The 72,089-nt window shown below is 40.0% G+C and overlaps 1 protein-coding gene across 2 annotated transcripts; it reads right to left on the bottom strand.

Moving 5' to 3' along the window:
• Window positions 1–66,577: 66,577 nt before the first annotated feature.
• Window positions 66,578–70,404, bottom strand: LOC104107561 (UV-B-induced protein At3g17800, chloroplastic-like). Of its 2 annotated transcripts, none has more exons than XM_009616397.4 (4): window positions 70,247–70,404; window positions 70,014–70,141; window positions 67,719–68,017; window positions 66,578–67,601 (listed from the first exon to the last, which is right to left on the bottom strand). In XM_009616397.4, the coding sequence occupies exons 2-4, from the start codon at window positions 70,137–70,139 to the stop codon at window positions 66,761–66,763; spliced, it is 1,266 nt and encodes a 421-aa protein (XP_009614692.1). In that variant the 5' UTR covers window positions 70,140–70,141; window positions 70,247–70,404; the 3' UTR covers window positions 66,578–66,760. The 2 variants fall into 2 exon arrangements, with proteins under 2 accessions (XP_009614692.1, XP_018630131.1); XM_018774615.3 differs by having other exon boundaries at window positions 70,311–70,398.
• Window positions 70,405–72,089: the final 1,685 nt, after the last annotated feature.

The following is a 72,089-nucleotide window of genomic DNA, read 5'->3' as shown; positions in this document are numbered from 1 at the left end:
AAAATTAAATTTGACTAAAGCGGGTAACATAATTATTGCGGTTATTTTCCAAATAAATAATGTGGCCAATGTGAGAAATTGGGTGATAGACTCTGGTGCTACTAGGCACATTTGTGCAAACAAAAATAAATTTTTGTCTTACACCCAAATTGAGAAAGGAGAAGAAACTATTTATCTTGGTGACTCAAGGACAACTCGCGTTCTTGGGAAAGGAAAAATTCTTCTCAAACTCACATCTGATAAAACTCTAGCATTGAGTGATGTATTGCATGTTCCTAATATACAAACCAATTTGATTTCTATGGGATTATTAGAAAAAGTTGGAGTGAAGGTTTCTTTCGAGAATGATGAGGTCGTATTGACCAAAAATAATATTTTTGTGGGCAATGAATATTGTAACCATGGTTTATTTATGCTTAATATTTCTGATAATAGCAATGAAAATGCATCTTCTCCTGCTTATATGGTTGAGTCAATTTTGTTGTGGCATGCTAGACTAGGACATGTTAATGTCGTGTATATAAGAAAAATGCAGTCACTAGGATTAATATCTGATTTATACTCAAATAATATTGACAAATGTGAAATATGTATTGAAGCTAAAAGTACTAGAAAGACTTATTTTCTGTAAATAGAGAAACTAATTTATTATCCTTGATTCACACTGACTTAGGCGATTTAAAGCAGACGATGACTAGAGAGGGTAAAAGATATTATGTGACTTTTATTGATGACTTTTCTAGATATACTAAGTTGTATTTGCTTAGAAATAAAGATAATGCTTTTAATGCTTTTATTTCTTATAAAAGTGAGGTTGAAAATCAACTTAGTAGAAAAATCAAGAGAATTAGATCTGATAGAGGTGGACAATATTTATCTTTAAATGAATTTTGTGAAAAGAATGGAATAATTCATGAAGTAACTCCGTCTTATTTACCTTAGTCAAATGGAGTAGTTGAAAAGAAAAATCGAACATTGAAAGAGATGATGAACTCTATGTTAGTTAGTTCTAATGCTCCTGATAATTTGTGGGGTGAAGCTATTTTATCTGCATGTCACTTACAAAATAGAATACTACATAGAAGAATTGGCAAAACTCCTTATGAATTGTGGAAGGGTTATAAGCCTAACTTGAAATATTTAAAAGTGTAGGGTTGCCTAGCTAAAGTTCTTTTGCCTGAACCTAAAAAGAGGAAAATAGGTTCTAAAACTGTTGATTGTATGCTTATTGGATATGCTGAACATAATGTTGCATATAGATTTCTTGTATTAAAAAGTGATGTGCTAGATTGCAATACTATAATTGAAACAAAGAATGCAGAGTTCTTTGAACATATTTTTTCAATGTCTGATAAATTTTCTCATACACATGCTGAAACAAATAATGAAATTAGCTCTATGAGGAACTGAGAAGGAGCAAAAGGCCTAGGAAAGAATATTTTTCTTATGAAAATAATTTTCAAACTTTTCTTGTCGATAATGAACCATCAAATTATTTTGAAGCTATATCTTCTTCAGATGCTAAATATTGTAAAGAGGCAATAAAAGTTGAATTCGATTCTATTTTAAAAAATAACACATGGATTTTAATTGATTTACCTCCTGGTGTAAAGCCTATTGGTTGAGATAAATATAAAGCTCGGTTAGTAGCAAAAGAATTTTCTCAAAAACAAAATATAAATTATTTTGATACATTTGCACCACTGACTAAAATTTCTTCTATTCGAGTTTTAATTGCCTTAGCTTCAATCCGTAAGCTTTTTATCCACCAAATGAATGTCAAAACTGCTTTTCTAATGGTGATTTAGAAGAAGAAATTTATATGGTTCAATGTCACGACCCAAACTAACCCTGTCGTGATGGCGCCTATCGTGAAACTAGGCAAGCCGACTCATTTCCAAAACAAACAGATATTTTCATTCCAAAGATAATTTCAAGGCTATTTAACATAAAAACCTTCGTAAAGGAGTTTAAATCAAAACAAAAGTGCGGAAAAGAAAAGCCCGATATTAGGGTGTCACTAGTCATGAGCATCTACTACAATTTGTCTGACAATATCGAGACTAACACAGTCTGGAAAATAGCTAAATACAACTAAAGGAAGATAAGAGGGAGAAGATCAGGGCTGCGATCGCTAGGCAGCTACCTTGCTATCCTCGAGAAAATCTGCAACCGGAATAGTCAACAACTGCTACCGTGTCCAGATACACATGGATTAGCACACAAGGTGCAGGGAGTAACGTGAGTATGCCAACTCAGTAAGTAACAATAGTAAATAAAGACTGAGAAGTAGTGACGAGCAAAAATGCAAGTAAAGTTCATATCATAAAAAAATTCAGTAAAATACAGCATGCTTTTAAAACCAGGGTTTGAATCAAATCAGCTCTTTTAAATCCAGTTCCAGTAAAATCATTTAAAGACATCTTTCAACAGTTTTCAAACAAAGGCTCAATGCAAAGGTGAGCAAAAATAATAAAATCATAATCAGCCTCTCGGGCAACATCACTCATATACAGCCCCTCGGGAAAACCTAACAATCACTCGTACACAGGTCTGAAATGACATCACGAACCTACTCCAACTTTCATAAATCCAATCCGACCCCGATATAAAAATTTTCACTACCGGCCAAAATCGTCAAAATTCTAGCTTATCGCCAATTCAAGCCTAATTCTACCACGGACCTCCAAATCACATTACGGATGCGCTCCTAAGTCCAAAATCACCTAACGGAGCTAACGTAAACATCAAAATTCAAATATGAGGTCGTTTACACATAAGTCAATGTCCGGTTGACTTTTCCAACTTAAGCTTCTACTTTAGAGACTAAGTGTCTCAATCCACTCTGAAACCACCCCGGGCCCGAACCAACTAACCCAATATATCATAATATAGTTGAAAAACACAAAAGGAAGCAGAAATGAAAAAAATGGGGCTATAACTCTCGAAACGACCGGCCGAGTCGTTATATCCTCCCCCTCTTAAACAACCGTTCGTCCTCAAATGGGTCTAGAAACATACTTAGAGTCTCAAATAGGTGTGGATATCTGCTCCGCATCTCCCGCTCAGTCTCCCAGGTGGCCTCCTCCACAGGCTGACCTCTCCACTGCACTTTCATTGAAGCTATATCCTTTGATCTCAACTTCCGAATCTGCCGATCCAAAATGGCCATCGGCTCCACATCATAAGTCATATCACCCTCCAACTGAACCGTGCTGAAGTCAAAAACATGGGATGGATCGCCAACATACTTCCGGAGTATGGAAACATAAAACACTGGATGCACACTCGACAAGCTGGGTGGCAAGGCAAGCTTATAAGCCACCTCCCCTATCCTCTAAAGCACCTCAAAAGGCCCAATGAACTGGGGGCTCAACTTACCCCTCTTCCTAAATCTCATAACACCCTTCATGGGTGATACCTTCAGCAAAACCTTCTCCCCAACCATAAAAGACACATCACGGACCTTCCTGTCCGCGTAGCTCTTCTTCCTAGACTGCGCCGTGCGAAGCCGCTCCTGAATTGATTTCACCTTATCTAATGCATCCTGGACCAAGTCTATACATAAGAGCCTAGCCTCACCCGGCTCAAACTAGGGGTGGGCGTCGGTTGGTTCGGTCGGTTATTATGAAAGTACGGTTCGGTTTATCGGTTTTCGATTTTGTAATATTAATAATTAAATCAAACCAAGTATTTACGGTTCGGTGCGGTTTTTTCAAGGTTTGATTTGGTTATTTTCGGTTTAGTTTTTCGGTTATTAACGATTCAAGATTTTTATATCCGATGCAGACTACGGATCTTTAGGTCGGCCTCTGGCTAGCAGTCCAGTTAATATAGATAGACATGTGCCATTGAAAGATTTCAGAATAAAATTTCCATTTGACAAGGCATACATTTAACAATTTGACAAACAAGGCAGCGTTTGATAGACATTTCCAGTCAATACTCAATACTATGCTTATTGGTCTTCTACTGCTTTGATTTTTTTTGTTCTTACTTTTGGAATAAAACGGCGCATAAAGCCAATTCACTTAGTCACTTAGACCAATAAATAGGCGAAATAACAACTGCAAAAGCAAAACCAATTTTTAACAAACATGGCAGCGTAAGGATTTAACAATTTGAGACAAAATTTTGGTTTTTCGGTTTAACCGAAAATCGAATACCAAAACCGTAAACCGCACTAAAAAACCAAAATTTAATAATTTAAAAATCGTGCACCGACCGAATAACTGATTAAACCGAAACCGAAAAATTAAAATTCACGGTTCGGCCGATTTTTTCGGTTCGGCCGGTATTATGCCCAACCCTAGCTCAAACCATCCTATTGGAGATCTATACCTCCACCTATATAAAGCCTCGTACGGAGCCATCTGAATACTCGACTGGTAACTGTTGTTATATGCAAACTTAGCGAGCGGCAAGAACTGGTCCCATGAACCCCCAAAGTCAATGACACAAGCGCGCAACATGTCCTCCAATATCTAAATAGTGCGCTTGGACTGCCCGTCCATCTGAGGGTGAAAAGCTTTGCTCAACTCAACCTGAGTACCCAACTCTCGCTGCACGGCCCTCCAAAACTACGACGCAAACTGAGTGCCCCTATCTGAAATGGTGGAAACTGGGATACCATGCAGGCGAACAATCTCTCGGATGTAAATCTCAGCCAACCGCTCTAAAGAGTAAGTAGTGCCAACGGGAATGAAGTGTGCGGACTTGATCAGCCGATCCATAATAATCCAAATAGCATCGAACTTCCTCGAAGTCCGTGGGAGCCCAACTACGAAGTCCATGGTGATTCGCTCCCACTTCCACTCTGGGATCTCTAACCTCTGAAGCAAGCCACCCGGTCTCTGATGCTCAAACTTACCCTGCTGAAAGTTGAGACACCGAGCCACAAACCCAACTATATCCTTCTTCATCCGCCTCCACCAATAATGCTGCCTCAAATCCTGGTACATCTTCGCAGTACCCGGATGGACGGAATACCGCGAGCCGTGGGCCTCCTCAAGAATCAACTCCCGAAGCCCATCTACATTAGGCACACATATCAGGCCCTGCTTCCTCAACACGCCATCATCACCAATAGTCACATCCCTAGCATCACCTCTCCGAACCCTATCCTGAAGAACGAGCAAGTGGGGGTCATCATACTGACGCTCCCTAATACGGTCATAAAGAGAAGACCTGGAGACCACGCAAGCCAACACCCGACTCGGCTCCGTAATATCCAATCTCACAAGCTGGCCCGCTAAGGCCTGAACATCCAATGCCAAATGTCTCTCTGCTACCGAAAGATATGCTAAACTCCCCAAACTCTCCGCCCGGCGACTCAAAGCATCGGCTACCATATTAGCCTTCCCCGGATGGTACAAAATAGTGATATCATAGTCCTTAAGAAGCTCCAACTATCTCCGTTGATGCAAATTAAGATCCTTCTACTTAAATAGATGCTGCAAACTCCGGTGATCAGTATAGATCTCATAATGAACCCTATACAAATAATGACGCCAAATCTTCAAGGCGTGAACAATGGCTGCTAACTCAAGATCATGGACAGGATAGTTCTTCTCATGGGTCTTCAACTAGCGCGAGGCATAGGCAATCACCCTACCTTCCTGCATCAAAACACAACCAATACCTACCCTCGAGGCATCACAATACACGGTGTAAGAACATGAAGCTGATGGCAGACCTAATACTGGAGTTGTGGTCAAAGCAGTCTTGAGCTTCTGAAAGCTCCCCTCACACTCATCCGACCACCTGAATAGGGCACCCTTTTGGATCAATCTGGTCAAGGGCGATGCAATAGATGAAAATCCCTTTACAAAGCGACGGTAATAGCTCGCCAAACCAAAGAAGCTCCTAATCTCCGTGGCTGAGGACGGTCTAGGCCAACTCTCCACCGCCTCTACCTTCTTCGGATCCACCTGAATACCCTCACTGGACACCACTCTCCCCAAGAATGCTACTGAACCAAGCCAAAACTCACACTTGGAGAACTTTGCGTAAAGCTTCTCCTCCCTCAATCTCTGTAATACAATCCTCAAGTGTTGGGCATGCTCCTCCTAGCTACGAGAGCACACCAGGATGTCATCAATGAATATAATAATGAATGAGTCTAAATAGGGCTGGAATACACTGTTCATCAGATGCATGAACGTTGATGGGGCATTGGTCAACCCAAAAGACATCACCAAGAACTCAAAATGGCCATAACAGGTCCTAAAAGCTGTCTTAAGAATATCTGAATCCTGAATCTTCAGCTAGTGACACGCGGACCTCAAATCAATCTTGGAGAACACCCTCGCTCCCTCAAGCTGGTCAAATAAATCATCAATACGAGGCAAAGGATACTTGTTCTTGATTGTGACCTTGTTCAACTGCCTGTAATCAATGCACATCCTCATGGAACCTTCCTTCTTCTTTACAAATAGAACCGGTGCACCCCAAGGTGACACACTAGGCAGAATAAACCCCTTATCAAGGAGTTCTTGAAGTTGTTCCCTCAACTCCTTCAACTCCGCCGGTGCCATACGATACGGTGGAATAGAAATGAGCTGAGTGCCCGGCACCAAATCAATACCAAAGTCAATATCCCTGTCAGGCGGCATGCCCGGCAGGTCTACAGGAAACACATCTGGAAAATCACGTACCACCGGAACAGAATCAATGGCAGGAGTCTCTGCACTAACATCCCTCACAAAAGCCAAATAGGATAGACAGCCCTTCTCAACCATCCGCTGAGCCTTCAAATATGAGATCACCCTACTAGGTATATAGTCAATAGAACTGCTCCACTCAACCCTCAGAAATCCCGGCATCGCCAACTTCATGGTCTTAGCGTGAAAATCTAGAACAGCATGACATGGAGATAACCAATACATACCCAATATCACATAAAAGTCAACTACGCTGAGCAGCAAAAAGTCTACTCGGGTCTCCAGACCCCCAATAGTTACCACACATGACTGATATACGCGGTCCACAATAATAGTATCACCCACATAAGTAGATAAATGAACAGATAAAACTAAAGACTCACGGGGGTTATCCAGAAAATGAGCGAAATACGAGAAAACATATGAATAAGTAAAACCAGGGTCAAATAATACGGAGGCATCTCTGTGACAAACTGAGACAATACCTGTAATCATAGCATCTGAAGAAATAGCATCTGGTCTGGAAGGGAGGGCATAGAAACGGGCCTGGCTACCCCCTGATCTGCCTTCCCCTCTAGGGCGACCCCTAGTTGACTGACCTCTACCCCGAGCTGACTGGGCGGGTGGTGAAGTAACTGGTGCTGAAGTCGAAGGCTAACTCCTCTACTGAGATAGACCTCCATGACGACGAGGGCACTGCCTTCACATATTCCCAAACTCCTCACACTCAAAATAACTCCCTGGTGCTTGTGGCGGGGACTGAAGAAAACCCTTAGCACCGGGATAACTGGTAGAAGAACCTGGCATGGAGGAGCCTGAACTGATAGAGCACGGGATGAACTCTGAGCTGGGAGGGCACTAAGTGATGAGTGGCCCTAATGAGAACTGTGAGAACCATGGCCCGATGATTCACCACGGTGAACTGGGCGAGTTGACTAAGCATTCCTGAATGGACGGCCTCTGCCATACTGGAACTGGCCCCCATGAGGAGCACCACTGAATCCACCCTGACCACGAGGCCTCTTGGCCTCCCTCTTAACCCTTTCCTGACCGCGAACAATCTCAATATGTTGAGCAATGTCGACAACCTCATCATAAGTAGCACCAGACACCCTCTCTCTGGTCATAAGCAACCGAAGCTGAAAATCGAGGCCATCTATAAACCTCTTGATCCTCTCTCGGTCTATGGGAACCAACCAGATCGCATTATGGGCCAACTCAGAGAACTGTATCTCATACTGTGTCACAGATATATCACCCTAGTGAAGCTGCTCAAACTGTCTGCGCAGCTCCTCTTTGCAGGACTCGGGCACGAACTTCTCCAAAAAGACCACGGAGAACTGCTGCCAAGTAAGGGGTGCTGCTCCAACAGGCCTACGCCTCTTGTAAGTCTCCCACCATCTGAGTGCAGCCCTTGAAAACTTAAAAGTAGTGAATGAGACCCCATAAGTCTCTAGAATACCAGCTGTACAGAGTATCCTCTAACACCTGTCCAAGAAGTCCTGGGCATCCTCTCTCTCCGTGCCACTGAAAGGTAGAGGCTGGAGTATCCCAAACCTCTCCAACCTACGCTGATCATCCTCAGGCATAGCAGGAACCATATAGTCCTGGGCAGCTGCAACCGGCCGGGCTGGTGGTGCCCCCGGTGTCTGGAGTCCCTGAACAACCTACTCGGGTGTGCGAGCGGCGGGAGTCTGAGTGCATCCCCCGGCCTGAGAAGTGGTTGCGGCAGTCGAGATAGAGACCGCCTAAGCAAGGCCGGTCCACGCTGTCAGAATCTGAGCTAGGGCCTCTTGAAGGCCTGGAATTACAATAGGCATAGGTGGTGCCTGAGTTGGGGCATCAACAACTGGGATATGATCCTGATCTGGGGTAACTGGTGGGTTAGCAGGTACTGCCCCAGCTATTGTGCTGGCTGTACCTCTTCCCCTACCGCAGCCTCTACCGCGACCTCGGCCTCTCGCGGCCCTAGTTGGTGGTACTGGTGGCTGTCCATCCTGACCGGTACTACGAGTTCACACCATCTGTGAGAGAATGAAACAACAGAAGTTTAGTTACCAGAATCAACAGATTCACACGATAAGAATTCAAGAATGTGAGACTTCCTAAAGGTTCTGCAGCCTCTCAAAGATAAGTACAGACGTCTCCGTACCGATCCGCAAGACTTTACTAAACCCGCTCATGACTCGTGAGACCTATGTAACCTAGGCTCTAATACCAACTTGTCACGATCCAAACTAACCATGTCGTGATGGCGCCTATCGTGGAACTAGGCAAGCCGAATCATTTCCAAAACAAACCGATATTCTTATTTCAAAGATAATTTCAAGGCTATTTAACATAAAAACCTTCGTAAAGGAGTTCAAATCAAAACAAAAATGCAGAAAAGAAAAGCCCGACATTAGGGTGTCACTAGTCATGAGCATTTACTACAATTTGTCTGACAATATCGAGACTAACATAGTCTGGAAAATAGCTAAATACAAATAAAGGAAGATAAGAGAGAGAAGAGCAGGGCTGCGATCGCCAGGCAGCTACCTTGCTATCCCCGAGAAAAACTGCAACCTGAATAGTCAACAGCCGCTACCGTGTCCAGATACACCTGGATCTTCACACAAGGTGCAGAGAGTAATGTGAGTATGCCAACTCAGTAAGTAACAATAGTAAATAAAGACTGAGAAGTAGTGACGAGCAATAATGCAAGTAAAGTTCATATCACAAAACAATTCAGTAAAATACAGCATGCTTTTAAAACCAGGGTTTGAATCAAATCAGCTCTTTTAAATCCAGTTCCAGTAAAATCATTTAAAGACATCTTTCAACAGTTTTCAAACAAAGTCTCAATGCAAAGGTGAGCAAAAATAATGAAATCATAATCAGCCCCTCGGGCAACATCACTCATATACAGCCCCTCGGGCAAACCTCACAATCACTCGTATACAGCCCCTCAGTCAGACCTCACCATCACTCATGCCTCCTAGTCACTCAGCACTCGGCACTCGGCACTCGCACTCAGTAGGTACCTGCGCTCACTAGGGGTGTGTACAGACTCCGGAGGGGCTCCTTCAGCCAAAGCGCTATATCAAGCCAATCATGGCATAAATCAATAAGGCCCTCGGCATATATCAAACATACTGCAACGTGCAGCCCGATCCCATAAATATCCTCACAAAGCAGGCCCTCCACCTCACTCAATCATAAACCTCTCCAGCTTCTCGGGCTCTCAGAAAACAAAGTATTCAGCCCAAACAACATTTATATGATGCATCAAAATAGAGTAATAGAGACTAAGTTATGCTGTAAATATGTATAAACATGACTGAGTATAGATTATTAATCAAAAAAACAATGAGAGGATAGCATGAAAAGACCTATAAGGGTCCAAACAACATTGCATAAGGCCTAAACATGGCATCCAGCCTGACTTACAGAAATTCTTTCTAAAACACATAAGAATCATATAGTTTCAACAAAATATTCAACTTTACAGTTGATACGGGACGGACCAAGTCACAACCCCAATGGTGCACGCCCACACGCCTGTCACCTAGCATGTGCGCCACCTCCAAATAGTAAAATGATACAAAATTCCGGGGTTTCATACCCTCAGGACCAGATTTACAATCGTTACTTACTTCAATCCGAGCAAATCTCTACTCCGCAATGACCTTGCCTCTCAAATCGGCCTCCGAGCGTCCCAAATCTAGCCACAAGCAATACAATACGATCAAAATAGGCTAAAGGGATCAACTCCACAAGAAAAATACCAAATTATATCCAAAATCCGAAATTGGCCCAAACCCGGCCCACGTCTCGAAATCCGACAAAAGTCACAAAACCCGAAAGCCCACTCACTCACGAGTCTAGTCATACCAAATTTACCAAAATCCGACAACAAAATTTCCTTCAAAACCTCAAAATTCCATCTCAAGAACTCTTCCACTTTTTCCCCAATTTTTCACCCCAAATCACAATTTAGATGATAAAAATCAAGATATAATCATGGAATTTAACCGAAATCAAGTGAGAAACACTTACCCCAATCAACTCCCTGAAAATTCCTTCAAAAATCACCTAAATTCGTGGTCTCTAGCTCAAAATATGAAAAATGGGTTCAAACCCTCGAGTTTGAAATTTAACACTGCTGCCCAGATGTCCTTAATCGCGATCGCGGAAAAAGCCTCGCGATCGCGAAGAACAACTTTGCTCCCTCGGAAATTTACTCTACACGAACGTGTAACACCTCATGCGAACGCGATGCACTAGCTGCTCACACCTACCCGGTCGCAATTGTCCTCACGCGACCATGAAGAGTAACACTCAAACTCCACTGCTGCCTCACTTCTTCTTCGCGAACGTGGCCTAGCCCACGCGTTCGCGGTGCACTGCCTGATAACCTTATGCGATCGCATATTCATCTTCGCGAACGCGAAGAGCAATTTTAGCTGACCTCTCAGATGACCTACGCGATCGCGAGATCTCCCTCGCGAACGCGATGAAGAAAAATGTCTACAATAACACCAGAAAATCTGCCAAACTCCCTAAGTCCAAAAATGACTCGTTGAGCATCTGAAACACGCCTGAGGCTCCCGGGACCTCAACCAAACATGCCAACCAATCCTAAAACACCATATGAATTTAGTCGAATCTTCTAATCACTCAAAATAATATCAAAACACCAAATTATCCCCGGATTCAAGCCTAAAAACGTCTAAACTTTCGAATTCCACCAACGATGCCGAAACCTACCAAATCACGTCCGAATGACCTCAAATTTTGCACAAAGATCTGAAATGATACCACGAACCTACTCCAACTTCCAAAAATCCAATCCGACCCTGATATCAAAATTTTCACTGCTGGCCAAAATCGCCAAAATTCTAGCTTTCGCCAATTCAAGCCTAATTTTACCACGGACCTCCAAATCACATTTCGGATGTGCTCCTAAGTCCAAAATCACCTAACGGAGCTAACGGAACCATCAAAATTCAAATTCGAGGTCGTTTATACATAAGTCAATGTCCCGTTGACTTTTCCAACTTAAGCTTCTACTTTAGAGACTAAGTGTCTCAATCCACTCTGAAACCACCCCGGACCCGAACCAACTAACCCGATATATCATAATATAGTTGAAAAACACAAAAGAAAGCAGAAATAGGAAAAACAAGGCTATAACTCTCGAAATGATCGGTTGGGTCGTTACATCCAACCCGAAGGCTGTGTCATTTCTGGACAAAAAAATAAAGTTTGTAAATTAATTAAATCTCTTTTTGGCCTTAAATAAGGTCCTAACCAGTGGCATGAGAAATTTGAACAAGTCTTACTGAGAGAATTTTTCTTCAGTGGAGGTGGATAAATGTGTTTATACTAAAGTGGTAGACAATGATTATGTGATAATATGTCTATATGTTGATGACATGCTTATATTTGGTACAAGTTTAAATATTTTGCAAAGTACTAAATTATTTTTGTCTGCTAATTTTGATACGAAAGATCTGGGTGAAGTAAATACAATATTGGAAATTAAAGTTATAAGAAGTGAAGAAGGAATAGTGTTGTCACAAGAACATTATGTTGAGAGACTTCTTAAGAAGTTTGAATATTTTAAAGTCACATCTGTGAGCACTCCTTTTGATGCTACTCTTAGTTGAAAAAGAATAATGGTGACCCAGTTGCTCAGTCTATATATACGCAGATTATTGGTAGTCTGATGCATTTAATAAATTTTACAAGGCCTGATATAGCCTATGTTGTGTGTAGACTGAGAAGATATACTCATAATCCCAACAGAGAGAATTGATCTGCATTAGCTAGATTAATGAAATATTTGAGAGGAACCATAAATTATGGTATCCTATATAGTGGATTTCCTTCTACCTTAGAAGGGTACAGTGATGCAAACTGGATCTCTGGTTCAGATGAGACAAAATCCACTAGTGGTTATGTATTCACCCTTGGTGGTGGTGCAATATCATGGAAATCAGCTAAACAGACGATCATTGCTAGATCGACTATGGAATCAGAGTTTAGTTTGTAGCTCTGGAGTTAGCTAGTTCTGAGGATGAGTGGCTAAGAAACTTCTTAGCTAATATCCCTTTAATAAAGGACGTATTGCCTTCTGTGTCTATACATTGTGATTGCAAAGCGGCAATAGTTATAGCAAAGAATAAATCTTATAATTGTAAAAGTAGACACATGAAATTGAGACATGATGTCATAAAACAGCTGTTGAGAGACGGGATAATTTCCATTGACTATGTAAAGTCAGAGATAAATTTGGCCGATCCTCTGACTAAACCTGTGGGAAAAAAATTAATTCTTCAAAGCTCAAAAGAGATGGGGTTAAGGCCGACATGTTGTCAATAGAGATGATAACCCAATCTATGTGATTGGAGATCCCATGAAGTAGGTTCATATGGGTAATAACAAGTCGATATTGGCACTGAAGCACTAAAGATAGTGCTTGACTGCTACTAATTGAGAGGTTGAGTTATAACTCTTAATGAAATTTATAGTCCTTATGGATGGTGTATTTAAAAGGAGTATACACTTGATGAATTCACCTATATGAGAGTGGAGTGGGCCGCTCCTATGAGATTTTGGCCTAGTCTCTAGAGCTCTCATGAATAACCAGGAACGCGCATGGCCTATTGGGCGCAAAACCGCGTTGAACAGCAAAATTACCGAGGGTCAAAATGTGATTGATAAAATCTCTGACTTACAATAAGAATTATTGGTTCATAGAAATATTATATTTTACCAGTAATTCTGTGAGTTAAATTTTATTGGTCTAAGTTTGGTTCATAGTCCAGAAGACACCAAACCTATTACATTTGGACCATGCAAATCCAGAAAATTGTTAATTCTTCATCCTTTACCGATAAAATTTTGAAAATATGTGGGGATTGTGGAGTATTTTCAAAAAACGGACAAATGTCCTTCTATGTGGCATTCTTGCATGAGAAATTGAAGATAAGTGGTGTACACTTTTCATGCTCTAAGCTTCACTTAAAGGCTATAAATAGATCTTCAAAATGGCCATCAATCATCACCAATTTCATTTGCCTCTTTCGTTCCTCTTCAGTTTCCTTTCTTTCCCCCTTAAAACATTTGTAGTCTACTTTGTTTGTTCTCTCTTTTAAATAGCTGGGTTTGTAATATTTAATTTTGCTGATCCCTGTATCCTCTAAATAAATAGAGATGGGCTTGCTTAATCCTGGAGAAACATTTCACATTGCTGAAATAGTTTCTTAGGACAGTGCCCAGCACGACTCAAGCCAATTTATGTATCTGCTTACAAATATTATTGCAGTATTATTATCATTATTTTTTGGTGTCATTTTCCTACAGGTCGAAGTGATGGCGTCAGAGGCAGAGCGATGGAAATGCAGTAGCATGCGTTTTTCCCGCACAAATTTTTGGGTATGTTCGTGTAACGACCCGGCCGGTTATTTTGAGTATTACAATACCCGTTTCCTATTTACTGCTCAAATTGTACTTTATAGTTGTTGTGTGAATTTCCTGAGTAATTGGTTCGGGGCCGGTGAGGTTTTGGAATGAATTGGAACACTTAGTTTCAAGGTTTAAAGGTTAAGTTAAAATAGTGACCGGATATCGACTTATGTATAAACGATCCCGAAATAGAGTTTTGATAATTCCAATAGCTCCGTATGGTGATTTTGGACTTAGGAGCATGTCCAAAAAATTATTTGGAGGTACGTAGTGAAATTAGGCTTGAAATGCTGAAAGTTGAATTTTTGGGAAGTTTGACCCGGGGTTGACTTTTTGATATCGGGGTCGAAATCCTATTCTGATAATTGGAATAGGTCTGTAATGTGAAATGTGACTTGTGTGAAAAATTTAAAGTCAATCGGACGTGATTTGATGTGTTTCGACACAAAATATAGAATTTAAAGTTTCAAAGATCAATGATTTTGAATTGAAGTGTAATTCATCATTTTGAAGTTATTAGGTGTGATTTCAGGCCTCGAGTAGGTCTGTATTATGTTATGTGACTTGTTGGTATATTTAGATGGGGTCCCGAGTGGCTCGAGTGAGTTTCAGATGAAGTTCGGATCATTTTCATTTCATGTTGCACGTCTGAAGATTTCTGGTTCTGGTGTGATCGCACCTGCGGAAATGGGCTCGTAGGTCTGATGGTCGCAGGTGTGACAATTTTGACGCAGAAGCGAGATGGCTGGAAGCTGAGGATTTTCGCATCTGTGATGTCTTTCCCGCAGATGCGGCCTCGCATATGCGATGATGTCCTCGCAGATTCGCAAACTGGGCAAGCGAGTGAATTCCGCAAATGCGACGTTTTGCTCGCACAAGCGGAGGCGCAGGTGCACAAATAATGTCCGCAGATGCGGATTAACTGGGCAGAACCCCTTAAGTTCGAGGGTTCGCGATTTTTCACCCATTTTTCGGATTTTGGAGCTCGGTTTGGGCGATTTTGGAGAGGAATTTTTCCACACAACTTGGGGTAAGTGTCCTTGACTCACTTGTGATTATATTTCATGAATTAATCTTCATTTTTGGTGTAAGATTATCGAATCTTCAAGAGAAATAGAAGAAAATTTTTATAATGTCACAAAAAGAATTTTTCGAGTTTGAACACCGATTCGGAGTCGGATTTGAGTGAAATTAGTATGGTTGAACTTGTAATTGGATGGGTTGTCGTATTTTGTGAGTTTCGTTGGATTCCGAGATATGGGCCCTACGGGTGATTTTTGGGGCGTAATTTCGGATTGTGGAAAATATTAGTATTTTGATATAGAAATAATTTCTATAATTTCATGGACTGAATCAAATTAATTGTGACTATATTCGAGCCGTTCAGAAGTTGTTACGCACAGAATGGAATTTTTGGAGCATTGTTTAGCTTGTTCGACATTGGATTCGGCTTGTTCGAGGTAAGTAACTCTTCTAATCTTGGAGCTGAGGGTATGAACCCTGAATATATGTATTATGTGAATTGTTGGGCGGTGACGCACATGCTAGGTGACGGGCATGTGGGCGTGCACTATAAAAATTGTGACATAATTGATTCTGTGAAATTTTTGTAGTTAAATAATTTTGGCATTTTTCATGCGGTTTTATGTGTTGAAGAAATTGAGCTAAATCATATTAAAAATCATGTTGAGGCTATGTGCCAGTATTGTTGGGACCCACAGAGGTCATATTTGGTGTGAATTATTTGTTTTAAAAAAGAAAATTTATACTCAGTCATATTCATGTCATTACATATCATATCTCAGTCTCTGTTATTATTTATTGATATATCATGTCATCGTTTTTGGGCTATTTTCATGACATTGTGAGCCCATGAGAGATAGACTGGAGAGATTGATGACTGAGTGAGGCCGAGGGCCTGATTGTGAGGATTATTATGTGGATCGGGGATGCCCGCCTGCAGCAGGCCTTATAGGCTTTATTATAGCACGTGAGTTGTCCGTGCGGATCCAGATATTATTATAGCACGTGAGTTGTCCATACAACACGTGAGTTGTCCGTGCAGATTATAGCACTTGGGCTGAAGGAGCCCTTCCGGAGTCTGTACACACCCCTGGTGAGCACATGTACCTACAGAGTGCGAGTGCGAATGCCGAGCGATTGGGAGGGCTGAGTGACTGGGAGGACTGAGTGACTGGGAGGACTGAGAGAAATGATACTCTGAGAGTATGTATATGATTTTATCACTGAGTTGCATCGCATTGACATGCACACATGACATACAGGCATAGAGATGTATTTTCCTCATGCTTTACAGTATCACATCATTCATGATTTCTCACACATGTTGACAGATGGGAATAGTGATGCATTTTTTTACACGGATTATCTGGAAAGAAAATGAAACATCTCGTTTATTTTTGAAAGGATTTTGGGGAAATTACTGTTTTCAAACTTATTCATATTTTTGGCAACTTTGGTAAACGATTTGGGTCTTTCACTGATGTAGTTGAAAGAAAGAACTATTTTTAGAAATCATGATTTAGCTGAGCATTTTTATTTCTGAGTTACTTCCTGTATTATTTGCTTCACGTTGTTATGGATTGTGGTGGACTATTGGTTTTGGACCCGACCTTGGTAAACGCTTGTCACTACTTTCAACCTAAGGTTAGGTTTTTTACTTACTCAGTACATGGGGTCGGTTGTATTGATACTACACTTCTGCACATTGCGTGCAGATGTTGGCTGTTGTTGTTGTTGTTGTGATCGATGGTTACCGGATTTGAAGATGTGCCTGCGTTCTTATGGTAGCTGCCTATTGTTCATGGTAGCCTTAGATTATAAAAACTTTGTTTATGTACATTTTCAAACAGAAGATGTATTTACTTCATATCAACTTTGTAAATTCTAATCTTAGAAGCTCATGATTTGTACTACCAGTTCTTGGGGAATGTATAAGATTAAGATTTTTTTTTTACTTAAACTGCTTTAATAATTGTTAATGGAATTGGATAGTTGATAATTGTCTTACCTAGCGGGTTGGGTTAGGTGCCATCATGACTAGTTGGATTTTGGGTCGTGACAAGGTGGTATCAGAGCTCTAGGTTCATAGGTTCTACAAGTCATGAGCAAGTGTCTAGTAGAGTCTTGCGGATCGGTATGATGACGTCCATACCTATCTTCGAGAGGCTACAGGACATTATGATATACTTCCCATCTTTATTTCCTTATTGTGCGGCATTGATTCAGCTTGAAGAGTAACTCTTTGAATTCCTTTCACACATTTGTATGGGCACATGAGCGCTCGGTGTTGGCTGTGTGCCGGCGGCTTGTGATTCCATGGTTGAGGTGCGAGATGTGATTTTGGCGTGCTGACGATGGGCCAGTCTGGAGGACTTGAGGCCGGGTTTTGATGGTAGCTTGAGGATAGAGATTTTGATTGTGTAAGCACATATTTTGGGGACGTATAGGTCTGTTGCTGTCCCTATTGGTGGAATTTGTGATTGGATGATTATGTGGTGAGTATGATGTAACTGGGAGATGTGTTTAGATTGTTCGAATATGACGAGAAGAGTTTTACTTGAGATGTAGCAAGGACTAAGGGGTGTCTAATTTCTGTCTTGATTTGGCGTATGGTCTTGAGTTATAGGTGTATTGAGGGATCTCTCATGTTGTTTAGTTATGGAGTGAAGTATATTCTCATGTCTTGTTGATGAGTTCAGAATCGAGAAGATTAAGTGATTGCGTAGTAGTCGTGACTGTGGGAGAGTATAGAGAAATATCATCTTGAGGCAAGCCGATGGGTTATCTCCTACGAGGTGTCCTGAGGTTGTGTGATCCCTATGACATTTTGTAGAGAGTTCTCCTTTACCAGTGAATGATAATTGTGCGATTTGAGTTTCAATCGCCTGTGGAAGTTGGCTTAACCATCACGAGGATGAACGCGAGATTTGCAGATGATTTGAGGTACTAGATGTTTTGTGTTGCATGAGCGGATGAAGGATTTAGTAGAATCTCACTGTGGTATTATGGTAGTAATGGGGTATGGTTATTGTAAGTAGTCAGATGTTTTATTTCATGGCTTTGAGCCAAGTGGGGGAGTCTGCTATTGACGAGTTGATTGCGCAGTTGTGTGTGGTATTGGTTTTGGTTTGGGGTATACTGGTGAATCAGCTATGACTGCAGGGGTTGAGATCGAGGATGACTCGGGTAAAGGAATTCCTGGATACAGGTTGTATTGCACTCTATGGGTATATGGGAATCATAAAACTAATTGAGTGGTTATTCGCAAAGGATGTAGTGTACATGGAGTAGGAATTTGCTCGGTTGCTTAGGAGTGTGGGTTACTCTTTATTCCCTTGGGTGTTGGTATGCTAATGGGGCACAAGTCGTTCGGTCTGTTTGGTTAGTTTAATTGAGAATTGAGTAGAGTGAATGACTCTCGAGAATGATTCTAATGGATTTAAGATTTATATGTAGCGATTTGGAATTTTCAAGATTTGTATATGGCTAGAAACTGAGAGTTACATTGGATGGTGTCGAGACTTGTGGCATTTTATACCATTGTGAATTATGCATTTCAGCATCAAGAAGGTGAAGGAAACAGTTTTAGGTTCACATAAGGTCTCTTTAGAGTGGGTGCCACGGTTGTGGTGCTTTAGGGTGCTTAAGAGAGGAGTCAATGGCTTATGGTCCTTAGAGCGTTGTGGTTTTATACTAGGGTCTCTGGTGTGGTGAATTTTGGCTAAGGATCGTGGTGTTCCAGCAAGGAGGAGTATCAATTTGAAGGCAATTTGGAAGGGACTTGGAGAAATAGGACAGCGTGGTAGTAGGTTGGATCAACACAGTAATTATTTAAAAAAATCAGTTCTTTGGGTACTTATGATGTGGCTAGTCCCCACAAGTGTTTCGTGGCAATGCTCTTGGGTTTTGGCAACCTGCGTGGCTGGGTTGAGTTAGAGAGATTCGGTTCAGGTAGCTTGGTTATGTCCAAATGGGTTTCCAAGAGTTCTCGATGGTTTCTACCACAGTTCGAGGAGTATATTTCCTACCGGCATAAGGAATATGTTGCGTATTGGGATTTTCTCCGGGATGAGATCAAATGGAAGGTTTCTGACTAATCTGGTATGTATTCTGCTTGTGACTCAGAGTTGATTATAAGATTCTTGTACTCTTCGCAGGATGGCATGGTAGACGTGATGTATTGCGTGGGATTGAGATTTTCTTGTGTAAAGTCACTGTTCAGTTTTGAAGGGAAGGACATAAATTCGTAGGCAGCATGGACGATTTCAGATGACTAGGTAAATGATATTACTATTTGGTATGGCTTGATGAAAGTGTACATTTCAGAAGGGGAAATGTGTTGTGATATATGGGTACTTCACTGGTATTGCGGCACTCTCCTGGTTGATCGACTGCTGATATTCAAATTTTTCCGGGTGGCACGGAAGAATTTTAGATCGTGGGATGATCGTGTATGAGAGATGTGTTGGACATTCTGGCGGCGGAGTTAGGATAAGCTATGGTGATTCGTGTGTTCTATGGATTTGGAGACTGGGAGTTCTCAGGAGCAGATTATTTCATGGTTGTGAATTGTGAAGTCATGGCCGAAGCTAGCCAGATGATAGTATGTATGATGATTCAGTCATTGTGGACTTTCGGAGGTTTATTTATCTAATTGTGAGTGCCCGGAGTTGGTTTGGGGGTACATTGGTAGGCCCAATTAGGATGTATATTCTACACCGAGCCGGATAGGTTGGCTCCATACTGGTATTGTTGAGGGATGTACCATTCGGTTGGTGTTGAGCTTATTCGTGTTCTGATAGGTTCTGTGAGTCACTCTGCTATACTACGAGGGGTTGTGATTCGTTGGCTGTATGCACTCATGGTGCGGTTCTATTGTGGCCTTATAGCGGAATTTGAGCGAGAAGGGTATTGGGTATTGCTTGGTTGATGGTGCATTGGTTATGTTCTTTCGGTTTTAGTGGGGTCATGGTGTCATATGCTTCTCCGTGGTTATGGTAATGCACTTTGAGTACTTGATGTCGAATTGCGCATGGTTATTGATTTTTAGCAGGGTGGCTTAAGGTATTTCATATGGACCAATATTTGGATAGGGCCGCGCATTGTAGTAGAGTTAGGTGGAAAAATGATCCTTTATGTTAGATTGCGTGTTATGGTTCTATGGTGTGTGATGGGTTTAAGCATTTCGTGGTGGTGGTGCTTGATGAGCTTGCAGGGCAGTTCTCCTGTTTGAGTTATTTTTTCCATGATTGAGTACATTTGGAATGTTGCTTATTGGTGCACGGATTGTACGGGTTGTGGCGTTAGATTGTATGGGTGCATCATGTCACTAGAGTAGTCGTGTTGGATGAGATGAGGTCACTGGACCTAGAATGGATACTATCGGATTTGATTGTGATATATTTGGAAGGATAATATCGGAAGTTGACTTAAAAATTGGCTATAATTCTTGTAGAAGAAGAGGGAGCTCCATGACTTGTTGGTCTGATGAATGGTTATGACTTTCCGCGTGTTTCTTTCATCATCGGCAATGTACGAAGGTTTTGGGATGAGGTTTTGTTTGATATGGGTTTAATACTAGTATTAGTTGGTTTTGGAGTAGTCACTGTGATCAGGAATGGTGCTGCGAGCATGCGAGTTGTGTAATATTTTAGGTGATTATGTCTGTGGTTATGGTTATGGTTATGGCTTGATATAGCTTGTTCAAACTCATACAGTGTGTAAATGTAAGATTCGTGTCTTGAAAGAAATTCTAAAGGTTAGAAATTAAATTCCAAGGTTTATGCACTAAAGTTAAATCAATGACTCCAGTTGTATTGTGTTGTCAAGCTTATATGGAATAGGGTGACGTGGGTTCACCCCCGGGTACGTGTTTGGTAAGATGGAACAGTGATTTGATGGCTTGGAAACAACTCTTGGCACGTTCGAGGACGAACGTATGTTTAAGTGGGGGAGAATGTAACGACCCGGTCGGTCATTTTGAGTATTACGACCCCCGTTTCCCCATTTACTGCTCAAATTGAACCTTACATTCGTTGTGTGAATTGCCGGAGTAATTGGTTCGGGGCCGGTGAGGTTTTGAAATGAATTGGAATACTTAGTTCCAAGGTTTAAAGCTTAAGTTAAAATAGTGACCGGATGTCGACTTATGTGTAAACGACCCCGGAATGGAGTTTTGATGATTCCAATAGCTCCGTATGGTGATTTTGGACTTAGGAGTGTGTCCGAAAAATTATTTGGAGGTACGTAGTGAAATTAGGCTCGAAATGCCGAAAGTTGAATTTTTGGGAAGTTTGACCGGGGGTTGACTTTTTTATATCGGGGTCGAAATCCGATTCTGGAAATTGGAATATGTCCGTAATGTGAAATGTGACTGGTGTACAAAATTTGAGATCAATCGGACGTGATTTGATGTGTTTCGGCACAAGATATATAATTTGAAGTTACAAAGTTCAATGATTTTGAATTGAAGTGTAATTCGTCGTTTCGATGTTATTAGGTGTGATTTGAGGCCTCGAGTAAGTCCGTATTATGTTATGTGACTTGTTGGTATATTTGGGCTGGGTCCCGAGTGGCTCGGATGAGTTTCGAACGAAGTTCAGATCATTTTTATTTCATGTTGCACTGCTGAAGATTTCTGGTTCTGGTGTGATCGTACCTGCGGAAATGGGCTCGCAAGTGCGATGGTCGCAGGTGCGACGATTTTGACGCAGAAGCGAGATGGCTGGAAGCTGAGGATTTTCGCATCTGCGATGTCTTTCCCACAGATGCAGCCTCGCAAATGCGATGATGTCCTCGCAGATGCGCAAACTGGGCAGGCGAGTGAAGTCCGCAAATGCGACATTTTTCTCGCACAAGCGGAGGCACAGGTGCGCAAATATTGTCCGCAGATGCGGATTAACTGGGCAGAACCCCTTAAGTTCGAGGGTTCGTGATGTTTCACCCATTTTTCGGATTTTGGAGCTCGGTTTGGGCGATTTTGGAGAGGAATATTTTCACACAACTTGGGGTAAGTGTCCTTGACTCACTTGTGGTTATATTTCATGAATTAATCTTCATTTTTGGTGTAAGATTATCGAATCTTCAAGAGAAATAAAAGGAAATTTCTATAATGTCACAAAATGAATGTTTCAAGTTTGAACACCGATTCGGAGTCGGATTTGATTGAAATTAGTATGGTTGAACTTGTAATTGGATGGGTTGTTGTATTTTGTGAGTTTCGTCATACTCTGAGACGTGGGCCCCACGGGTGATTTTTGGGGCGTAATTTTAGATTTTGTGGAAAATATTAGTATTTTGATATGGAATTAATTCCTATAATTTCATGGACTGAATAAAATTAATTGTGACTAGATTCGAGCCGTTCGGAAGTTGTTACGCGCAGAATGGAATTTCTGGAGCATTGTTTAGCTTGCTCGACATTGGATTCGGCTTGTTCGAGGTAAGTATCTCTTCTAATCTTGGAGCTGAGGGTATGAACCCTGAATATATGTATTATGTGAATTGTTGGGAGGTGATGCACATATTAGGTAACGGGCGTGTGGGCGTGCACTATAGAAATTGTGACATAATTGTTTCTGTGAAATTTTTGTAGTAAAATAATCTTGGCATTTTCCATGCGGTTTTATGTGTTAAAGAAATTGAGTTGAATCATATTAAAAATCATGTTGAGGTTATGTGCCAGTATTGTTGAGACCCACATAGGTCATATTGCTGTGAATTATTTGTTTTAAATTGAATATTTATACTCAGTTATATTTATGTCATTATATATCATATCTCAGTCTCTGTTATTATTTATTGATACATCATGTCATCATTTTTGGGCTATTTTCATGACATTGTGAGCCCATGAGAGAGAGACTGGAGAGATTGATGACTGAGTGAGGCCGAGGGCCTGATTGTGAGGATTATTATGTGGATCGGGGCTGCCCGCCTGCAACAGGCCTTATAAGCTTTATTATAGCACGTGAGTTGTACGTGCGGATCTATATATTATTATAGCACGTGACTTGTCCGTGCAACACGTGAGTTGTCTGTGCGGATCCAGATATTATTACAGCACGTGAGTTGTTCTTGCAGCACGTGAGTTGTCCGTGCAGATTATAGGCTTGGACTAAAGGAGCCCCTCCGGAGTCTGTACACACCCCCAGTGAGCGCAGGTACCTACTGAGTGCGAGTGCGAGTGCCGAGCGATTGGGAGGACTGAGTGATTGGGAGGGCTGAGTGACTGTGAGGACTGAGTGACTGGGAGGACTGAGAGAAATAATACTCTAAGTGTATACATATGATTTTATCATTGAGTTGCATCGCATTGACATGCACACATAACATACAGGCATAGAGATGTATTTTTCTCATGCTGTACAGTATCACATCATTCATGATTTCTCACACATACTGTGTCATGACTCAAAATCCCAACACAGGCGTCGTGATGGCACCTAGTCTCTAAGACTAGGTAAGCCGATTTCAATTACATTTTGAAGCTATTTTTTTTTAAAACTAACAGCGAAAATAATTACAATATACAACCTCTCAAGACTGGTAGTACTGAGTCACGAACTCTAACTGAATATATGGAATTATCAAGAGGACCGAGTATACAATACTTTTTGATTACAAATTAACAGTACAATGAAATAAAAAAACTCTAAGGGACTGCGACAACTAAGCAACTCTACCTTGAATCCTTATGATCCCGCTTTAACTCTGCTCAAGTCCGATGTCTCTAATACCTGGCTCTGCACAAAAATGTGCAGAAGTATAGTATGAGTGCACCACGGTCGGTACCCAGTAAGTATCAAGACTAACCTCAGTGGAGTAGAGATGAGGTGCAGTCAAGACACTCACTAGTCTAATAACCTGTGCAATATAATATACAAAATAATAGAAAACAAATAACAATAAGTGCAATATAAAACAACCAGTGATGTACACAGTAAGACAATAAAATCACCATTAATATCGCTCAACAATTGATAAATACATTTACACCTAGTTAAATCAAGTTCTTCAAATAAATATCTTTCACACATAATTCTTATGAATAAAACTCTTTTTCAAATATAATTTCCTCAAATAAACATCTTTCGAATATAAAATTCTTTCAATAAATATCTTCAAATATAATTTCCTTAAATAAATATCTTTCAAATACAATTCTTTCATATAATTCTTTTTGAATAAAAATCCTTTCAAATAAATATTTTGAATATAATTCTTTCAATTAAAAGTCACCATGTGACACCTCATTTCAAAATCATAAAAATACGGGTCTCAACCCATTTTCATATTTTTCGTAAACACGGGTCTCAGCTCATTTTTTATGTTTTCACGGCACCTCGTGCCCATAATTAAATCATCATACTTTCCCGGCACCTCGTGCCCTCATTTCATATCACAACTGCACGGACAACTCACGTGCCAAATATCATTATCATTTCATCATAGCACCTCGTGCCCACATTTCATAGCTCAACTGCACGGACAATTCACGTGCCAAATATCCTCATTAGTTACTCACGGCACCTCGTGCCCACATTTTATTTTATAATCCGCCTGGCCATAGCTATAGGCTCTCAGTTTCAATATAAATCAAATTGTTATCAATTTACCAACAACAAGACAAATTGCACAAGGTATAAAAATAAATACAAGAAAATCACAACATCACATGAAAATCATCAACATCACAACCCCACATCATCACATATCATCCCTGACAATAGCCACCCTTATCGCTCCAATTGCCACCCTTATCGCTACGCCCAGACAATATCAATAGCCACCCTTATCGCTCCAATTTCCACCCTTATCGCTCCTTCCAGATAATATTCCAACAACACAACAACAGTGAAATGCCACCCTTATCTCACCAAAATAATAATTCACACAATACAATAATTTACACGGTAAGTTATCACGGCAACATAACAAAATCAATTCACATTATAGTTTGCTCAATGGCCACAACAAATTCCAAGGATATAACAAAATCAATTAATTTCACAACAAATAGCCAAAAGCTCCACACAATGTGTACAACACCCAAAAACAATCAATAGAGATAGAAACTACTCAACATAAAAGCAAAGTCTTCATTAAATTTAAATTTTTAATAATTATATAAACACCTCTTCTTAAGCTCATTTAATTAATTATTTGCAGAGAAAAAATCCATAATGAAATTCAATTCCAATAATTATCAAACCAACAAATTCACGGAATTACATAAATAATCAAGTAACAATCACATCAAATTGTCATATAACAACAGATTCAATCAACAACAAGGATTTAGGCACGACAAATAAATAATTAAATATATACCAACAATTACCCAATTTATCACACAATATGCTCAAGACTTTAACTCAATAAAAATTTACACCTATAAGTCGAGTACGTACTCGTCACCTCGCGTACACAGCTTTTCCCATTTCACAAATGGCACATAAGACTCGATGCCTAAGGGGTAATTCCCTCACTCGAGGTTAAGCAAGACACTTACCTCTTTGAAGTTATGTCGATATTCCAAAATCGCCTTCTTGCTTGAATTGGCCTCCGAACCGCTCAAATATATCCAAATGAATTGTATAACTTCATTAAAATTCATCGGAAATAATTCAAAATAATAATATGTCGACTTAAAATTTTATTCCAAAAAGTCAACAAAAGTCAACGCGGGACCCGCCTCTTGGAACCCGACATAATTTTCATAAAATCCGAATACCCATTCCGATACGAGTTCAACCATATCAATTTTATTGAATTCTAATAACAAATCGACCTCCAAATCTTAAATTTAAACCAAGAGGGTTTTCTAAATTTTTTAACCCAATTCACTAATGTAGTGGTAAAAACAACAATAGATTCATGTAATTTAACCAAAATCAAGTTAGGAATTCTTACCCCAATATTTTTCTTTAAAAACTCTCGAAAAATCGCCTCACCCGAGCTTTCTTGGTCCAAAAATGGAAGAATGACACGAATTTGGACTTTATTCTGCTGCCCAGGGGTTTGTTCTTCGCGTTCGCGATGAACAAATTCTTCAAAAATTATTTTCAAACTCTTCTCCAATAGCCTCTAGTATAATGGTCATAACATTTTGTACACAACTTCAAATGATGAATGGTTTGACTTTCTGAAAACTAGACTCCAATAGCTATAACTTTTATTTGTTACTCATCTCCTAATTCCTTATAGATTACGAGATATAAGCTTCCTAAGTCAGCCCTATGCAACAGAGATTTCCAAACTCTTCTCGGACAGCCTATAGTATATCTATCATAACTTTTTGTATACAATTCCAAATAATAAATTCTTACCTTTCTGAAAACTAGACACAAAGGTCTATAACTTTTATTTTTGGATCATCTCCAAATTCTTTATAGATTAAGAGATATGAGCCTCTAAAGTCAGACGACGAACAACAAAATTTCCTTCTTCGCGAACGCGAGAACCTCTTCGCGATCGCAAAGAACAAAGTCCCAACAGCAAAATCTTTCTTCGCGAGCGCGAGAGGCTCCTCGCGAACGCGAAGAACTACACTAGAACCAGCAACCAGCAGCATCAAAATACCCAAACATGGTCCGGAACTACCCCAAATCAAACCCGAGGCCCCCGGGACCCTGTCCAATCGTACCAACCAGTCCCAATACATAACACGAACCTGCTCGATGCCTCAAATTACATCAAACAACATCAAAGCCAATCATACTCCAATTCAAGCCTAATGAACTTTGAAATTTCAAATTCTATATCTTATGCTGAAACACATCAAATCAATCTGGAATGACTTTAAATTTTGCACACAAGTCATAATTGACATAACGAAACTATTCCAATTTCCAGAATCAGATTCCGGCCCCGATATAAAAAAGTCATCCCTCCCCCCCGGTCAAACTTTCCAAAAATTCATCTTTCGCCATTTCAAACCAAATTCCTCTACAGACCTCCAAATAATTTTTCGGGCACGCTCCTAAGTCCATAATCACCATACGGAGCTATTGACATCATCAAAATTTTATTCTGAAGTCGTCTTCCGTTTTGGGGACCAAGTGTCCCAAATCACTCAGAATCATCCGATAACTGAATTCAACCACGCACGCAAGTCAATACACATAATAAGAAGCTGCTCGGGACCTTATGCTGCCAGACCGGGCTTAAATTCTTAAAATGACAAGTCGGGTTATTACATATTGACAGATGGGCATAGTGATGCATTTGTTTTACACGGATTATCTGGAAAGAAAATGAAACATCTCATTTATTTTTGAAAGGATTTTGGGGAAATTATTGTTTTCAAACTTATTCATATTTTTGGCAACTTCGATAAACGATTTGGGTCTTTCACTGATGTACTTGAAAGGAAAAACTATTTTTAGAAATCATGATTTAACTGAGTATTTTTATTTCTGAGTTACTTCTTGTATTATTTGCTTTAAGTTGTTATGGACTGTGGTGGACTATTGATTTTTGACCTGACCTTGGTAAAAGCTCGTCACTACTTTTAACATAAGGTTAGGTTTGTTACTTACTCAGTACATGGGGTCGGTTGTACTGATACTACATTTCTACACATTGCGTGCAGATGTTGGCTGCTGTTGTTGTTGTGCTCGATGGTTGTCGGATTTGAAGATGTATCTGCGTTCTTATGGTAGCTGCCTCTTGTTCATGGTAGCATTAGATTATAAAAACTCTGTTTATGTACCTTTTCAAACAGAAGATGTATTTACTTCATATCAGCTTTGTAAATTCTAATCTTAGAAGCTCATGATTTGTACTACCATTTCTTGGAGAATGTATAAGACTACGATTTTTCTTTACTTAAACTGCTTTAATAATTGTTAATGGAATTGAATAGTTGATAATTGACTTACCTTGCGGGTTGAGTAAGGTGTCATCACGACTAGTTGAATTTTAGGTCGTGACACTTCGTGGGTTACATGTGAATATAATAAAATTCGGTACTTCATGTATATCGGAGAAGGTAGATTTTCTTTATCTTTTTCTTTGGTTGGTTGGATTTATATGGAAGAAAGTGATAAAAAGATATAGTAATTGATAAACATGGATTCTTTAAGATTTATTAGCACTTTGGTGTAAATTGCATTTTGTAATGTTGAGAATACATACAATCCTTTTATGGAAAAAATACCTGCTATATTAAGTAATTAGTGAGGTGCAGAAAGTTTTATACAATTTGAATTTTTTTTTTTTAATTTGAGATATGGAGTAGTATTTTTTGTCCACTTTTTTTCTCCGAACCAATATCGTATTTGTCATTATATATGAGTTTGTTTCATTTCGAACAACTGTGTATCCTGCAAAGGATTTAACCCATCTCGCAAGGCAACTTTTATATTTGTTGAACTATATACTCCAAGTTCATTTAACAATTCACATTTAGTAAAAATGACAAAGAATTAAGACAACAATAATATAAAAAAAAAGGTGTCTATTTATGAGAATTAATATATTACCGTGAAAATATAAAGGTAGAGCAATAGAGTTTGAAAGTAACAATCGAGTTTAACAACGGATGTATTAATACTGTCATGCCTTTTGAAGCATAAAACTTCTCATATTGAAGAAATTGAGGTTAACTTTCGTCGGTCGATTCTCGACATGTCTTAAGTCTTTCTACATGTTTTTAGCTTTTCTAAATGAGCTATAAGTTAGACGATGATAAACTCTATTTTAATGGTTTTAAATAAATAATTTTAATTCCTTTTTAAAAGTCTCTTTTGTTAAATAGTTTTTAACTTTGAACTTCTCCTATTTCGGAGTTAGTGAAGTGCGTGAATAAATTTTAAAATTGGTGATATTATGAGTGTTGGAGCTAACGAGAGAATATTTATATTGTATTTAATGCATAAAAATTATACTTCTCTCCATTAAGTTTATAACAAGATCATATGGTATATTTACTCTTCTTCTTTTTTTTCTGACTGCGCGAAGCGCGGACAACTTAACTAGTTGTTACTATAAATTCTGCTGATTTTCCAAGCTGCAGTGTAGGTATCAATTATCATTGTATCAACATTCATCTGTGCACAACGATTTTGTATGTTATAGTTCTGCTAATTATATGTCATTTTCTTATTTGCATAGTGTTATATTGAAGTTTTTGTTAATCTATTCTTTCCCCATGGCTTAAAGTTATCTTTTTTTAATTCTATATTACGACACAAGGGCCAAGAAACCTAAATGGGAAAAGGTCATTCATACCATTCACGTTGGAAGGTAGGATCTCAAGATTTGTTGGTTCATTTTCATGATGATTCCAATTACTTTAGATTTTTTGCAACATAATATATAAGAATTTTAACAAACTTTATACATTCATATTGCGGGGAGTATTCAAAGACAGGCTACACCACAAAGTACGTAGTAGAATTTTGGAGGAGCTTAGAATTTTCAGGAATGAAGGTTAAAAGTATGATGAATTCGGAGTACAATGGTCAAAACACTTGATAAGAAAAAGAAAATCAGAAATTATAGTATTTCAGAAGAAACAACACTTCTACCGTAACTCCAGCATTTGTCAGCGTTGGATCGAAAGAGTTTATGCATAGTGTCTACTACGCTATGCTTTCGAAGATTTATTATATTTCCTTTAGTCTAAGAGACAAAGTTTTTTGTTAGCATTTAAGCTTCCATCTCATGGTTATGCTATAGGTCTCCGGTTGGTAAAGTATTTTTTCGGTTTGACTTTGGTCGGAATCGGGAAAACACATTTTTCAATTTAAAGAATATTTTGATATAGCTATTGTGCGAAAAGTGGATATATTCTGAGAAATACTCTATGGTTTCCATCTTTTCTTGCAATTGTTTAGATGACATTATCTCAGGAAAAAACTTTATTATCTCCACTTTATTTCCTATATTTGTCTATTACTCAATATAATTTTCTGATTAGGATTCATCTAAAAAATTAATATTTTATACCCCAACTTGTGTTAAATCACATATTGTTGTGTCACGACCCAAAATCCCACCACAGGCGTCGTGATGGCATCTAGTCTCTAAGACTAGGTAAGCCGATTTCAATTGCATTTTGAAACCTCTTTTTTTTGAATTAAATAAGTAACCAAAACTAACAGCGGAATAAATATGAATATGCAACCTCCCAAGACTGGTAGTACTGAGTCACGAACTCTAACTGAATACATGGAATGATCACGAGGACCGAATATGCAATGCTGTTTGATTACAAATTAACAGTACAATGAAATGAAAAGACCCCAAGGGACTGCGACGACCAAGCAGCTCTACCTTGAATCCTTACGATCCCGCTTTAACTCTGCTCAAGTCCGATATCTCCAATACCTGGCTCTGCACAAAAATATGCAAAAGTGTAGTATGAGTACACCACGGTCGGTACCCAGTAAGTATCAAGACTAACCTCAATGGAATAGAGACGAGGTACAGTCAAGACACTCACTAGTCTAATAACTTGTGCAATATAATATACAAAATAATAGGAAACAAATAACATCAAGGCAGCATAAAACAACCAATGATATGCATAGTAAGACAATAAAATTATTATTTAATATCGCTCAATAATTAATAAATACAATTACACCCAGTTAAATCAAGTTCTTCAATTAAATATCTTTCACATATAATTCTTACGAATAAAACTCTTTTTCAAATATAATTTTGTCGAATAAATATCTTTCAAATATAATTCTTTCATATAATTCTTCCTGAATAAAAATCCCTTCAAATAAATATTTGAATATAATTCTTTCGATTAAAGAGTCACCATGTGACACCTTATTTCAAAATCATAAAAATACGAGTTTCGGCCCATTTTCATATTTTTCGTTAACACGGGTCTCAGCCCATTTTTCATATTTCCACGGCACCTCGTGCCCATAATTAAATCATCATATTTTTCCGTCACCTCGTGCCCTCATTTTATATCACAACTGCACGGATAATTCACGTGCCAAATATCATTATCATTTCATCACAACACCTCGTGCTCACATTTCATATCACAACTGTACGGACAATTCACGTGCTAAATATCATTATCATTTCATCACAGCACCTCGTGCCCACATTTTATATCACAACCGCACGGACAATTTACGTGCCAAATATCCTCATTATTTACTCACGGCACCTCGTGCAATATTTTATTTTATAATCCGCCTAGCAATAACCACATGCTCTCAATTTTAACATAAATCAGATTGTTATCAATTTACCAACAACAAGACAAACTGCACGAGGTATAAAAATAAACACAAGAAAATCACAACATCACATGAAAATCATCAACACCACAACCCCACATCATCACATATCGTCCCTGACAATATCCACCCTTATCGCTCATATGCCACCCTTATCGCTCCTATAGAGACAATATCAATAGCCACCCTTATCGCTCATATTGCCACCCTTATCGCTCCGCCCAGATAATATTCCAACAGACACAACAACAGTGAAATGCTACCCTTATACCCACATAATATCAACGGGGAAATGCCACCCTTATCTCCCCAAAATAATAACTCACAAAACACAATAATTTACACGAAAAATTATCACGGCAACATAACAAAATCAATTCATATCATAATTTGCCCAATGACCACAACCGAATTCCAAAGCTACAACCAACTCAATTAATTTCACAACAAATAGCCAAAAGCTCCACACAATGTGTACAACACCCAATAACAATCAATAGAGATAGAAATTACTCAACATAAAGCAAATTCTTTATTAAATTCAAATTTTCAATAATTATATAAACACCTCTTCTTAAGCTCATTTAATTAATTATTTACAGAGGAAAAATCCATAATGAAATTCAATTCCAATAATTATCAAACCTACAAATTCACGGAATTACATAAATAATCAAGTAACAATCACATCAAATTATCATATAACAACAGATTCAACAACAACAAGGATTTACGCACAACAAATAGATGATTAAATATATACCAACAATTACCCAATTTATCACACAATATGCTCAAGACTTTAACTCAATAAAATTTACACATATAAGCCGAGTACGCACTCGTCACCTCACGTACACGGCTTTTCACATTTCACAAATGGCACATAAGACTCGATGCCTAAGAGGTAATTCCCCCACTCGAGGTTAAGCAAGACACTTACCTTTTTGGAGTTATGTCGATATTCCAAAATTGACTTCTTGCTTGAATTGGCTTCCGGATCATTCAAATCTATTCAAATCAGTTGTATAACTTCATTAAAATTCATCGAAAATAATTTCGGATAATAAAACGTAGACTTAAAAATTTATTCCAAAAAGTCAACAAAAGTCAACACGGGGCCCGCCCCTCGGAACCCGACAAAATTTTTATGAAATCCGAACACCCATTCCGATACGAGTTCAACCATACCAATTTTATCGAATTCCAATAACAACTCGACCTCCAAATCTTAAATTTGTTGTTTATGAAATTTTTATAATTTTTCCCAAATTTCCATCTCAAAATACTAATTAAATGATGAAATCAGTGATATATTCATGTATATTAACCAAATCCGAGTTAGAATCACTTAATCCGATGAATTTCATGAAAAACCCACAAAAAATCGTCTCAACCCGAGCTCCCAAAGTCCAAAAATGAAATAATAACCTAAACCTCAGATATATAGTACATCCTCTGAACTTCCAATGTGCGGTCCGTAAAATTTGAAGCACGGCCGCGCCTTCCAGGTCTCGCGGTCGCGAAAAATTGGTGCGGCCGCACTTTTTGGTGGCTGCACTGCCATGCTTTAGTACTTTGGCCATAACTTTCTTTACAGAGGTTCAAATGATGACTTCTTTACCTTTCTGAAAACTAGACACGAAGGGCTACAACTTCTATTTTTGAATTATCTCAAAGTTCCTTGTAGATCAAAAGATATAGGCTTCCGACATCGGACCAGCGAATCTCAGAGTTCTTGAGCGCGGCCGCACACAAAATTGTACGGTCCGCGAACTCCACTGCAGACTGGAGCGCGTTCCGCACCAAAATTGTGCGGTCCGCAAAATTTCCCTGAGGTCCGCACTTCTCTTTTTGCCTCAGCACTCTCGAATCTCATCCGGAACCTCCCGGACACAAACCATATATGAATTTTAATCATAAAATATGCTACAGACCTTCTCGCGCACTCAAAACTGAAAAGAGGTCATCTTGACCCGATATTGACCATGGTCAAACTCCCAAATTTCTTAACTTTACTAATCTCTCAACCAATGATCCAAGAATATACCCAAGCCCCTCGAGACCTCAACCAAATATACCAACACATCCCAAAACACAATACGAACTTAGTGGAGGCTTCAAATCTCGTCAAATAACGTCAAAATTACGAATTGCGCATCGAATCGAATTATGAGTTTTCGAATCTCCCAACTTCTATGTTTTACGCCGAAATGTATCAAATCAATCCGGAATGACATCAAATTCTGCACACAAGTAATAAATGACATAATGTAAGTATTCAAATTTTCAGAATCGGATTTCCGCCCCAATATCAAAAAGTCAACTCCCCGGTCAACTCTTTTCTTTTAAGCTTCTTAAATAAGAATTGTTCTTTTAATTAAATTCCAAATCATCCAAAAATCAAACTCAACCATACTCGCGGGTCATAATACTTATTATAAAGTAGCTCGAGACCTTAAGTCACTGAACGAGGCGTTAATTCTTAAAACGACAAGTCAGGTCGTGTAATGACCCAGCCGGTCGTTTCGAGAGTTATAGCCCTATTTTTCCCATTTTCTACTTCTTTTTGTGTTATTCAGCTATATTATATTATATCAGGTTAGTTGGTTTGGGACCGGAGTGGTTTCAGAGTGAATTGAGACACTTAGTCTGTTAAGTAGAAACTTAAGTTGGAAAAAGTCAATCGGATATTGACATATGTGTAAACGATCTCGGATTTGAATTTTGATGGTTTCGTTAGCTCCGTTAGGTGATTTTGGACTTAGGAGTACGTCCGGAATATGATTTGGAGGTCCGTGGTAGAATTAGGCTTGAATTGGCAAAATTAAAAATTTGGCGATTTCGGTCGGCAGGGAAAATTTGATATCGGGGTCGGAATAGAATTCCAGAAGTTGGAGTAGGTTCGTAGTATCATTTGTGATGTATGCAAAATTTGAGGTCATTCAAACGTGGTTTGGTTGGTTTCGGCATCGGTTGCCGAATTTAAAAATTTAGAAGTTCTTAGACTTGAATCCGAGGGTAATTTGATGATTTGATGTTGTTTTGAGTGATCCGAAGGTTTGACTAAGTTGGTATGTTGATATATGACTTGTTGGTATTTTTGGTTGAGGTCCTGAGGGCCTCGGGGTGATTCCAGGTGGTTAACGGATTTTGTCGAAGTTGGAAAATGTAGTTGAAGCTGCTGCTACTGCTATTTTCGCACCTGCGGAAGAAAGAGTCACAGGTGCGAGGCCGCTGGTGCGCGTAGGGAGTTCGCTGGTGTGGGAAATGCTGGGCTAGGCAGGATGTGTAGGTGCAAGTTGGAGGTCACATCTGCGAGCCCGCAGGTGCGAAACCTGGGGCGCAGATACGGAAAGGGGAATGCTGGACAGGCTTCGCAGATGCGGCACGCCACACGCAGGTGCGACGAGTTTGCCGCAGATGTGGATATTGGGCGGATAAGTGAGTTACGCAGGTGCGGCTCCTTGGGCCGCAAGTGCGGTAGCGCGGGTGCGAATAAATGGCCGCAGGTGCGAGAAGCCTGGGCAGAGGGTACATATTGCACACCTCGCGAATTTTGGTGCATTCTTCACCATTTCTATTCGGTTTTGGAGCTTTTGGGAGAGATTTGAAGAGGGAATCAAGGGGGTTTCATTGAGGTAAGTTACTTGAGCCCTAATAATTGTATATATGGTGATTTTCCATTATTTAATCATTGTAATTAGTGAAAATGAGGGGTTAGGGCTTGGGGTTTTAGAGAAGTAATTTAAGGATTTGAAGGACCAAACGATGTCGGATTTTGATGAATTTGGTATGGTTAGATTCGTGAGTGAATGAGCTTTCTAGTTTTGTAAATTTTGTTTGATTTCGAGACGTGGGCCTGACAGCCGGGTTTGAGCCAATTTCGGGTTTTGGTCTAATTTTGTAGCTTTTCTTGTGGAATTCATTCCATTAGTGCTTATTGATGGTATTGTACTGATTATGAATAGATTCGGAGCATTTGGAGGCCACGTCCAGAGGCAAGAGCATTGCGGGGTAGAGATTTGACCGGTTCGAGATAAGTAATGATTGTAAATCTAGTCCTGAGGGTACGAAACCCCGGATTTTGTATCATTCTACTATTTTTTTTAGTGACGCACATGCTAGGTGACGAACGTATGGGCGTGCACTGTTGGGGATTGTGACTTGGTCCGTTCCGTAGCAACTGTAAAGTTGCATACTTTGTTGAAACTATATAATACTTATATGTTTTAGAAAGAGTTTCTATAAATTGGGCTGAATGCCATGTTTGGGCCTTGCGCCAGTGCTGTTTGGACCCTTAGGGGCCTTTTCTTACTATCTTCTCATTGTTTTCAATTGAAAATCTATACTCAGTTATGTTTATACTTGTTTAATGCATAACACAGTTTTATGACTCTATTTTGATGCATATAAATATTTTGGGCCGATTGCCCTGTTTTACTTAAATGCCCGAGTGGCTTGAGAGGTTTATGACTGAGTGAGGGAGAGGGCCTAATTTGTGAGGATATTTATGGGATCGGGCTGCACGCCGCAGCATGTTTGATATCGGCCGAGGGCCTGATTGTGAGGATGAGTGTGGATTGGGACTGCCCGCCTGCAGCATACTTTATTATTATAGCACATGAGTTGTCCGTGTAGATTATAGCGCTTGGGCTGAAGGAGCCCCTCCGGAGTCTGTACACACCCCCCAGTGAGCGCAGGTATCTACTGAGTGCGAGTGCCGAGTGTCGAGTGCTGAGTGACTAGGAGACATGAGTGATTGTGTGGTATGTCCGAGTGGCAAGAGTGATTGTGAGGTATGCCCGAGTGGCTTAAGTGACTGTGAGGTTTGCCCGAGTGGCTATATATGAGTGATGTTTTGCCCGAGGGGCTGTTTATGATTTCATCTTTTTTGCTCACCTTTGCATTTTTCCTCTATCTAAAAACTGTTGAAAAATATCTTTAAATGATTTTTACTGGAACTGGGTTTGAACGAGATGTTTTGATTCAAATCTTGATTTTTAAAAGCATGTGGTATTTTACTGAGATTTCCTGATATGAATGTTATATGCTTTGTTGATTGTCATTACTGCTCAGTCTTTATTTATTGTTGTTACTTACTGAGTTGGCGTACTCACGTTACTCCCTGCACCTTGTGTATAGATTCAGGTGTAGGTGGACACGGTAGCGGTTATGGATTGTTCTGGTTGCAGATATTTCTTGGAGATAGCAAGGTAGCTGTTTCGCGATCGCAGCCCCTGCTCTTCTCCCTCTTATCTTCCTCTAGTTGTATTTAACTATTTTCCAGGCTGAGTTAGCCTTGATATTGTTAAACATATTGTAGTAGATGCTCATGACTAGTGACACCCCGATGTCGGGCTTTTCCTTCCGCACTTTTATTTTGATTGGAACTCCTTACGAAGGTTTTTATGTTAAATAAAATTAAAATTCTCTTTGAAATAAAAATATCGATTTGTTTTGGAAATGAGTCGGCTTGCCTAGTTCCACGATAGGCGTCATCACGACAAGGGTTAGTTTGGGTCGTGACAGATTGGTATCATAGCCTAGGTTACATAGGTCTCACGAGTCATGAGCGAGTTTAGTAGAGTCTTGCGGATTGGTACGGAGACGTCTGTACTTTTCTTCGGGATGCTGTAGAACCTTTAGGAAACTCCACATTCTTGAATTCTTATCGTGCGAATCTGCTGATTCTAGTAACTAAACATTTGTCGTTTCATTCTCTCACAGATGGTAAGGACTCGTGCTACCAGTCAGGAGGGCCAACCACCAGTACCACCAGCCAGAGCCACGAGAGGTCGAGGCCGCGTTAGAGGCTGTGGTAGGGGCAGAGGTGCAGCCCATACAGTAGATGGGGCAGTACCTGCAGATCTACCGGTTGTCCCAGATCAGGACCAGGTTCCAGTTGTTGATACACCAGCTCAAGCACCACCTGTGCCTATTGTGATTACAGGCCTTCAGGAGGCCCTAGCTCAGATTCTGACAGTGTGTACCGGCCTTGCTCAAGCGATCTCTATTTCGACGGCCGCAGCCACTTCTCAGCCCAGGGGAGGCACTAAGACTCCCGTTGCTCGTACACCCGAGCAGGTTATTCAGAGACTTCAGATACCAGAGGCACCACCAGCCCAGCCGGTTACAGTTGCTCAGGATTATGTGGTTCCTGCTATGCCTGAGGATGATCAGCGTAGGTTGGAGAGGTTTGGGAGACTCCAGCCACCACTTTTCAGTGGCACAGAGAGAGAGGATGCTCAGGACTTTTTGGACAGGTGTCAGAGGATACTCCGTACTATTGGTATTTTGGAGACTTGTGGGGTCTCATTCACTACCTTTAAGTTTTTTGGGGCTACACTCAGATGGTGGGAGACTTACGAGAGGCGTAGGCCTGTTGGCGTAGCACCCCTTACTTGGCAGTAGTTCTCCGTGGTCTTTTTGGAGAAATTCGTGCCTCGATCCCGCAGAGAGGAGATGCACAGACAGTTTGAGCGGCTTCGCTAGGGTGATATGTCTATGATGCAGTATGAGATGCGGTTCTCCGAGTTGGCCCGTCATGCGATCTGGTTGGCTCCCACGGACAGAGAGAGGATCATAAGGTTTATTGATGGTCTCACTTATCATCTACAGTTGCTCATGACCAGAGAGAGGGTTTTTAGTGCTACTTTTGATGAGGTTGTCGACATTACTCGGCAGATTGAGATGGTTCGCGGTCGGGAGAGGGTTGAGATGGAGGCCAAAAGGCCTCGTGGTCAGGGTGGATTCAATGGTTCTCCTTTTGGTGGTCAGTTCCAGCACGGTAGAGGTTATCATTTCAGACAGGCTCAGTCAGCTCGGCCATTTCACCTTGGTGCATCATCTGGCCATGGTTCTCACAGTTCTTATTAGGGCCACTCATCACTTAGTGCCCTTCCAGCTTAGAGTTCATCCCGTACTCCACCTGTTCAGGGCTCTTCCATGCCAGGTTCTTCTACCAGTTATCCCGGTGCTAGGGGTTCCCTTCAGTTTCCGCCGCCAGCACCAGGGAGTTGTTTTGAGTGTGGGGAGCATAGGCATATATGGAGGCAGTGTCCTCGTCGTCATTGAGGTCTATCTCAGCAGAGGAGTCAGCTTCTGACTACAGCACCAGTTACCTCACCACTCGCCCAGTCAGCTCGGGGTAGAGGTCAGTCAGCTCGGGGTCGCCCTAGAGGGGAAGGCATATCAGGGGATGGTCAGGCCTATTTCTATGCTCTTCCTGCCAGACCAGATGCTACTGTTTCAGTTACTGTGATTACAGGTATTGTCTCAGTTTGTCACAGAGATGCCTCAGTATTATTTGACCCTGGTTCCATATATTCATATGTTTCCTCATATTTTGCCCATTTTCTAGATATGCCCCGTGAGTCTCTAGTTTCTTCTATTCATGTATCTACTCCTGTGGGCGATACTATTATTATGGACCGCGTATATCGGTCATGTGTGGTGACTATTGGGGGTCTGGAGACCGAAATAGACCTTTTGCTGCTAAGTATGGTCGACTTTGATGTGATATTGGGTATGGATTGGTTATCTCCATGTCATGTTGTTCTAGACTATCACGCTAAGATGGTGACGTTAGCTATGCCGGGAATTCCGAGGGTCAAGTGGAGCGGTTCTTTAGATTATGTACCAAGCAGGGTGATTTCATATTTGAAAGCTCAGCGCATGGTTGAGAAGGGTTGCCTATCTTATTTGGCTTTTGTGAGGGATGTTAGTGTAGAGACTTCTGTCATTGATTCTGTTCCGATGGTATATGATTTTCCGGACGTGTTTCCTGCAAACCTTGCCGGGCATGCCGCCTGACAGGGATATTGACTTTGGTATTGATTTGGTGCCGGGCACTCAGCCCATTTCTATTCCACCGTATTGTATGGCACCGGCGGAGTTGAAGGAATTGAAAGAACAGCTTCAGGAACTCCTTGATAAGGGGTTTATTCATCCTAGTGTGTCACCTTGGGGTGCACCGGTTCTATTTGTGAAGAAGAAGGATGGTTCAATGAGAATGTGTATTGATTACAGGCAGTTGAATAAGGTCACAGTCAAGAACAAGTATCCTTTGCCTCGTATTGATGATTTATTCGACCAGCTTCAGGGAGCGAGGGTGTTCTTCAAGATTGAATTGAGGTCCGATTATCACCAGCTGAATATTTGGGATTCAGATATTCTTAAGACAGCTTTCAGGACCCGATATAGCCATTATGAGTTCTTAGTGATGTCTTTTGGGCTGACCAATGCCCCAGCAGCATTCATGCATTTGATGAACAGTGTATTCCAGTCGTATTTAGACTCATTCATCATTGTATTCATTGATGACATCCTGGTGTACTCTCGTAGCCCGGAGGAGCACGCTCAGCAATTGAGGATTGTATTACAGAGATTGAGGGAGGAGAAGCTTTATGCAAAGTTCTCCAAGTGTGAGTTTTGGCTCAATTCAGTAGCATTCTTGGGACACGTGGTGTCTAGCGAGGGTATTCAGGTGGATCCGAAGAAGATAGAGGAAGTGCAGAGTTGGCCTAGACCGTCCTCAGCCACGGAGATTAGGAGCTTTCTTGGTTTGGCGGGTTACTACCGTCGCTTTGTGGAGGGATTTTCATCTATTGCATCGCCCTTGACCAAATTGACCCAAAAGGGTGCTCCATTCAGGTGGTCGGATGAGTGTGAGGAGAGCTTTCAGAAGCTCAAGACCGCTTTGACCACAGCTCCAGTGCTAGTTCTGCCATTAGCTTCAGGTTCTTACACTGTGTATTGTGATGCCTTGAGGATAGGCATTGGTTGTGTTTTGATGCAAGAGGGTAGGGTGATTGCCTATGCCTCGCGTCAGTTGAAGACCCATGAGAAGAACTATCATGTCCATGATCTTGAGTTAGCAGCCATTGTTCACACCTTGAAGATTTGGCGTCATTATTTGTATGGGGTTCATTGTGAGATCTATACTGATCACCGGAGTCTGTAGTATCTGCTAAAGCAGAAGGATCTTAATTTGCATCAGCGGAGATGGTTGGAGCTTTTTAAGGACTATGATATCACTATCCTATACCATCCGGGGAAGGCCAATGTGGTGGCCGATGCTTTGAGTCACCGAGCAGAGAGTTTGGGGAGGTTAGCATATCTTCCAATAGCAGAGAGACCTTTGGAATTGGACGTTCAGGCCTTGGCGGGCTAGCTTGTCAGATTGGATATTTCAGAGCCTGGTCGGGTATTGGCTTGTGTGGTCTCCAGGTCTTCTCTTTATGACTGTATCAGGGAGCGTCAATATGATAACCCCCACTTGCTCGTTCTTCAGGATAGGGTTCGGAGAGGTGATGCTAGGGATATGACTATTGGTGATGACGGCGTGCTGAGAATGCAGAGCCAGATATGTGTGCCTAATGTAGATGGGCTTCGAGAGTTGATTCTTGATGAGGACCACAGCTCGCGGTATTCCATCCATCCGGGTGCCGTGAAGATGTACCAGGATTTGAGGCAGCACTAATGGTGGAGGCAGATGAAGAAGGATATAGTTGGGTTTGTGGCTCGGTGTCTCAAGTCTCAACTGTCAGTAGGTTAAGTATGAGCATCAGAGACCAGGTGGCTTACTTCAGAGATTAGAGATCCCAGAGTGGAAGTGGGAGCGGATCACCATGGACTTTGTAGTTGGGCTCCCACGGACTTCGAGGAAGTTCGATGCTATTTGGGTTATTGTGGATCGGCTGACCAAGTCCGCGCACTTCATTCCAGTTGGTACTACTTACTCTTCAAAGCGGTTGGCTGAGATTTACATCCGAGAGATCGTTCGCCTGCATGGTGTCCCAGTTTCCATCATTTTAGATAGGGGTACTCAGTTCACATCGCAGTTTTGGAGGGCCGTGCAGCGAGAGTTGGGTACTCAGGTTGAGTTGAGCACATCTTTTCACCCTCAGATGGATGGGCAGTCCGAGCACACTATTCAGATATTGGAGGACATGTTGCGTGCTTGTGTCATTGACTTTGGGGGTTCATGGGACCAGTTTCTGCCACTTGCGGAGTTTGCATATAACAACAGTTATCAGTCGAGTATTCTGATGGCTCTGTACGAGGCTTTATATGGGAGGAGGTGTAGATCTCCGGTTGGATGGTTTGAGTCGGGTGAGGCTAGGCTCTTAGGTACATACTTGGTTCACGATGCATTAGATAAGGTGAAATTAATTCAGGAGCGGCTTCGCACGGCGCAGTCTAGGCAGAAGAGCTACGCGGACAGGAAGGTCCGTGATGTGTCTTTTATGGTTGGAGAGAAGGTTTTGCTGAAGGTATCACCCATTAAGGGTGTTATGAGGTTTGGGAAGAGGGGCAAGTTGAGCCTCCGGTTCATTGGGCCTTTTGAAGTACTTCAGAGGATAGGAGAGGTGGCTTATAAGCTTGCCTTGCCACCCAACTTGTCGAGTGTGCATCTAGTGTTTCATGTTTCCATGCTCCGAAAGTATATTGGAGATCTGTCTCATGTTTTGGATTTCAGTACGGTTCAGTTGGAGGGTGATATGACTTATGATGTGGAGCCGGTGGCTATTTTGGATCGGCAGGTTCGAAGGTTGAGGTCAAAGGATATGGCTTCAGTGATGGTGCAATGGAGAGGTCATCATGTGGAGGAGGCCACCTGGGAGACTGAGCGGGAGATGCAGAGCAGATATCCATGCCTATTCGAGACTCCGGGTATGTTTCTAGACCCGTTCGAGGACGAACGGATGTTTAAGAGGGGGAGGATGTAATGACCCGGCAAGTCGTTTCGAGAGTTATAGCCCTGTTTTCCCCCATTTCTAGTTCTTTTTATGTTATTCAGCTATATTATATTATATCGGGTTAGTTGGTTTGGGACCAGAATGGTTTCAGAGTGAATTGAGATACTTAGTCTCTAAAGTAGAAACTTAAGTTGGAAAATGTCAATCGGATGTTGACCTATGTATAAACGATCTCGGATTTGAATTCTGATGGTTCTGTTAGCTCCTTTAGTTTATTTTAGACTTAGGAGTGCGTCCGGAATGTGATTTGGAGGTCCGTGGTAGAATTAGACTTGAATTGGCGAAATTGGAAATTTGGCGATTTCGGTCGGCAGTGGAAATTTGACATCGGGGTCGGAATGGAATTCCGGAATTTGGAGTAGGTTTGTAGTGTCATTTGTGTTGTGTGTGCAAAATTTGAGGTCATTCGGACGTGGTTTGGTTATTTCGGCATCGGTTGCCGAATTAGAAAATTTAGAAGTTCTTAGGCTTGAATCCGAGGGTAATTTGATGATTTGATGTTATTTTGAATGATTCGAAGGTTCGACTAAGTTGATATATTGATATATGACTTGTTGGTATTTTTGGTTGAGGTCTCGAGGGCCTCAGGGTGATTTCGGGTGGTTAACGGATTTGTCGAAGTTGGAAAATGCAGCTGAAGCTGCTGCTACTGCTATTTTCGCACCTGCGGAAGAAAGAGTCGCAGGTGCGAGGCCGCTAGTGCGCGTGGGGAGTTCGCAGGTGTGGGCAATGCTGGGCTAGGCAGGATGCTCAGGTGCGAGTTGGAGGTCGCATCTGCGAGCCCACAGGTATGAAACCTGGGGCGCAGATGCGGAAAGGGGAATGCTGGACAGGCTTCGCAGATGCGGCGCGCCACGCGCAGGTGCGACGAGTTTGCCGCGGATGCAGAGACTGGGCGGATAAGTGAGTTGCGCAGGTACGGCTCCTTGGACCGTAGGTGCGGTCGTGTGGATGCGAGTAAATCGCCGCAGGTGCGAGAAGCCTGGGTAGAGGATACATATTGCACACTTCGCGAATTTTGGTGCATTCTTCACCATTTCTATTCGGTTTTGGAGCTTTTGGGAGAGATTTGAAGAGGGAATCAAAGGGGTTTCATTGAGGTAAGTTACTTGAGCCCTAATACTTGTATATATGGTGATTTTTCGTTGTTTAATCATTGTAATTAGTGAAAATGAGGGGTTAGGGCTAGGGGTTTTTAGAAAAATAATTTAAGGATTTGAAAGACCAAACGATGTCGGATTTTGATGAATTTGGTATGGTTAGATTCGTGAGTGAATGAGCTTTCTAGTTTTATAAATTTTGTCGGATTTTGAGACATAGGCCCAGGGTCCGGATTTGAGCCAATTTCGGGTTTTGGTCTAATTTTGTAGCTTTTCTTATGAAATTCATTCCATTAGCGCGTATTGATGGTATTGTACTGATTGTGAATAGATTCGGAGCATTTGGAGGCCGAGTCCAGAGGTAAGAGCATTGCGGGGTAGAGATTTGACCGGTTCGAGGTAAGTAACGATTGTAAATCTAGTCCTGAGGGTACGAAACCCCGGATTTTGTATCATTCTACTTTTGTTTTTAGTGACGCACATGCTAGGTGACGGGCGTGTGGGCGTGCACTGTTGGGGATTGTGACTTGGTCCGTCCCGTAGCAACTGTAAAGTTGCATACTTTGTTGAAACTATATGATACTTATATGTTTTAGAAAGAGTTTCTGTAAATTGGGTTGAATGCCATGTTTGGGCCTTGCGCCAGTGCTGTTTGGACCCTTAGGGGCCTTTTCTTACTATCCTCTCATTGTTTTCGATTGAAAATCTATACTCAGTCATGTTTATACTTGTTTAACGTATAACTCAGTTTTATGACTCTATTTTGATGCATATAAATATTTTGGGCCGAATGCCATGTTTTACTGAAATGCCCGAGTGGCTTGAGAGGTTTATGACTGAGTGAGGCCGAGGGCCTGATTTGTGAGGATATTTATGGGATCGGGCTGCACGCTGCAGCATGTTTGATATCGGCCGAGGGCCTGATTGTGAGGATGAGTGTGAATCGGGGCTGCCCGCCTGCAGCATACTTTATTATTATAGCACGTGAGTTGTCCGTGCAGCATGTGAGTTGTCCGTGCAGATTATAGCGCTTGAGCTGAAGGAGCCCCTCCGGAGTCTGTACACACCCCCAGTGAGCATAGGTACCTACTGAGTGCGAGTGCTGAGTGACTAGGAGGCATGAGTAATTGTGAGGTATGCCCGAGTAGCAAGAGTGATTGTGAGGTATGCCCGAGTGGCACGAGTGACTGTGAGGTTTGCCCGAGAGGCTGTATATGAGTTATGTTTTGCCCGAGGGGCTGTTTATGATTTTATCATTTTTGCTCACCTTTGCATTTTTTCTCTGTCTAAAAACTGTTGAAAAATATCTTTAAATGATTTTTACTGGAACTGGGTTTGAACGAGATGTTTTGATTCAAATCTTGATTTTTAAAAGCATGTGGTATTTTACTGAGATTTCCTGATATGAATGTTATATGCTTTGTTGCTCATCACTACTGCTCAATATTTATTTATTGTTGCTACTTACTGAGTTGGCGTACTCACGTTACTCCATGCACCTTTTGTGCAGATTCAGTTGTAGCTGGACACGGTAGCCGTTATTGATTGTTCTGGTTGCAGATTTTTCTTGGAGATAGCAAGGTAGCTGTTTGGCGATCGCAGCCCCTGCTCTTCTCCCTCTTATCTTCCTCTAGTTGTATTTAGCTATTTTTCAGGCTGAGTTAGCCTTGATATTGTTAGACAGATTGTAGTAGATGCTCATGACTAGTGACACCCTGATGTCGGGCTTTTCCTTCCGCACTTTTATTTTGATTGGAACTCCTTACGAAGGTTTTTATGTTAAATAACATTAAAATTATCTTTGAAATGAAAATATTGGTTTGTTTTGGAAATGAGTTGGTTTACCTAGTTCCACGATAGGCGTCATCACAACAGGGGTTAATTTGGGTCGTGACAGGTCGTTACATGTTGCAGGTGTAACAAATGATACAAAACTTTGCCGATGCAGTTTTGTATTAATTAGATATTTATCATTTTGCTTAGTAATTATGTGACACCCAAAATCATTTTTCTTCCAGTTTTAACTTTCTTTCTCCACATTAAAACTCAAGGTCTTTAAATACATTTATTAATAAATATTATTATTATTATAACAAATAATATATTATTTATAAAGAACATTTAAACGAAATGAAATGCAAGGGGATTTAACATACATTACCTTTTTCTTTCTATCCAGAAGAGTCTAAATACTTTTCCTCAACTTTTCTTCTCTAATGTTTATTTGAATTTGATTGAAATTCAAAAAGTACACATATATTATGATTGTTCTTTATCGCCTACGTTAAATAAATTTTATATGTGTGAGCACCTAATTTTTGACTATATTTAAATTTTTATCACTTTCTACTATGTAAATATTTTTATAAATTTAATATATATATTTTTAGCATTGTTACACTTTTTTTTATATAGGGTAAAAATTAATAATAATTTAAAAGGTCAATTATTACTATTAGTATTATTTTTATTTTTATTTTTATCTAGTAGTAAAAAATAAAATGAATTAAAAAACCAAAAAAAAATATTATTAAAGTTTTTAAAAACATTTCGGATGGGAATTAAAAAAATAAGAAAAGTATAAATATAGAATTAAAACTTAAAAGTAAAAGTAGGTGGAAATTGTTTAATAAAAAAGTAAAAGAAAGTGAAAGATTTTAAAAATAAAAGTAAAAAAAAGTTGAAATTTAAAAAATGAAAAGTAAAAGAAATATGGAATCAAAAAATAAAAGTAAAAGTAGCTGAAAAAGTTTTTAAAAAAAAAAGTAAAAGAGAGAGGAAATTAAAAAAAAAAATAAGTGGAAAATAAAAAATAAAAATAAAAAAAAGAAAAGTAAAAAAGTGGGAATTTAAATATAATAAAGTAAAAAAGTGAGAAATTAAAAAATAAAAGTAAAGGAAAGTGGGAAATTATTTTTAAAAAAATAAAAAAAATTGAAAGTGGGAATTTTTTTAATTAAAAAATAATAAAATAATAAAACAATTTTAAAACAAAAATCTGAAAAAATTTCGAAAATCTTTCTATAAATAGAAGAGAAATGTAAGGGAAAAAAGAAGGAGAGAGAGAAAAAAAATAGAGGGGAGGAATTTGAGAGAAATATTTTTGCTTCTTCTATGTTAAGAGAATTTCTATTCGTGTCATTCTTTGTTCGTCTTTCTTTCGAAAAAAGAAGCAACATAACCACCCAAAAACCATCCTGAAACCCATAAAAATTCAGCCAAGTCCCAACCTTGCTCTCCCGTTTGCGTGAGGTTTAAGAGGTCCTGTTCGAGGTCCATTTTCAGCGAGGTTCTCGTTTATCCGAATCCGGTTCCGTCGAGGTTGTTCGAATTCTGTTCGACGTCCTGTTCTCCTTTGAGTTGTAGCTGGCAATTTCCTTCTATAATTCAAACTTGAATTTTTTTTTTTATCAATATAGTGAAGAAAGTTTTTCACCTCAAAGGTTTGTTTCTTTTCCATTTCAGTAATATTTATTGCCATGCTCCAGTCATATCTCTTTGAATTATAGTTCTTTGTTGACTTTATTTGGTATGAATTTTTATTATAATATTCTGGTTTAGTTATTTTTCATGATTAGTTGGTGTTTTAATTTTCATTATCAGGTGGCTTGATTGTTGAGCAATTTGGGATTAAAGGTATTTTATTTTTGATTTATATGAATCTAAAGTCATGTGTAGTAGTAGGAAGGCACGTATTCTCTGTTTAAATTTGAGATAGAATAATTTGCACATGTTAAAGCAAAGATGTCTTGGTCAGCACATTTTGTATAGTTGGGTCATGAGTGTTAATTAGATTTAAAGGGAGTTGGGTTTGTTTAATGAAGTATGTACTACTGAAAATGGCTAATTGACAGTGGACTAATGGAGTAGCTTGGTGAACTAGTAACTGAGCCTACCTTTTAGTTGGTTTTAAAGGACCAATTGTACTACGATCAATTTTAATTTATCTAGGCCAAAATAGTTTCTGTCACGCCTAATTTAGTAAGAGCAAAAGCTAACTCATTTTTCACAATTGATTTTCATAGCTCTTGATCTTACAAAGATCTCAAACTCGTAAGGAAAAATAAATTATGAACACATGCTAGTTGCTTTAGGCGCGATTAATAAATCATCGTGACTATGGGTACGGTTCCCGCGGCATGATCACAATATGTAAATCTCAATTCAACTGCGCGTTTCTCGCGACTTGACCATAACTTCAAAAATAATAAAATAAACATGTTGCAAATCGTGGGTACGTTTCACGTGGAGCGATTCGCAATATATACTAAAATGATAAGTGTACGACATCGTAACTTGATCAAAAAAAATTAACTCCATAAATACTAAAAAGCGGTTAAGTAAATAATTAAAAGCAATAAAGAGTAATATGCACAATAGGTCTAAACATGTAATAAATCAGATAATTAGGCCAAGTATTAATTGTTAAGCGACCGTGCTAAAATCACGAAACTCGGAAGTGCCTCATACTTTCTCCCGGGTTAACAGAATTCCTTACCTAGCCTTTTGTGTTCGCGGACCATAAATAGAGTCAATTTTCTTGATTTGGGATTCTAAAATAAACCGGTGACTTGGGACATCATAATAATTATTCCAAATGACGACTCTTATTAAATAAATAATCTCATTCTGAATAATGTCATTTAAATTGAAAAAACTCCATAACCCCTATCTCTCGGAAAAAGGAGGTGTGACAGCTCTAGCGACTCTGTTGGGGAACCGAACCTAGAATCTCTGGTTCAGGGTTCAGAATTCGAGCTTAGAATGACTGTTATACTTGGCTCTTATTTCTTATCTGATTTTTTACGTGTTTGAGTCTAATGTGCTAAATGCCGCTTTTTACTGCTTTGATATTATGTGAACTGTATATAAACTGCTACGAAACCCTTCTTCTCTTTGAATCTTCTAAATCCTCTGGGAAGTGTGCGCTTCGCGTGGCTTCTTTTCTGTTAGAGTCATATCCTAATTTTAGAACGAGGTTCGGACAAGTTGCAAAGCCGGTGAAGCTTCTGTATTCCCGGTACGCTGCCCCTCCCCCTCCCCCCCGGCTTGAACTGTCCGTTCGGGTAAGTCAGGTCTAGAACAATATAACCAAGATTCAAACTTAGAATGATATAGCCTCATGCTGAATCCCTAGTAGGTACGTTTGTTTGCATCACGTGCATTTAACTTTGGGGACTGAACACAAGGGTTGGGTCCGTCTAGGATAGGTGTACCCAAAAATTAAAAGACCATCCTGATACATTTTACGTGGTGCCTGTGCATTTATTTGCTTATGCTTGTATGTTGACCGGTTTCTAGAATAGGGAAAGAAAATCAAGAAAAATCAAGAGTGAGGTAGGAAAGAAAAATGCTCGGTTATGAAAATTTCGATATTCAAAATATCCCGAAACTCTACCGAAATTTTGAAAAAAAAAGTTATTTCAATATAAGTCATATTTTCCTGTGCGTCAAAACTTACCGAACTACGCGGGTTTGATTCTCACAGGATGTGAGATACGTAGGCAACCCTCTTCGGGTCCAGCCCCACTTTTGCAAAATATAACCAAAAATATGAAAAGATGTTGTCATTTTGTCATAAATAAATTTAGGTGATGCCTTTTTTGTCCAAATAGCCAGAAATATCCCGATGGGACCGAAAGGCCGCTTTGCAAGAATAGCCACATATGGCCCTTTTCTAATTTTGGCCACTTAGCAAGTACAGCCCTAAAATCTTCCCTTCTGAAATGCTGAAAGGTCGTATTTGCAAAGGTGGCCTTGAGTTGTTTTAAGTTATATTTCTGCAAAAATAATTTTTTTGGTCAGCAATTAAGCAAAATTCACATGTTTTTAACTAGTCACCCTAATTTAAAATGTGCAGAATGAGCATCGTTGAGAGTATACCTTTTCGAGTCGTAGATGAGATTCTACTAAGGCTCCACTTATGGTGGGACGACCTGGGGGAGGACAGCAAGCGTTCTGTGACCAAAGCTCTTGGTGGGCTCACCGGTCTTCTGAAGATTAAGCCCGGGGTTGATATAATTGAAGCTCTGGTACCATTTTGGGACCCGACATACAATGTCTTCCACTTCTCCCACTTTGAATTGACCCCTACACTGGAGGAAATAGTAGGTTACGCTGGTTTTGACGGGAATCTCAGGCACCAATATTAGTAGCACCCAGAATTGTAACCCCCGCAAGTTTTTGGACCTTTTGAGCATTAACCGGCAGGTTAAAGATGAAAATTTGGCCAAAGGATTCTGCACACTCCATTTCTTATATAGTCGGTATGGAGACCCCCGTGGATTTGAGGCTCTAGACATTGGTTTAAGTCATCAGGGAAGGAAAGACAAGTGGAAAGCCCGTAGGGGTTTAGCCTTCGTGGTTGCATTCTTAGGCACACTGATATGCCCAAGGAGTGATGGACACATAGAACTGGGACTTGCAGGAATGGCTGACTTTATGGTCAAGAAGGCCAACGGTACCCTTATACTGATTATTCTCGCAGAAATATATCGAGCTTTAACCGTCTGCCGAGCTAGTGCAAAGTTATTTGAAGGTTGTAGCCTTCTTTTGCAAATGTGGCTGGTAGAGCATCTCTGTCGTCGCCCGAGGTACATGAATCACAGACTGACCGGACTCAATTGCATTGAAGAGTATGAAAGCAGGGTGAACAGCTATGAGTTATCGGAGGGTACTGAAATATGGTTCGCATATCTGGGCTCTTTAACCGCAAGGCAAATTGAATGGACTTTCAGCTGGCTCCCGGTTAATGAAGTCATCTATATGTCCGCCGAAGTGTGTTTTCTCTTATTGATGGGTCTTCGAAGCATTCAGCCATATGCTCCGCATCCGGTCCTCCACCAATTAGGAAGATATCAGACAATCCCTCACGATGAAGATTTGAGTGCACAGGTCATTGAGCTAGGCCCAAGGGCTGCATTCCTAGAAGAAAGGGTTCGCCAGGTTTGGCACCAATGTAGGTTTTTGGAGCCACATACTCGGGTGTGGGATTTATCTTCTGGTGAAGCCAAGTCTAATTACACGGAATAGTATGGTAAGAGAGCCCGGGTCGACCAAGAGCTGGAACAACCTGCCAAAAGGCCCCATATCCAACAATTCACTGACGGAGCGCAAAAATAATGGGTTTGGTTAGCTAAAGAAAAGGAATACCGGACCACTATAAGCAAACTAGAAGAACAAATCAAAAATATCAAATTTGATAGTAGTTTGAAGGATGCTGAGGATGAAGGAGAAAAGAAGAGGTTGGCTCAGGAAAATGAAGTCCTCTGAGCTTAAATCCAGAAAATGAAAACATTCGCCGAGACGCCGGTAAAAAAGTGAGAGAGATAAAAGAATTATAACCAATCTGAGGCAGAAAGTGAATGACTATGGGGCTGATTTGACAAAGGCTGAGGAAGAATTACCTAAAGCTCAAGCAAAGTTAACAAAGAATGCAGAAGAACGGACAAGGTTTGCTCACCTGTTAAAGCAAAAGTATGACAGAGGAGTCACAATCTTAAAGGGAAAACTAACTACCCTCGAAAATAAAATGGTTCAGCAAACCAAGGATTTCAAAAAAGAAAAGGAACACTGCTATGCCTTGATCTATCAATTAGAAGAGAGTGTGCAGAAATTGCAAGACCAAGACAACACAACCACACAGGTGCTAGAAGCCCGAACACTGCAAATTGGGCGCTTACTTCAAGAAAAGGGTGTCATCGGAATGAGAATTAAGGAAATAGCCGACTATGTTGCAATGAAGTGTCATGAGTGCGAAGATATGACCAGGTCTATGTTTTTTGCTTCCGTGATGACCTTTGTTCGCCAGGTGATGGCTGACCTAGATCACCTTTAGGAGGAAATTGCACGCAGGCTCGCGCCGAGACCTGCTGATGTCCCGCGGGCCCCCGGAGTAGCAGTGGAGGCTCTTATGTATTCTTAGTTTTTTCGATTTTTGAGTCTGTATTTTACTTTTTCTTGAGTCTGTTCATCTTTGTCAAGTCTGTTTTATTGTTTTATTTCTAGGCTGTATGTTGTTTTAGTCATCAGTACTTCCAAGTCATTGTAATAGAAAAACTCAAAAAGATGTCTTTATTAATGAAATATTGAAAAACCCCAAAAAATTGCTTTTCTTTATTTCGCATTTATTTTTCGAACTACGTAATGATCTGATTCATGCAGCGTCATAATACGTAGTCAATTCCCATAGGATTCGATCATATCCATAAAATTAAAAAAAAAAAAGAGAAAAGAAAGTGAGTGAAAAAAAAAGTGAAGAAAAGAGCGAAAAATAGTAAAAAAGAGAAGGAAAAGAAATTAAAGGTTGGAATTTGAGAAATCCTGGTCCAATGGTAGAGAACTACCAAGTTCAATCCATGGGTTTCCTGAACTGATCCCCAGGACGGGCGCAACCACCAACATCCCCATCCCCGTGACTAATCCATTTGTCCCGCTCGGGTACCCCACTATGTCAGCCAACTTTATCGATATGCCTTCTGAGGTCCGCCCCCAGGCACCGTTTACAGGGGTACCCCCAATATTGCTCACTACACCACCAGTTTTTACCATGGCACAACCTTCAACATTCACCTTTCGAGGCCTGCAATTTCAGCCAGATACAACTCATGTTACTCCCGACTCATACCCTCAGCATCCGCAATATGAATCCCCAATGGAACAAGAAAGAATAATGAGAAACACCGAGCAGGAAGAAATGGCTCGGAAGATGAGAAGCCTAGAGCAAAGCCTAAAAACATGTAGGGCTTGAGTGGCCAGAAGAGTGTCTCCTACTCCGATTTGTGCATGTCTCCACATGTTCATCTGCCAGTTGGCTTCAAAACTCCAAAGTTTGAAAAATATGACGGGCATGGAGATTCGATCGCTCATCTGGAATGATACAGCAACCAGTTGAGGGGTGCTGGTGGAAAAGAAGAGTTATTGATGGCTTATTTCGGGGAAAGCCTGACTGGAATCGCTTCAGAATGATACATGGACCAGGAAATCTCCCACTGACACATATGGGATGCTTTGGCCTGCGATTTCATCAGACAGTTTTAGTACAATATTGATATAGCTCCAGACACGAACTCCCTATCTAACTTGAAGAAGAGAACCATTGAGAGCTTCCGTGAATATGCTATTAAATGGCGCGAGCAGGCTGCTAGAGTAAAGCCACCTATGGACGAGACCGAAATGGTTACAATGTTCTTGCAGGTCCAAGAGGCCGATTATTTTCAGAATATGATGTCTGCCATGGGCAAACCGTTCGCAGAGGCAATAAAAATCGGAGAAATGGTAGAAAATAGTTTGGAAAGTGGCCGGATATTAAGCCAATCTTCTTTGAGAGCTACCTTCCAAGCCATCCAGAACGGCTCGGGAGGTTTGGCTAACCGAAAGAAGAGGGAGGAAGGAGCCATGATGACTTCAGGTTCAAGAGGGCCCCGTCGATCACGTGATCACTCTTACATGACGCCCAGAATCCCACAACACTATTATCCCCACCAAGATACAGTCTATGCCGTGGCACCGCCTTATTATGCAGTGATAAATGCCCAACCCTACACACGGCCACAGCAGCACTACAACCAAGCTCGAGCTCCACCTCCCAGAAATAACCACCCTTACCAAGCTCCATATATCCCCCCGTCCACCACAATACAACCACCAACATAATCCACGCCCTCGTGAGCCACCTAGGAGAAGCAATTTAACCCCTATTGGTGAAGCCTACTCTAGCCTGCTCCAGAAGTTGATCCAGGTGGGTCTGTTGCAACCGGTGCCCCCTAATCGACAAAATCCAGAATCCCCATCATACCGGGCAGGTACCAGGTGTGCTTACCATTTGGGGGTAGAGGGTCATGATACAGAGGATTGTTGGACCCTAAAAAGGGCGGTTGAAAATTTGATTGAACAAAAACAAGTTGTGCTAAGGGACGAGAAAGTCCCTAATGTGACTAACAACCCACAACCGACTCATAACAATGGACCGGTCATTGGAATGATCTGTGAGGATAAGGAATTCAATCCAGTTTTGAAAGCCATCATTGCCATTGCTAATTCAGAAACAGGACCCAAAGCTATGGTAAAACAATCCAGAACTGAGAAGAAAATCACTTCAATTCCTCAAGTTGTAGGAAAGGCTGTAGAAACAAAAGCTAGGGCGACACCTGCTAAGAACACAATTCTCTATGTTCCTAAAGCCCCAAGGAAAGAACAACTCACCTTGAATATTCCCAAGAAATTCGAGCCAATAAAGGTCATGTTGAATATGCCGAAGCTATATGTACCAAAGGGGACTTATGTGGCGCGGGGGCCGATAATCTCACCAAGGCTGACTGAGTTCGTGGTTATCAGCCGCGCACCACAGGGGCCCATGAGAGACCCCACCGCAGTTCCCTGGAATTATAACAAAGCAGTGGTCACTTACAAAGGCAAAGAAGTCATGGGAGAGGTGAACGAAATGAGTCAACCTGGGAAGTACCACAACCCAGAAGAGTTAAAGTTGAACAAAGATAAACGGTTTTCACCTAAAAAGCCTGTGAGCGCTCCTCAAATTTGACCATTTGGTGGAGAGTGGAGGGAACAACTCTGGCAACGTGAATCCATGGTCTTCCCAAAAGAAAATTGTATGAGGTGTCCATGTCTAGAATTTGGAAAGTTACTTCGAAATCCACAGGGCCAATGGTCAAAATTAGATTGATTTCCCCTATGGTATCTCTCTTGATGCCATCAAAAGCCCATACATAGACGTTGTTAGGTCAAATTCTTTCCGTTCCAATCTCCATTCTCTGGAGTGTTGAAAGAGGGCAGATATCGACTCCAGAGCCACCATATAGCATGACTCTCTTCACATAGTAGCCCTCGCATTTGACGGTCAGGTGAAGGGCTTTGTTGTGGGCGGCTCCCTCTGGGGGAAAATCGTCGCGGCTGAAAGAAATCCGGTTGACCTCAAAGAATCGTTCAACCATTCTCTCCAATTGCTTAACAGAAGTTTCAACTGGGACGTATGCCTCATTCAATGTCTTCTAGAGTACTTTCCGATGTTCATTTGAGCTCAACAACAGAGATAGAAGCGAGACCTGGGAAAGAGTCTTCCAGAGCTGGTCAACTATTGCATATTCCGAAGTTTTCATTTTTCATAAAAACTCTTCTACTTCCTCGTACCCGGGAAATGTCCATATTGACCCGCTGGAAATCCAAATTCAAGAAAGACATGGTTATTGTAATGCAATTAAAATAGAACCAGATATTCAACCATGGTATCATGATATCAAAAGGTTTTTGAAAACAAAGGAATATCCCGAGCAAGCTAGTGGAGATCAAAAGGGAACTATCAGAAGGCTTGCCAGCATTTTCTTTTTGAGCGGAGAGGTCTTGTACAAAAGAACTCCAGATATGAATCTTTTGAGGTGTATAGATGCCCGAGAAGCTGAAAAGATCATGAACGAAGTGCATTCTGGAGTATGTGGGCCTCACGTGAATGGATATGTCCTTGCAAAGAAAATTCTCCGTGCAGGTTATTACTGGATGACCATGGAAAAGGATTGTTTCAGTTTCGTCCGGAAGTGCCATCAATGCGAGATATATGGTGACCTAATTCATGCACCTCCTTCAGAGTTACATCCTATGTCAGTGCCTTGGTCATTTGTTGCTTATGGCATGGATGTTATTGGGCCAATCGAGCCGAAAGCTTCAAATGGACACACATTCATCCTGGTTGCCATTGATTATTTCACAAAGTGGGTCGAAGCGGTCACTTTCAAAGCCGTCACTAAGAAAGAAGTGGTGGACTTCGTGCATTCCAACATTATTTGTCGTTTTGGTATTCCTAAAACTATCATTATAGACAATGCTACAAATCTGAACAGTCAATTGATGAGGGAGATATGCGAACAGTTTAAAATTACACATCGCAATTCTACCCCTTATCGGCCCGAAGCTAATGGCGTCGTTGAAGCTGCAAACAAGAACATCAAGAAAATTCTCAGGAAGATGATTCAGAGCTCCAGACAATGGCATGAAAAGCTGTCTTTTGCGTTATTGGGATATGGCACAACCATGCAAACATCAGTTGGGGCTACTCCTTACTTATTGATCTATGGCACTGAAGTTGTAATACCCACAGAAGTTGAGATTCCCTCTCTTCGGATCATTGTTGAAGCCGAGATCGAGGACGAGGAATGGGTCAAAACCCGGTTGGAACAGTTGACTATGATTGATGAAAAGCGGATGGCTGCAGTTTGCCACAGTGTACCAACAAAGAATGGCCCATGCCTACAACAAGAAAGTGCGTACCAGGAAATTCGAAGTGGGTCAACTCGTTCTGAGACGTATTATCCCGCATCATGAAGAAGCAAAAGGAAATTTTTCTCTAAACTGGAAAGGTCTGTACATTATAAGAAGAGTATTGCCAAAGGGAGCACTGTATTTGGGAAACATTGAAGGAAATGACCCCGTGACAGCTGTCAATGTAGATGCGGTCAACAGGTATTCCATTTGACCCCTTTGTCACAGCTTTAATATGCTCTGATTGGGATAACGAAGACTTTCATTCTCGCTACCCAAACACTACCAATCCTTGCAACCCCTTTTGAGTCGGTTCTCTTTTTCTTTGATTACCCTCTTTGGAACATAGAATTTGTTATTGAAAAAAAAATGACAAAATAAATGATGAAAAATGAAAAGAAAAGAAAAATGAAAAAAAATGAAAGAAAATCAACAACAAAGTTTCTTGAACTACGTTCGACTTGATTCCGAAAGGATACATAGGCAGCCTCCTTCTGGGGGTTCAGTCATACCAAAATAAAAATCCACATTTCTCCAAAAAGTTGAAACTCGGGTAGAGGTTACAATGATTCGGCGATGGTTTCGCCTGAAAGGTTCCGAAGTTGTAATTCAATCCAAATCCTTTTTACCCAAATCATTTTTAAATCCTACCGATCAATCAATGAGAGAATCAAAATGGGAGGATATAGTTACTTGGATCTGATGCAATCAAATGAGAAAAATAAAATGAGATATTCTTATTGGTGAAAACCCTCACGAGCACCGTAAGGCGATGGTAAGAAGACAAATTAAAATGAGAGAGTCTTATTAGTGAAAACTTGCAAAGAGCACTATAAGACGATGGTGAGAAGAGAAATGAGAGAGGTCAGTTGGTGTAAACTCGCAAAAGGTGCCACTGATTGAAAAAAAAAGGATTCCCACACTTACTGGCATCGACACAGTCCGGGAAAAATTTCTCGGTTTCGAGGCAAAGGTTTGATGAATTTCTAAGAGTCGGACAGCTTACACAGATCAGGCTCCAGTCCAAAAGGTAAGTCATGTTCATTGAAGTCTGCATGTACTCCAGATAAGTCCTTCTTTCCTTTCCCCGAAAGGGATACCTTTTGTCTAAATTCATTTGTTCATTCCATTGTTTGTTTTTCTTTGAATCCCTTTCGGTCTAACTCTGTTCCTACACTAAGACAAAGAAGGGATGGTAAGACTGATTTACAAGGTTCTCATTTGATACAAGCTAATATGCAAAAGGCACCCAGCCTCGGCAGGGGCATCAAGTTGACCCCGACTGGCCATAGTAGCCGATGCTTCTAAATTAAAAAGCTCTCAAAAGAAGAAAATCAAATTGAAGTACATATGAGGGCGAAATGAAATTGAAAAGGTTTAGTCTCACGTGGCTAACCGTCATGGAAATGTGTGAAAAGCCAAAGGTTCCCCAACGCTCTGAAATTGAAAGCTTTGGAAAAAAGAATGTCAAATGCTCACAAAGGCAAAACAAAGATTGAAAAGGTTAGGTTCCACGTGACCAACCGTTATAGCAAGGTTTGGAAAAGCCAAAGGTTCTCCGGGGCCAGAAATGCAATCGGTATTCAGGAAACAACCAGTCACAATTGAAATTATCGTCAAAGAAGACAACCAAAATCAAATGACTGAAACACTCAAGGCCGCAAAACCAACCACCGTTTCAAACTGACAAATTGTGCTTTGTTTAAACCATAGGAAACATGTGCAATCCAAAGCAACCTTGCAAGAAGCAGGTGCAACCAAAAGAAACCGCACAGAGACTAAAATAGCTCTGCAGCAATAATAACCCCAAAAGGGAAGTTTTCTCCAAATTCTTTCCCGCATTTTACTCATTCTCTTAAAATAAAATAAAAGAGAAGAAAAAAAGAAAAGAAAGAAAGCTCCAAATCATGGTAGTATAGGGTCTCCAATCCCTAGCTGCATTTTCTAACATAGGGTCTCCACTCCCTAATTGAAGTTATTTTGGACATAGGGTCTCCACTCCCAAGTCTCCTTTCCAACATATGATCTCCACTCCCTAGTTGAAGTTATTTTGTACATAGGGTCTCCACTCCCAAGTCTCTTTTCCAACATAGGGTCTCCACTCCCTAGTTGATGTTATTTTAGACATAGGGTCACCACTCCCTAGACTCTTTTCCAACATAGGGTCTCCACTCCCTAGTTGATGTTATTTTAGACATAGGGTCTCCACTCCCTAGTTGATGTTATTTTAGACATAGGGTCTCCACTCCCTAGTCTCTTTTCCAACATAGGGTCTCCACTCCCTAGTTGATGTTATTTTAGACATAGTGTCTCCACTCCCTAGTCTCTTTTCCAACATAGGGTCTCCACTCCCTAGTTGATGTTATTTTAGACATAGGGTCACCACTCCCTAGACTCTTTTCCAACATAGGGTCTCCACTCCCTAGTTGATGTTATTTTAGACATAGGGTCTCCACTCCCTAGTCTCTTTTCCAACATAGGGTCTCCACTCCCTAGTTGATGTTATTTTAGACATAGGGTCTCAACTCCCTAGTTGCATTTTCCAACATAGGGTCTCCACTCCCTAGTTGATTTTTATTTTTTAGACATAGGGTCTCCACTCCCTAGTCTCTTTTCCAACATAGGGTCTCCACATCCCTAGTTGATTTTTATTTTTTAGACATAGGGTCTCCACTCCCTAGTTGATATTTCCAACATAGGGTCTTCACTCCCTAGTTGATTTTATTTTAGACATAGGGTCTCCACTCCCTAGTTGATGTTATTTTAGACATTGTGTCTCCACTCCCTAGTCTCTTTTCCTACATATGGTCTTCACTCCCTAGTTGATGTTATTTTAGACATAGGGTATTTATTCCATAGTCGCCTTTTCCAACATAGGGTCTCCACTCCCTAGTTGATTTTTATTTTTTAAATATAGGGTCTTCACTCCCTAGTCACCTTTTCTAACATAGGGTCTCCACTTCCTCATTGATTTTTATTTTTTAGACATAGGGTCTCCACTCCCTAGTCGCTTTTCCAATATAAGGTCTCCACTCCCTAGTTGCTTTTATTTTTGACATAGGGTCTCCACTCCCTAGTTGCCTTTTCCAACATAGGGTCTCCACTCCCTAGTTGATTTTATTTTAGACATAGGGTCTCCACCCCCTAGTCGCCCTTTCCAACATAGGGTCTACATTACCTAGTTGATTTTATTTTAGACATAGGGTCTCTACTCCCTAGTCTCTTTTCCAACATAGGGTCTTTACTCCCTACTTGATTTTATTTTAGACATAGAGTCTCCACTCCCTAATCTTCTTTTCCAACATAGGGTCTCCACTCCCTAGTTGATTTTATTTTAGACATAGGGTCTCCACTCCTTAATCTTCTTTCCAACATAGGGTATCCACTCTCTAGTTGATTTGATCTTAAATGCAGGGTACACCACTCCCTGATATCTTAGCCAATATAGGGTATCCCATCCCCTGGCCATATTTTCCCAACATAAGGTATACCAATCCTTATTTGAGACATGCTTTTGACAATAAAGAAACACATCCAAAAAATAACAGCATGACTTTTTTAGGGTACACAACTCCCGACCTTATATTGCTTTCAATAAAGAAGTAGTTTAGAATTTTTTTACAATAACTCATGAAATTTTTCTAGTGCAAATTGGGGCATAAAAATTTCGTTCGTTAGTTTATTTCGGTGTCTGAGTAGGTTTTACCTCGAGGCACAGGGTTCGAGATGACCAAAAGAAGAAGTCTCAATTCAGAATAAAAGGAAAAAAAAATAAGTGAATCCAAAATGCAAAAGCAGTTGAAAAGATGTGGAATGCTCAAGACATGGCTGAAGCCACGAGCATTGAAGTCCTGTTTTTATTAGAAGAAGTTATAGAACAATGAACTAGAACCTACAGCTAGCGAACATCAAAGTTTAGATTAGAGCCTGCATAAAGAGCCAGTCAAGACTCAAGATCAAGTTTCAGAAGACTCATAGATAGGAATCTTGTAACTAATAATTGATAGGCTTGTTTAGTTTCTTTTTTATTTTGATATAATAGCAGGACAGCGGACTGGAGCCTCGACGGAACGTCACCCGACTCCTCAACTCATCATTCCACCACTCATAATTGAAGATTTATTTAATCAATATAGTGAAGAAAGCTTTTCACCTCAAAGGTTCGTTTCTTTTCCATTTCAGTAATATTTATTGCCATGCTCCAGTCATATCTCTTTGAATTATAGTTCTTTGTTGACTTTATTTGGCATAAATTTGTATTATAATATTCTGGTTTAGTTATTTTTCATGATTAGTTGGTGTTTTAATTTTCATTATCAGTTGATTTGATTATTGAGCATTTTGGGGTTAAAGGTATATTTATTTTTGATTTATATGAATCTAAAGTCATGTGTAGTAGTAGGAAGACATGTATTCTCTGTTTAAAATTGAGATAGAATAATTTGTACATGTTAAAGCAAAGATGTCTTGGTCAGCACATTTTGTATAGTTGGGTCATGAGTGTTAATTAGATTTAAAGGGAGTTGGGTTTATTTAATGAAATATGTACTACTGAAAATGGCTAATGGACAATGGACTAATGGAGTAGCTTGGTGAACTAGTAATTGAGCCTAATATTTAGTTGGTTTTAAAGAGCCAATTGTACTACGATCAATTTTAATTTATCTAGGCCAAAATAGTTTCTGTCACGCCCAATTTAGTAAAGCAAAAGCTAACCCATTTTTCACAATTGATTTCTATAGCTCTTGACCTTACAAAGATCTCAAACTCGTAAGGAAAAATAAATTATGAACATATGTTAGTTGCTTTAGGCGCGATTAATAAATCATCATGACTATGGGTACGGTTCCCATGGCATGGTCACGATATGTAAATCCCAACTCAAGTGCGCGTTTCACGCGACTTGACCATAACTTCAAAAATAAACATGTTGCAAACCGCGGGTACGTTTCACGTGGCGAGATTCGCAATATGTACCAAAACGACAAGTGTACGACAATGTAGCTTGTTCAAAAAAAAATAACTCCATAAATACTAAAAAGCGGTTAAGTAAATAATTAAAAGCGGTAAAGAGTAAAATGCACAATAGGTCTAAAACATGTAATAAATCAGATAACTAGGCCAAGTATTAATTGTTAAGCGACCGTGCTAAAATTACGGAACTCGGAAGTGCCTCACACCTTCTCCCGGATTAACAGAATTTCTTACCCGGTCTTCTGTGTTCGCGAACCATAAATATAATCAATTTCCTCGATTTGGGATTCTAAAATAAACTGTTGACTTGGGACACCATAATAATTATTCCAAGTGGTTACTCTGATTAAATAAATAAACTCATTTCGAATAATGTCACTTAAATTGGAAAAACTCCTTATCCCCTATCCCCTATCCATCGAAAAAAAGGAGGTGTGACAATATGTTAGACCCTATTTTATTTAGCATATGAACATAAACCAATTGAAGAGTTTAGAAATTTCAGCAACACTGCCAAGCTAATATTCAATTATTTTACAGTAATGCAAGTAATAACACGACGTTCGTTAAAATGACTAAATTGTTCGCGATGATAAAAAATTACTGTTTGTGATGTAATCAATTTATATATGCTTATGGATAAAAAATTATCTATTTTATCTCAAGTAAACAAAATCCAATTAAAAACAAGAATTCACTAGTCAATTAATAGTAGGGTAAAAAAATTATTATCTCTATACAATTCCCAATGTTGTGTCATATATGTTTTTAGGGTGTCAAATTTCTCTTAGCGCTTTTAATTCTAAATAAATTGAAATGTGTCACATTCTAATTAGCTCTACTCTACAAATCGTGGGTCGGGCCTCTTTTTTTCTAAAAGAATTGGATATTCCCTTTATCTCTCAAAAATAGTTGTAAGTGCACAAATAGCCGCTTGGAGCACTGTTGTTCAAGACTAGACGAAAGTTCCAAAGTACATAAGAATAGCCATTTCAGAGTCAACTTATGACCTGCAGGACTGAAGTTTAATATTCCGGTATGAAGTTTAGATATACGAGTCTGAATTTGAGGACTCCCAAGCCTAACTGCGTACCCATAAAATAATGTTTAAGATCATACTTAGCAAAACAACGTCTGAAGTTGGCATACCCCAAGTCTAAAGTTGGCATATCTACACAATAATAACTTAAATAGAGATAGAGGTCAAAGTGGACAATAATAGAGGGTTTAAGTGTCCGAAATCAAAATGTGGTTCTTTTGGACTCAAACAATTAAAATGTGTGGAAAAAAAAAACTGGTGACCATAATATATATAACGCCCTTTTATAAGGCGTTATACCTTAACGGCCGTTTGCCCATTTAAGTGTAGCGTCTTTTTTTAAGGCGCTATATATATAACGCCCTAACTTACCGCGCTATATATATTATGTGGCTCACCAATTATTCTTCTGGGCTTAACTGGCATAATAATAATTTAACCGGGTACAGCGCCCATATTTAAGGCGTTATACCTCAAATAATTGTACCCCCGGACTGATTTTTGCCTTATTTAAAGAGGTTAAGGATTTTGTAAAAATTTATCCATAAATATTATCAAGTCTTTTGAAATATTTCTTCGTTAAGTTATTTTGCATTTTTGTCATAATGTCTGAAGAGCGAAGAATTAGGGTTTCATTATATTGGGGGGTTGAGGTTGTAGTGGCGAATAACTCAGTAAGCTATAGTTTATCTCCACAGTGTCATGTTAAGTTATCACTTACAATGGAGTACGATACATTGGTATTGTTGTCATGTAAAAAATGAGTGTGAGCAAACGTTCGGTGAATATTAAAGTAAGCGGAAGATATTTGTATTCTGTCACTCCGCAAGGGGTTGCTTGTTATGCTGAGTTTAACATCGAAGACGATGAAACTCTAAGAGATTTTTTGAGGACTCCGGATGAATACCGGGAATTTCTTGTGATAAAAATGTTAGAAATATACGTCAAGGCTGAAGATGTTCGCAATAATGAGGTTGCGCAAAGTAGGAATATCCCTCAGTCGTCCGGTTGTTATTTTGGAGCAGTTTTAACCGAACGGGTTCCGAGTGAAAGAGTTTGGCCTGATCTAAACTTATCTCCACGGGCGAATGAGGAGCGAGGAAATAATTTCTCCCCTAGTTTACATAATCTACAAGCCGAGTGGTAAACTTCAATTTTTCTTTGTGTTACGATGTTTATTTTTGATGTATTGAATTTGTATTAACACTCATATATTCCACAGGGGGTACCGGCCAAATATGAATTTTACAAGTTATGAACCAACGCCCAGTTGGAATATGTCTAGTTTTGGTATGTTGGATCATGGTGGTCCATCCGGAAGTCATCACCAACAGGATAATATTCATCATGGGATATCAATACATTATGATTTGTAAGTGAAGTGATAAAGTTATATGTAAAGTTTGGATCAATTTGAGTAACTCATTATTTTGTTAGTTGTGCAGTGAAAACGAGCAACTTGAAGGTCTTGTCCTTACTCAATTACCCGAAGACGACATATTTAATCGGGATTTGGCAGATGCGCAGAGTCAGAAAGAGAATAGTGATTATGACAACAATGTCGATGAGTCTGGAGATGACACACCTTTCCCTGATGAGGGTGATGAGGAGGAGGAAGAGAATGTTGAACCTGATTTGACGAGGGAGCATGTTCCACCTCCCGTTAGACCAAGAGTGTACGAGTCCCACGTGCTGTTTCATTCAAGGGAGATTCCCTACCTTGCTCATTTGTCAAGTATGCCGGATGTGGATGCCCTCACAACGGATATTGACGAAATTCGGACACCAATGTGGGATGAATCTAGAGCAACGGTGCTGTCAAATGGCATATTTTTTTCTGATAAAGCGCGCTTAAGCAGGGCGGTGCAAATGTATAGCGTAAAAGAGTGTCGTGAAATCACGGTAGCAAAGTCATATCTGGATGTATACAAGGTTATTTGCCGTAGATGGTTTAAGGGTTGTAATTGGATGCTGCATGCGAGGAAGAAGAAAACAAATATGTGGGTTGTGAATAAATATATTGGCACTCACAATTGTGAAATGGACACATTCAGTGGGAATCATTTTAACTTGAATGTTGACTTGATTTCTCTTGTCTTGATTTCACACATTGAAGCGTCCATAAGGTACAAGATCAAAGAGTGTATAACATCTGCCCTCTAGGAATATGGGTGTTTCATTACCAAAAGAAAGGCATTTCTCGGACGCAAAAGTACGTTTGAAATTGTGTATGGTAGCTGGGATAAGTACTTTGCATCTCTACCCAAATACATGGCCGCATTGCAACACTTTAACCTCAGGACTGTTGTTGAATGGAAGCTTGAGCGGAGTCCGGAAATACTAGAACATATATTCAGATGTGTTCTGGGCATTTAAACCAGCAATTGATGGTTTTGTGCATTGCCGGCCAGTAATATCCATAGACGGCACTCATATTTATGGAAAGTATGATATTAAGTTGTTGATCGTCATTGCAGTAGAGGCACCTGAAGGCCAACTTCCAGAAGCCACATCCCAACAAGGATTTGCATGATTTAATGTGAATGGCTACAACAGATCACCAAGAGTGTAAATTAAGGAGGCGCATGGAATCGATCAGGCAGGAAGACAAAGGAGCCTATCATTGGTTGTTGCGACATGAGCTTGACAAGTGGACTTTGCATGCGGATGGCGGTAGAAGATGGGGAATTCTGACTACAAATGTGTCAGAGTCTTTTAACGGGTTATTGAAGTCTGCACGTGGATTGCCTGTCACTGCCATGGTGCGGATGTCATTCAAGTAGATGGCAGAGAGGTTTGTTAAAAAGGCTAGAGGTGCATCGCCATTGATGGAAAGGGGTGTTGAATTTATACCAATACCGATGAAAAGATTTGAGAAATATAGGAGGCGAGCACATTGACATTCATATTTACAGTATTGCAACGAGCAAAATATTTTTGAAGTTCGCACCGCTATCCATCAAAACCGGGGGAATAATACACACACCGTAAATGAAGCCAGAAGGTTATACTCTTGTAGAAAATGGTCCATCTACCACATGTCGTGCTCACATGCCATGAAATGCTTTCAACATACAGGTTTCGCGGCAACCAACTACGTTGATAAAGAATATAGTGTTGTTGCATACCTAAACACCTATAGTGGACAATTGCAGCCAGTGGGTGCTGAGCATTATTGGCCGCCGGAACTATTTAAAATGGTGTGTAACAAGGAGTATTTGCATCAATGACAAGTGCAAAAAAGAACGTGTATACGGAACCAAATGGATGTTGGTGATACCGTTTATGCGCGTAAATGTGGCATATGCTCGCAATCAGGACACGACCATCGTAAATGTCCTTCAACTAGTTTGGGTAGCGGTAGTAATTCAGCTCCCGGTGGAAGTTCATACAATGTGCCCAATTATTAAGAATACCCGTAGTGTTGTATTTCAATAATTTGTTGTAATAAGTGTATGTACATGTTCATCTTGTAGAATGTATGAAATAAAATTATGTTTCCATTAGTGTTAAGTCTTATTGATATTTAGCATTAATACTTCAGTACAGCAATTTAACATACACCCCAAGAAAAAAAAATTGCCATTCGCCATTATCGTCGTTGTTTGGCACTATTTCATTATCACTGTCTTCATCTTCTCCGTCAACATCGTGTACATACCCTTCGGGATCGAGGGCATCGCAATCTAGGCCCCAGTTGACACACATTTCTCGCATTTCATCGCTATCATCAAGAAGACCGCTTGCTTGATTTTTACAACAATATGGGACTCATACGTCCAACGTCTGTGGTAGAAACTTAGGTAGTCCCTCCCACTCGACAACTGTTGGGAAAACAAGATAATCATTGTCTCTATGCATTTTATCATTTTCTAATAAATCTCAGTACTGAGCCTCCGTTCCTCCTAGGAAGTTAAGATCATCCATTGCATGATGAACAGCTAATGCCTTTTCCATCTCTAGAACCTCCTTCATCAAATGTCGAATCACTTCTGGTTCATCTTTGTGTGTGTTTGTTTGGAAGGTTACAGATAGTGCTTGTGGCACAACAAGCCCATGCCAGCGACATAGAACTTCTTAATCACACCATTTTGAGTAAAGGGGAATCCATTGTAGTTTTTCGCCCCAAATTCGCATTCCTTCAGGCTTTGTAGAATGCGCTTCGCCCTCAATAATGTGCCCTGCAACTTTGAGATCAGTGTGTATATTTATAGGCTTATTTTCCAAGGTACGCAAAACACCATACCACTTGTCATCAACCAAGTCAGTGTAGCAACCTAGCATATTTTTTTCAAGGTAGGGATCGATAGTGTTAAGACGTATTCCATAGGGATCTGTTGAACTACCTTCACCCTTTTGCCTCTTTTTGAACCACTTGTTAAATGTTAGTGGTATTTTTTAAATGAATATTGTAATGTTTATTCAAAAGGTCTTTGAAATACAGATGACTTGGTTCAGTTTAAGAAGTTGTTTTATACCCGAAAGAATTATTATCACGCGAAACATAGCGCGGTGAAATACAATGTTATGTGTATTGTCTTGTCGACCTGATAAAGCTGAAGGGGAAGGGACAATTATTTATGTAAGTATAGCGCCTTAGGTAAGGGCGTCATACTATAGCGCCTTAAGTGAGGACGCTATACCTTCCCGTCCATTTGAATTCAAATATAACGCCTTAAAAAGTCGATATACTTAACTGGGCAAACGGCCGTTAAGGTATATCGCCTTATAAAAGGGCGTTATATATATTATGGTCACCAATTTTTTTTTTCACACATTTTGGTTCTTTAGTCAAAAAGAAATAGGAATCACGAAAATCGAAGACAATGATGTGAACAGCGAAACATATCCTGGTTATATCAATCTTTCATCAACCAAACAAGCCACGAAATAATAGACGTCACTGCTTTAGGCAGAAAATGAAATATGCACTAAAGCATGAACGGGACAGGCAAGACAAGTGATACAAAATATCGAGAAAACAAATGTTGTGTTCCTCCCTAATTGCACCAAGACCGACACTTTATTGGGGCTCAAGTGAAAAGGAGGAAGGGGAAAGTAGGTATTCACCTCTGTCATGTAATCATGTAAACGTCTTGTAATCATGTTATTATGGAAACACACTGTTGTTAAATAATGTCTAATACGAAATATGTATATACAAGTCAAGCACATGATCCACTATCATTCCCTTAGCACATGCTACTGCACTAAGTTTGTAAGCCTCCGGCATAAATCTAAAACCATGGAGGCTCCAATATTTTTAATTTGCAACAAAATGGTATCTTGAGTCAACATAGCTCTCAACATCCCAGAGGAAAGACCCAAAAGTTACAGCCTCTAAAACAAGCCGACTCAGCCCTCCAAAACTGATCTTAAGAAGTTCATCTTTAGAAGAGTCAACAGTGCCTTGAGGGGTGATAACAATCTCAGGTCTACCGAATAGTGCTTCGGTGTGTTTCTCAATTATGCCTATGGCCTCTTTAGATCTGATGGTTGCATATCTCTGGAGTGTCTCCCCATCAAATGACATCACATAGTTTCTCAATCTTGAGGGCTTTATCCCATGGCCAAACCCTCCAGTACCCGCACTACCTGCAGACCATGATGACAATTCTGGATGGGATTGCGTTACCCCGAAAGAAGTATCACTCCTATCACCAGACCTAATCTCCTCCCCTCCCACTTGCCGAATGCTACTATCTTCATCATCTACACCCTGAGGAAGGACTTTCATGGTCTTTTCTAGCTGAAACCTCTGGTCCACTCTCTTGAGGAAATATCCATACATAACAGATGCTGCATAAACTTGGCCTACTCTAAATTTACTTATTTGAGCCACTGCAGAATTATCACCCAATCGATTTCCAAGAATGAGAGCCAGGTGGTTTTGAATCATCTCATTAGCTTCTGCGGAATGAAGACGCTCAAACTTATCGTCTTGGCTGGGCCATGTATCAATTCGACCAGAAGGCTCAGATGAAGGTGGACTGATTGCAGGAACTAAAGATACATTGGCATCCATAAATTTCTGCACCACCAAAGCATACAATATCTCCTCTAAAGCTTTTTTCCTGTCATTAGCCTTAACCTCAGCAATTCTCCTGATAGTTTAGAAAAGTGACCATGCAACATATTAGACCTCACAGCAGTGATAAATACCATAACAGAAGACAATAGCTTTTTTGGGGAAGATGAGTTTCAAAGAAGCCTAGGCTAACCTGTACAAGACAATGTCAGTACCGGTTGCAGATGGTTCTTCCTTCTGTTGCTCTGAGTCGCGTTCAGTTTGAAGCTGTTCAAGCTGCTGATCTACAGCAGCAGGGACAAGATGTGGGTGACTTGTCAAAATCTGAGAGAGAAATTGGCCAATAGGAGATTCAAGCTGAAGTGGAGCAATAGGGGCAGCTGAACCTCCGGACTCCGAGGGTGATAGAGATGCCCTGATCGAGGTACATTTTCTGCTACCAAAAGCCGCTTTCCTGTTACTCAACTTCACATGAGAAACTGAGGGATAAAGCTGCCAATAACATGTCCAATAAATTAGGTGTCAGAGAGCATTTTCAGATGCATAAGGTTCTTAATTTATGCCAACTACTTCATAAACCAATTTAAATAGATAGTTTTGCTCAGATCACATCAAGGAAATCTCTTTATTAACTGAATGAAGATGTTTCATTGATATATCCAAGTGGATAGATGGATTAAAATAAATAACATAGGATTACATAGGTCAATGCACGTTGAGCCACCTCCCTAATTGGAAAAATCAGTAGCAGAAGGATTCAAACAGATACCTTTCATAGTTCCAATAATTGCATACTCAAGGCATAAAATTTGTAAGGTTACCTTATACGACCAAAACTTATATCAAGCACAAAGGGAAATTTCAGCAACAGCCTAGCACATATCCAACAAATTTAGTAGAGATATCCAGGATCAACAATTCGACACAAAGTCCAGAAGACAGTATGAGATATACGTTTGGAAAAAAAAGGAGAAACAAAGATAATAGAAGAATACACCATTTTTCTTTTTCGACAAGTCCGTAGACACCATTTCACTAGACAGAAGGTGAGGAAAGAACCAAAGGTAAGCAGAAACTGCAACAAGGCATCAGCCACACTACACTAATTCAGAAAGGAATGGCAATTGACACAGAAAAAACTGGGCTATATCACTCTGTTTCACAAACCTTGGGATAATAGTCAATAAAAGGGATGTATGTAAATGTGGATATATCTTATTTTGGACAATCTATAGTTTTAATATGCTCTGGTGGCATTACATACTACCACCATTGTTCCAATATAACCGGCGGGCATAGGTATCCTAAGGCAAGGCAAAAGAAAATTCTCCGACAATAAGATAAAAATCTAGTGCACTGTAAAATTGAAGAAAACTTCATCAAAAGATGACCAAGCCTGGTCATATCTCTAACAAGAATGCTTGCATTTTTAGAGTAAGAAATAACTATTTATTTATAAGGTTTCAGCCTCTCTACTCCTTTGGGGTAGGGGTAAGGTCTGCGTACACACTACCCTACCCAGACCCCATTAGTGGAATTCTACTGGGTTGTTAATGTTGTTATAAGGTTTCAGAAACAACAATTTGCTTAAAGGTCAACCCCCTCCTCGTATTAAGTCTTAATAAGCCAAAAATTGGCAGATAACCTTCAAGCTCTCTAAAAAGCATAAGGCCGGTCATAACTTCGTCTCCAAAATTGGTTGGACTACGCTGAAGGTTTTCCACACTATGACATCATCTCCACCATCTACTCATAGTAGAGAGAAAGAGGTACTTTTTTCTCCGATATTCAGGGGCATTCTCTTACACGTTTAGTTGTACTTCAGGGGATCCAGTTAGTAATTTATTTGAGATCCATAGACACCAAATACCATCATAGGTCTCAATAGCCTTTCATGAAGAAGATATGTGTAAGCATCAATTGAGAATATAAACAAGCTCCCAATTGTAAACCTGACTGCTACGGTAGTGTAAAGATCTGCATATATAAACATCGTATTATTTGACTACATACAAAGTTACTCTGATTTTACCGTTTCGTCCCCTCTTTCGATTTTAATTCCATTCATTTACCAGGCTTAAACCTTGAGAAAACCATCTGATAAGATGTCGTCATCCTTTTTGTCATATTCATTCTCTCTCAATTCCAAAGTTCATTTACACTGTCTCCTATCAAAAGTTGACAACATACAAAGGCGAACTCTGCTAACAGATGTATCCAACATATTTATGTACTTAATCCATCTTCAAAATTTACCAAAAAATTAGTGCCTGTGTTCTACCTCCACCACAAGGAAAATTCCTGAGCAAACAAAACTTATATTCTTTCGACAAGTACAAACAAAACTTATATTATTGCAGAAGATCTGGGCTTTCGGAAAGCTGAATATGCAAAGAGTAAAAAGAAAAAGTCTTTTCCGTAAATATTCCAGCTACTATATCATAAGAAACTAAAGCAGATAAAAATGATAAACAGAACTCAATAATACCTTGATCCCAGAAGGAGAAATCCGAAACTGTGACCCGAATCGAACAAAATCCGACCCACCAAGAGACGCCTTGGTGGGTCTGTAACAGATGCTGAAAGCAGACCCGAAAGCGGTAGCAGTTTCCATTTCTGTAGCAAAGGGATAGAGGAACAACAGCAACAATCAGAAAAACTAAAACCCTAAAACATTTGTAACAGCAAATAAAAAGAAGAATTAAAAGACAATTAACTTACGGATGAGAATAAGGAGCTGGAAATTCAATATAGAAAGCAGAAGCAGTAGATGGTATATTTAAACGTGGGGATTTAGGGTATAGAGCTTCTTTCTGGTTGGCGACCGACGCTTGTTTTTGGGAAAGTTCACCGTGTTAAACGCAAAAGCTTAATCTATGGAGTAATATATAATGCACTCGCCCGCCGTCCCCACTCACCAACGTGACTGATTTATCTTTAACCGCAAAGAAACCTTGGACTTTCATCAAATTACACAGATGACACTGTCTCTATTTCCTCTCTTCTATTTTCCGTCTTTCCTCACCTTTTCCTTTTCCATTAACAATTGTTAATATGGAAGAAATTCGCATTGCAATTGATTTTTTTATCTTTTTCTTGTGCTTCACAATTTTTAATTTTTTTCAAATATTTGATTTTCAAAGTTGTCCTTGAAGTAAAGAGTTTAGAAATATTTATTATATTTTCAATGAATAAAATAAGGTTAATATGATCATTTCTATTGTTAATTAATTTTAAAAGATAAATTTTTTAATAAGCGTGAAAACAATCAAAAAATCAATTAAAGTGGACCATAGGGAGTAATTGTTTGATGCTAATTTGTATTTTTGTTTTCTTTCTTAGAGCTAGTTTGGACATAAAAAATCATTTTTTTCGAAAAAAATAATTTTTTCGAAATGTTTGACCATAAAATTTTTAATTTTCACTTGAAGATGAATTTTGAAATTTATTAAAAATTTAAAAAACTCCAAAAGGCTATTTTTAAAATTTTCACTCACAACTTCAAAAACGGTCCAAAATTATATTCATGTCCAAACACAACTCTAATTTTTAAATATTATTTTCATTTAAAAAATTTTAAATTCTTATGTCCAAACGCCCACTTATTTTTCGATTTTAGGATGGAGGGCAAGGACATTTTGGTAATTGAATAAGGGAGTTAGTAGATCTTTTTGATTAGTGGATATGCTTTGGGCTGGTCTTCTGGAGAGATCTGGGCCGGTCATGTTTGAAATTGATGTTGATGGGTAACGATCGTGGTAGCCGTGAATTGTGATATATGGCTGATGACGCGTTCCATTTCCGCTGGTACTCCTCTTCTATGGCTTCATTCACTTTCACCACATTAAAAATCTAGGCACTGGGGTTTCGCCTCGTGGACCCATGTTACTCCGTCATTTTTCTTGGTACATATCTTTTGGCTTTATTCGGAATATAACTAAATAGTGAAATTAATTTAAATGGTCGTGATTTGGCCAAGACCCAGAATTTTATACGTAACCTGTACTGGATTTTGGGCAGCTAAGCAGATCAATATATTGGAATTTGGAAGTATTGATTATTATGGTTTATCCGTAAAACGGTACAGTTGAATTTATAGCGTGATTTATAGACAACTGAATCGATTTGATCTCAAAATGATAAATAAATTGAATAAAATGCAAGACTTAGCATTGAAAATCGAGATAAATAGCAGATAGCTTGGTTCCGGAAGTAAGGCTTCCGAAAGCAGCAATAAGAATAATGTAAGACAAAAAATAAAGTACTATTTAGCTTAGGAATAGTGTGTAGCATAAGTTTGTAATTTTCGTGTCTTATAATGGTTGTTGAAGCCACTATTTATAGCTATACCTAGGGAACAAGGTCCTAGGATCAAGTCCCTCTTAAATGGCAATAATGAGGATCATTGATGAATATGATACGGCATGTCATGAATGCCAAAATACTCTGTAATGGCTGCGTATTTAATATTGAGGAATATTCTTCATTGAATGTCATTTGGTGGCAAACATTCATTTGCTCCCGTTGATAATGTTCCCTTAGGGATCTACCTGGTGCCAACCAA

Source organism: Nicotiana tomentosiformis, chromosome 3 (assembly GCF_000390325.3).
Source record: "Nicotiana tomentosiformis chromosome 3, ASM39032v3, whole genome shotgun sequence".
In the NCBI taxonomy this organism is placed as follows: domain Eukaryota; kingdom Viridiplantae; phylum Streptophyta; class Magnoliopsida; order Solanales; family Solanaceae; genus Nicotiana; species Nicotiana tomentosiformis.
This window is presented reverse-complemented; position numbering and strand designations above follow the sequence as displayed.

Excerpts from the sequence above, each read along its gene's own strand:
- LOC104107561 (XM_009616397.4), bottom strand. The coding sequence starts at position 70,139 with ATGGAAACTGCTACCGCTTTCGGGTCTGCTTTCAGCATCTGTTACAGA. Across the intron at positions 68,018-70,013 it reads TTTCTCCTTCTGGGATCAAG|CTTTATCCCTCAGTTTCTCA; the intron begins GTATTATTGAGT and ends TGTTATTGGCAG. Across the intron at positions 67,602-67,718 it reads ACTGACATTGTCTTGTACAG|GAGAATTGCTGAGGTTAAGG; the intron begins GTTAGCCTAGGC and ends CTAAACTATCAG.